The sequence below is a fragment of the Trachemys scripta genome, chromosome 4 (assembly GCF_013100865.1).
Source record: "Trachemys scripta elegans isolate TJP31775 chromosome 4, CAS_Tse_1.0, whole genome shotgun sequence".
NCBI classification, from domain to species: domain Eukaryota; kingdom Metazoa; phylum Chordata; order Testudines; family Emydidae; genus Trachemys; species Trachemys scripta.
In genome coordinates this window covers 113,864,483-113,935,667 of record NC_048301.1, presented here as the reverse complement: position 1 = coordinate 113,935,667, position 71,185 = coordinate 113,864,483, and the positions used below count along the sequence as shown (strand labels likewise).

At 45.7% G+C, this 71,185-nt stretch overlaps 3 protein-coding genes across 3 annotated transcripts in view; 2 read left to right on the top strand and 1 right to left on the bottom strand.

Moving 5' to 3' along the window:
• The window catches only part of LOC117877391 (NACHT, LRR and PYD domains-containing protein 3-like), a 49,396-nt gene extending 43,201 nt beyond the window's left edge, over positions 1-6,195 (bottom strand). Inside the window, exons 1-3 of the mRNA XM_034770481.1 lie at positions 5,910-6,195; positions 2,949-2,981; positions 704-2,468 (exon numbers count right to left, since the gene is read on the bottom strand). Of these exons, the coding sequence (XP_034626372.1) occupies positions 704-2,468; positions 2,949-2,981; positions 5,910-6,192 (2,081 nt within the window). The 5' untranslated portion in view covers positions 6,193-6,195. The remainder of the gene's footprint in view (positions 1-703; positions 2,469-2,948; positions 2,982-5,909) is intronic.
• A 16,792-nt stretch (positions 6,196-22,987) lies between these two features.
• On the top strand, positions 22,988-37,373 carry LOC117877406 (NACHT, LRR and PYD domains-containing protein 3-like). The gene is made up of 6 exons (XM_034770516.1): positions 22,988-23,066; positions 23,378-23,551; positions 29,523-29,687; positions 30,487-30,657; positions 33,709-33,879; positions 36,430-37,373. Exons 2-6 carry the CDS (start codon positions 23,451-23,453, stop codon positions 36,515-36,517), a joined length of 696 nt encoding a protein of 231 aa, XP_034626407.1. The 5' UTR covers positions 22,988-23,066; positions 23,378-23,450; the 3' UTR covers positions 36,518-37,373.
• Positions 37,374-42,285: 4,912 nt separating this feature from the next.
• Positions 42,286-70,281, top strand: LOC117876516 (NACHT, LRR and PYD domains-containing protein 3-like). The gene is made up of 10 exons (XM_034768779.1): positions 42,286-42,406; positions 55,770-56,078; positions 59,145-60,861; positions 61,398-61,487; positions 63,642-63,812; positions 64,829-64,999; positions 65,764-65,934; positions 66,436-66,606; positions 68,683-68,853; positions 70,152-70,281. Exons 2-10 carry the CDS (start codon positions 55,796-55,798, stop codon positions 70,279-70,281), a joined length of 3,075 nt encoding a protein of 1,024 aa, XP_034624670.1. The 5' UTR covers positions 42,286-42,406; positions 55,770-55,795.
• Positions 70,282-71,185: the final 904 nt, after the last annotated feature.

Below are 71,185 nucleotides of genomic sequence, written 5' to 3'. Positions count from 1 at the left end.
CTGGCACCCTTTCCCAGTGTCCCATCTCTGTGGCAGGGAACAAGATTATGCAGATGTGAATCCCCTTACTGAGAGAGAGGTTGACAAGGGAGGGAGTGGGACCTTCCTGGAGTGTTTGGCCTGGGTCAGGAGAGGCCTACAGGGGTGAAGGAGGAGAAGATTGTTGATCGTCCACATGAGGTGAAGAAAAGGATAGGTGTGTGGGGATGTTTTTGTCCTCCCCCTCCCCTGCACTTATTAGTAACTTGTGTAACTTAGATTTTAAAAATCCCTTTTGTGCCTTGCCCTGGATGTCATTATTCGGGCACCCGGTTTCAGCAGTTGTGTCTTTTCAGTGAACACCTTAATGTGATTGAGAGGGTGACTCTCTGCAGCCCCAGAGCAGTGCCATCTTCCCAGCCTCCTTGGAAACAGTAGGCAGCAGTGCTCACAAGTGTCAGCCCAGCTGAGGGAACAGAAAGTCACACACACAAGATCCTTTCAGTTTTACTGTTAAAATCACCAGCTGCTTTGGTACTTAATGCCTCATTGACATGTCACCCGACTGCCCAGTTTCTCCCACTGATCTGAAGTTCATCTGTAAGACCTTTGTCATTCATACTGCTGCCATCTTTCCTTTTTAAATTATCTTCTCCCTCCACAATGTATGTTTCTCTACTTAAGAAATTATGTAGGTGTTTTTACTATCTCAGACACTACTTACAAACGTGGCTGCTTGGGTGGCCGTAGGAAATCTTCATTTGGGTCTTCAAATCCAAACGTGCACAGATTTAGATAGAGCGTCTCCAGCTTCCGACAGTTTTTTAGACAGAATGAAAGAGCCACTTGATCCATTTTGGTAAAATTATATTCAGCTAAATATAGCTCAGTGAAGCGATTGAGTGCACTTTGCACAAAACTCTCTTCTTGAATTTCATACAAACAGTGAAACTCCTCAAGCTGGTAAATCATCTCAGCGTTACGTTTAAAGGATGACAACTCCTCATCAGGCTCCAAAAAGAGCTCCTCAGACTCCAGGGACAAGGACGATATTTTTGGCTTTGTTTTAACCCACTGCAGTAAATCTGGTTTAATTTTGGGTGAAATTTTGCAGCTAAGTTTTTTCTCCATCTCCTCCATTCTCTCTTCATTTAAGAGACCAAACAGGAATCGCACTGTTAACATTAAGTAATTTCTAGATTTTCCATAATTTTCTAACAATTTTTTCACATTGTTCATAGCAGTTTCCGAATCTTCCACGGTTGTTGTTTCTTCTTTCTCCAACACATAAAACAAAGCTGCAAAAAACTCTTGAAAACTCAAGTGAATGAAGCTGTAGACACACTCACAGTCAATATCTTTTTGAAACATGTTCTCATTCAGAAAGAGAGAGTCAGATATATCTAAGCCGTGCTTCTTGACATCTTCTTCCCCAAAGAGTATTTTCTGCTTCCAAATTCCATCTGCAGCCAAGGAGCAAAGTCCCTTCAAGTTAGCTGGTGTGTGCTTCTTTGAATTGCTGCTGTGACCCTTTAATAAACTGAAAAGATAGAGCATATATACACCAGTGATTGTTTTGGATGTTTGTGCAAGATCTTCACCTGCTTCCATCTGTTGTTTCAGAACTGTGCAAATGATCCAACACGCAATGGGGACAAAGCATAAGGTGAAGAGCATTTCATTTTCTTTGACAAAGTTAAAGGCTTTTCTTGCTTTTTCTTCATTCCCAAAAAACTTGTGGAAATATTCCTCCCTCTCAGCTGCAGAAAACCCCAAGATCTCTGCATAACGTGCACATTCCAAACACTGTCTGAGTTTCTCCAGAGCAGTTGGTCTTGTAGTGATTATTACATAGGATTCAAGAAGAACAGTTTTCCGAACTAAACTGCTCAATGTAATTTCCATTGGCTGCTTGTCACAGGGATCAGAGCACAGATTGTCTTCTGGCTGATCCAAGGAAAATCTCAGTTCATCAAAACCATCAATTATAAACAGGAGTTTCTCTGGATTTATCAAAATCTCTTCAACTGGTGCATTTTTATTAGGACAATTCTTTAAAATTAAATCAGCAATTCTTCCTTCCTCACTGCCAAAGTTCACTTCCCTACAATTTATGTAGAAAGCATAATCAAACTTTTCCTTATAGAGCTCTCCAGCTGCCCAGTCAAACATAATCTTTCTTGCTGTCATGGTTTTTCCAATCCCTGCAGCTCCTAACAGCACAACAATTTGTGGTGTTTGTCCATCTTCAGAACATTTAAATAAATTACGCAGGGTGATAGAACTAGCTCGCTTAGTCATTATTTCTTCATGTCTCCATCCCAAGGTCATTATTTCATGTTCTCTTTCCTTTTTGTGACAATGTTTCTTTACAATAATCAGCTTTGTGTATCTGCTGTTTAGAGTCACGTTCTCACCAAGCCGAGAGTTCAAGTCTTTTATTACTCTGTACTTGTTTTGTATGTGTTCTCTATATTTCACCCTGTAATCTAAGGGAGTGACGTGAAGCATTAGAAATATGGAATCAGAAATTCAGAAAAAAGACTTATCACTAATGTTACAGTTAAGCTATTTAAACAATAATAATGCTACTTTATGCTTATAATGCAACTTCCAGCATAAACTATTACCAAATCAATTAACTATGGGCCTAATTATAAGTTGTCCCATTGAAATTAGTCATGTGAGTAAAAGCTATAGGACCTTCCATGCACATGCAATAGAATTCTATTTATCTGAATGGCCTGCAGGACATCTGAAATGTTCGGATAACTGGGCGGTTGGCTAACTGGGTGTTCAGATAACCGGAAATGTGGGGTACCTGATTGCCTCCCCCGACTACACAGTCTGATATGATAAGACTACACAGTCTGAGGTGTTATTTCTTATTTCTAGTGGTAAACTAAACATCTGGCTGCTCTGATCTAATGCCTGTAATCAACACAATTTTCTGTTAGAATGTCACATACCTGGTCGTCCAGGTGTTTGTTTAGGACATAAAGCTGAAAGAGAAATTTGCAGATGAACGTTAGTGTAACAGAATCACAGTGTGTCATGCAGTTAAGGAAGATGGGGCAATTCATCCCGTCAGTGGTCTCTGCAGGAATAAGAATTAATTAGCTATGATAATACACAAGTAATAATATGTATGACCGTAGCATCCAGGAACCCTAGCCTTGGTTCAGGACCTCGCTATACAAACAGAACGAAAAGATGGCACCAGCCCTAACAAGCTGACAATCGTGACATTATTTTATAGAAAATATACTCATGTCCTAGCGCAAAAGAAATCTAGCTGTGTGAGAAATATCCATTTTACTTTTTTTCTGCTAATTTACTAACCAAGATACAAATAATCTATATCTTTTTTAGTAAAATTGATTAATTATGAGACAACATGCAAGCCTCGTTTAAACTATTCTCTGTAAAGCTGTTGATGACATTTTTGACTGCTTTTACCATACTCTGTGCCCATTTTGTAAGTTAAACTGTAACACTTGCCAAATTTAAGATATCCATATATAGGAGTACAAGTGTATCTGCTTTTATTGTGCTTTCAATAATGGAGAGTAATGTTATGAAAATGGTTAAACATGGATTTAATACATGAAAATAGCCTTGAAATATTAGGGGAAGCTACAGTGTAGTAATTATGGGGCAGTAAATGGAAACCAAAGGTTTTCTTTAAGTTTCTACATACCTTAAATAGTTTAGTAGAAAATATTTACCATTATTACTTGGCTTATTTTGCAAACTACAAAAATACAAAAATTACATTGAATGCATGTGTGCATACACTGAAAATATATTATGGCTGACAGAGAAAAAAACATTTCAAAAGAAGCCCTGCAAATCCTGGGAGGCCACCCTCCTCACAAGATGTCCCTTCAGAAGGAGACAGCTGGTTTTCTTTCTGACAGTGTCAGTCTTGTCAGAAGGTGCTAAGAGTGAGGGTCACTCTTAGCTCTTGGCAGGGGGTTAGACTAGATGACCCTGGCAGTCCCTTTTAGCCCTATGATTCTAGGAGGTATCTAGCCTTTGCAATACTTTTTGTCTGCAGGCAATGAGCCAGAGATAAAGATTGGACCCACAGGCTGTGTGCAAGGGGGACAGCTTTTGCAGCATTGTCCAATCATTATATAAAAGAGGATGTGCCATTTGACATAGCCTGTGGGATAAAGATGGAGGCACCTTGAATTGGATCTTGCCACCACCCATAGCCAGACTCGTAAACAGATGTTATATGAGCGAGACGGTGGGAACTGAAGAAACACATCTGCCTTTGGTACAATTGGTGTTTGATACACCACGACCAAGCCATGAGAGCTGCACAGCCATGGTAAAGGACGATGAATGTCATCCCAAGGACAGTGCAGAAACAAAGCATGAGGCCAGCCCTTGGGCACAGCTGTGGTTTGAAACTCTGGAACTGACCAGGAGACCCCAAACAATTCAAACAGAGCCAAGTCACAGGTAAATTGTATGTAAGACAGTTTAAGGGGTTGAAATAAGGATGGGATACTGGCCATAACTGCTCAGCTGGCTAGAGTGTTTGGCTCCCATCCAAAAGATTGGTCAATCAAGACCTGCCTGAGGCAAAGGTTTTTAAACCACGAGCTGAAGAGGCTTCTACATAAAAAAATAAAAGGTTTTAAGGCATCATGTAAAAACTAAAATGGTATCTTACATGTTTTTCTTATTTCAAATCTCTCAGCAGCTTAGAATTGATTCTTTCAAGGCCTGGAAAAATCTGGACATCAAAATCCCTGAACGCTCAAATGGACTGAATCTGGTCTGCTTTTCCTCACACCTGGAAACTGAGTAAAGGAGGTACTAATTCTATAGGACCTAACTTTGAGGTTGAGATTTGGTACTGAGCTAACCACACCTGTGCCAGTCTATACTCTTAAAACTGTACATGTGAGATCGTACAAGCAGCCATGCACTTCATTAACCATGGTCTGAAGGGTTGTCTACATCTGGAGTTATTCTGGAATAACAACTCTATATGTGGACACTCTTACTCCCAGTTTGCTTAATATATGTTGAAAGTGGATTAAGCTAAACTGAAAAAAAAGGCACTCTTATTCTGGAGTAAGAGGTGTCCACACATGGAGTTATTCGGGAACAGCTACTTCAATTTAAATTCAGACCTTCCTTAATCTGATATAATTTATGTGTAGACAAGTCTCGAGGACTGTGAAGGTGGTGTCATAGATGCCCCAGGCCAGCACCACCCTGATTGCATGAACTGGACTTCGCTCTCTTGTGGGACATTGAAAAGCAGCTGGAGGCCTTGGAAACTGCAGCTCCCTAGGTTTGTTGGCTACTCAACAATTTGTATTCCACTAAATTTGTTTCTTTAATTAAATATAGCCTTGAAGATAAAGTTCCTGCCTGGAATCCTAGAAAGGTCCCATTCAGCTGTTTAGTGAGAATATGCTGGATCAGATTCTCTTCTGTGATCAGTTTCCAATTAGAGATCATTGATTCTCTGTCCCAGCCCCGGCACAGGTTAGAGCTGCCTGGGGGCTGTTCTAACTCACACCAGCTGCCACTGGTCCCCAAGGAATGGTCCCCCAGGTTGGGATGCACTCCAGTCACTCCTCCTCCCCACCTCTCTCTGTCCAGGACACTCCCTCTGCACTGCTCTGTTGGCTCTACACCCTGAGAATTTCCTCAGAGGGAGAGTTACAGGCTGACTCTGCTCCCCTGGTGCCCACTGAGTGGAAAAAAGGCAGTGGAGCAGTCAGAGAATCTGGCCCACTGTGGGCATCTCTGCTCTGAGTTCCCCTGGCTTCCTGCTGGGATTTAGAATTTGTCATTCCTGCCATCAGCCTGTTTCTCCTTCTGCTCCTGCTGCTGCTGCTGCCCCAGGGCAGATTCCTTGGGGAGACTCCCAGGTTTTATAGGAACTTTAGGTTTCTTACCATTCTCTCTTCCTTCTCTGAGGTTAGCAGCAGCTTCTCTGAGATTGATCTGATTGAAAACTTCTATGGTCACATCTACTGCAGCATCTCCACCATAGAATGCCATCAGGAGGTTCTTCGTATCTATTGCATCAGCATTCTCCAGCCAACCTCGGGGGATGTTACCTTTCCCCTCAAAGTCAGAGTGTGATAATTTGTCTTTAAATCCTTTGAACTCTTCCTGAGAGAGGTTGTTGAGGGCATGTATGAGCAGGTCATTGATCCTGCTGCTTCTGTTTTCCATCACTGGGTATCAGGAAAGGAAACTAATACACAAAATAAAATCCTGTTATTCATACTTAATAGGGTATAACAGCAATTTTTCCCATGTAGAGGACAGAAGTGTAGTCTAGTAATGAGAGTAAATCATGGGGTCTCATAACTCCTCAGTTTTTTTCCTCACAAATGAAGCACTGGACAGCTCACTTTGTTTCACAGTGCCTCTATTTTCCCATCTGTAAATGGGGATAATCATACTCATCTAACTCACAGGCCATAACTGTGTCATAAGAGGTTTGGATATCATCCTGCACCCACACTCAGGCAGACTTGTGTGACTACATCCCAGTTGTTCTGTGTGTTCTGGGACATATTCTGCCGTCTTTACTCAGGTTGATTTCAGTGGGACTACATGTGGGTAAGGTATACTCAGGGTGAATAATGGGGGCAGAATATAGCTCTAAAAATTAAACCAAGTTTTGAGGGTGAATTGTTGTTCACCAAATCTCTAGAAACTTCCTAATGAATTTATGAACAAAGGAAAGTCTGACCGATCCCTGAAAAGCCACTGATTGAAAATATGACAAATGCTTACCTAAATAAGAATTATCCTCATGCACCTATTTACATCAAATCTACTAGCTAGAGACTTAGGGCCACAGGTTTAAAAACAGCCTCAATTTTTCTACCTGCGATCAGTAGCAGGTGCAGTTTTGTGGGTGCAAATCATTGTAGGCACAACAGGTGACAGGCCCTGAGCCTGCCAAGGGACAGATGGGCCACCATTACACACATACAGGTTCCTTTGCACTACTGTGCCCTCAGCTGACTGACTCTCTGACAGTGCCCCCAAATCAGAGAGACTTCTAAATGCCAACACTGAAACCCATGATTATTTGCACTCCAAAAATCTGAGCCCCTAATTGATTAGGGGCAAAATTGGAGGCCAGTTTTTTAAATAGAATTTTCAGCAGAGCTGCAAAAGAATCATTAATTTGGCCATCAGCAAACAGCAGCCATAAAAAATCAACAGAAAAAAAAAAGGAAAATGGTTTAACAATCGAAAATTAAGAAATCTAAGCAAAACCACAAAGTCTAAGCAAACCTAAGAAATCTAAGCAAAACCTCAGTGCTCTTCCTGAGTTACTCCCGCCCCCTTCCACAGACACTGTTGTGCTGAAATGCTTAGTAACAGAAAGTCAGATTATACTGGGGGGGAGACATTTGTTCTAGGGAGGATCAAGCTTTGAAAGAAAAGAAGCTTAAAAAAAGCCATTAGGGCAAATGTGACCATTCTCTCAGCAGAACAGTCATGTATTTAAGGATGGAAATATTTCAGACCCTGACTGTCCCCTGACTACAGTTGAATCTATGCATATAATAATCAGGATGTGAAGGGTTTCTAGAGACCTTTTACCAACGTCGAAATTGTAATATCCTGTGTTTTGGGCTCTGAGGCCAAGATTTTTATTAGTGACCAGTGACTTGGGGTGCCTAAATTGAGACATCTTGAAGGGGCCTGATTTTCAGAGGGTGAGTGTCCATCATTTACTTGAAAAATCCCCAGTTTTCAGTGTTTCAGGCTGGGCACCCAGAATTATGAGCAACTCTTGAAAACTTTATCTTAAATTGTGTAATTTCCAGTTTCTCCATAGAAAGCACAAAAATTGGTATGGAAAGAAAAAGTGTCAATACGTTAAAATGGGAAAAGAACTTCAGCAAAATCTCTGGAGGAGTGATCCCAGATTTGTACAAGAGCCACCACTTCCTCTGTATGCATTCCTCTGAAAGTAACTCAGTATAAGCTGCTGTTCCAATGATGCCTCACTAGCTCTTAAAATAAAGCAGCTCAGTGGGGTGGGCTGGGGTGGGCTGGGGGAAGGGGGAGTTCCATTCAGATAAGTGTCTGAGGGTGGCAAATGTTTAGATATCTACCCTTGATTTAATCTTTGAAATCATTGGATCCAGATTGCAGCTGGACTTCTTTGTGATATTACTGTGCCACCCTGTGACGGGGAGTATGTACCACAGATGAACTCTAATCCATTGAAGTCAAAGGCAAGATTCCCATTGACTTGAATGGGGCCAGAATTTTACCCTAGACCACTCTAAGCTTGTGCCTAATCTCCCGATAGTAACAAAATTCTCCTTAGCTGCATGTTAGTAAGAGAACAAGTCTCCATACACAATTATTTGATTAAACAATGCTGCAGGCTCATTTGGTTTTATGAAGAACTTTACTAATAAAAGGGAAATGGGGGCCCTAGTTATTTCTCAACAATTTGGCTCCAATTTTCAGCATTTGAACAAAACTATCCCCCATGTCCCATAAGCCAGATGAATTTAACCACTTTGCTTTACTATATGATATGGACATGAAAGTCTTCTCCTGATGTAATTTGGGCTTCCTTGTTGTTTCTGGTACCTACTTCTTATTCTGTTTCATAATTTTTACTGTATGTTTTTCCTTTCTGATTATGGTGTCCTATCTCTCCCATATCATCTTTCTTTTATTCTTTTGTGTTATTTCTGAAAACATTTTGCAAGAAAAAAAAGTCACAAAGATGCTTTTATTATTACACATTTTCTTGACCTACTAAAAATATTAATAGAAAACGTTCAAACCCCATGTTGTTATTCAATGAGCACTTGCAAAATGGTGGCTGAGAGAGGGTGTGTCACTCCCTTGTTCTGAGTTGCACTGGCATAGCAATAGTGTCATGAAGTGACAATAAGGCCCGATATGTTTCTGACAAAGATTAGGTGCAGGAAAGCATCCCAGCTAGAGTATGTTCTAAACGCAACAACTTTAATAATATTTGTTATTCTTTATATTAAATTAAACCAGCAAAGCCTTTCTTCTGTGTTTAAGGTCAGCAATATAGAAGGTCTGACCTTACCTTTGTTAATGAAAGAAGTTGAGGTCAGATGTGTAAAATATTTACTCTAAAGATTTTACTAATGTTACTTTTCACGCATTTGTAGAGCAGATCACAAACCCTATAAAGTCTGTTATTTTGTTTCAAATTCTACCAACCAGGTAAAGGAACTCTTATTGCCTGGGAACTAGAAACATTGAAACTGAACACTGCCAAAAACTAGGAACCAGAAGCAACCCAGCACAGGCAACACTGCACAGAATAACACACCGCACTATATTTAAATGCAAAAATACACTGCGTTAATACAATATGAAGGATGAAAGTGAAAATGCAGGAGTCCAGGAAGTTCATAAGCTAAGGGTCTCAGAGTAACTTTAACATGCACATGTTGTCGGCAATCTGTGAAGTAGCTGTGATCTTGAAACGCCACATGAAAGTTTGGCTTTCACAGATTTAATGTAATATTAATGTAGATAAAGAACAGGGAGTTCAACGGGACAGGAGGGTACCAAAAAAAAGGAGGCCTTTTAATCAAGATACAAGAATGTCACAAAGAGGGTCTATTTCTCCTGTCCACCCCAGGACTGTTTTTCCTCATCATATAAGAGAGCTTGAACTCTGTGGAAGGGCATCAGTGGGACTGGAGGCAAAAACAGAAAGATGCTGCAGAGCAAGCATTGCTTTCTCCTTCCCCTGTGGAGCTGGGATCCTCAAATCCCCTCTCCCCTCCACTACAGCTGTGCAAATACCTGATTTTTCAGTGTAGTGGCAGTTCTGTAAAATCAAAACAAAATTGTTTTGGATGCAACAAAACCCTTCTTTTTTTTATTTCATTTTTAACCTTTTAAATAAAAATCAAAGGAGATTCCAAAACCAAGACATTTCTAAATGCAAAGTTGAAATATTTTGTTTCCAAAATGCCTAAACAAACCACTTCAAGTTTTCCAAAATAAATAAACTAAAATAAATAAATATTTTTTGTTTCCCCTCTCCCTCCCCCGACCAAAAAAATTTGTCAAAAATCGAATTGCAAAATGATTTGGCCAACACTGATCTGCATTTTTTGGTGAAAAAAGGTTTCAGCTGAAAGACTTCACCCAGCTCTAGCCTCCACTTGCAGACACCGAAGGGGTTGTTGCTTCTTCCCCCCAGAGTCTCTTTCTTCCACTTTTCCACACACAAATACAAGAGACCTGACAAGAGATTCAGAAACTAGAGCAAATGACACACACTCTTCCTTCAGGTTTTCGTACAAGAGAAATCACTGTAAAATATTATCTGGAACATACACCCCTCTGTCTCTACAAGGGACCAGAGAGCTCTCTACATGTGTGTCCATTTTCTGTCTGCACAGAAAACTCTGGATTTCTTCAGAGAACCTGACTGACAGCAATATGACAGATCAATAAAAATATTATGCATTGTGGACTCACCTTGAGGCGCTGAAGAGAGCTTATTTAGCTTGAATTTTTTTTTAGGACTTTTTCATGCTGAAGTGGAGGAATGCTGTTCTCTGCAATCTGGTGAAATCTGAGAGTGCTCTCATAGTATATATATGGGCTCTGCATTTCCAGTGTCTTTAAAATCAGTCACTATTAGACTCAGCCCTGCCCCTTTCCTCGTCAAAAAAAAAAAAAAAGTTCAGCAACAGGAATTAAAGTTGCAAATATCTATCAGTACTTTAAAGGTAAAATTTATTAGTAGAGATACTGAATGTCTTTCCAATTTTTTTCCCCTTTTAAACCTACAAAGGAAAGTTTCATTTAAAAAACATATTGTGGAGTATGAAAATGCGGAGTGAAGTCACCCTAAAGGGTCACTGAACTTTATCAATCTAGAGCAAATGTCTGAAGCTTGACAGACACCCCCTGCACCATTCCATACTGAGTACGTGAATATATACACACCATCCATCGTATGTGCCACCTACTCACTCCCTGCTAATTCGCCTTCCCTTGACAACACAGCAATATCAACATGCTACGTCTTACACCAAAGATAACCACATTGATCAAATATTGTTTAATTAATTTCATTTTTGCCCAGACTTGGGTTCAGACAGAAATGTTAAACTATCTGATTCTTCTTTTAATTTTTTATACTAATCTTTGAACTTTATGAGCCAAAACCTACCAGCCTCCATAGACAGACTGAGGAGTATCCTTACATATGGGCAGCAGGGGTGGGGTTCAGAAGTTGCATTATAGATTGAGTGAGAGGAATACTGTGTTTCACTGGGTATCCATGTGCGTGTGGTGGAAGTGAGTCCCTTAGGGAGGGACAGGGTCTGACTGCATGAGACGTTGATGGGATGTATGGATTTTACGGTACAATGAAGCCTCCCTTCACTGATCAGTTCTCTGTTTTGTAGGGGTTTGTATGTGTGAATTTGACATGGGCCCCGAACCCAGGTCCACAAGGTTCAGAAGAGCAGCAATGTTCCAACCCTCCATCTAACAGCCTCCTGGCAATAGCTTACCTGAGACCTATGAAACCCAGCCTCAGTGTCCCCGCCCAGCCATCTCTTGTCTCCTGTCTTGTGACTGCAGACTTTGGCTCTGACTACTACAGCTGGCTGCCCATGACCCACCCATGACAGGTTTAGCTGGCTGCTAGTTTTTTTAATGGGTAATTTTATATATATTGTGTATACACACACAACAAATCATTTATTAGTTAAGATAGCTCTATTCAATTGTAATATTTTCCTCAAGCATTGAGGAGCTAAGAACAACAGGCCAACAAACACACATCTATATGCTTGCTACCTGCACCAATATTAAACTTATCAACTCTTACCTACTTCTACCCCCTTTCCGCAACACATTGCTAACACCCAAGACTTCATAAACTGCTGTACAACCTTTTTATAGTCATTCAAAAAGGCTGCTTAGGTTGGAAAACAGTAAGAAAATGTGAGAAAGTGGGGTGAAAACTTACTTCATCACACTTTCTTACTGTGTTAAACAGCAAAAAAGTTTGAAAAAGTAGCCCCGGGTCTTCCTCCCCCTCCCCTGCCACTTTATTTTGTTTTCCTACTGGAAAAACTCGTGAAACAGAAAGTGGGGAAAATCCAAAACATTTCAGAAAAAGGTAACTCGAAACTTTTAGTTTAGATTTGTAGGGAAAAGGGGAGGAGGTATTGCATTATACAGCAAGAACATATACAATTGTTCTGAGGTCCAAAAGGAGGTAAGGGGCAGACCAGTTGAAAGTTTCTGGGTGAAGGTAAAAGGGAAAAAAATAGAGGTGATAACATGATAGGAGTTTACTATAAACCACCAAATCAGGAAGAGGAGGTGGTGGATGAGGCATTTCTATAACAACCAATTGAAACATCCAAAACACAAGATCTGGCAGTAATGGGGGACCTTAACTACCCAAACATCTGTTAGAAAAATAATATGGCAAAACATGAGTACGGGGGGCAACTTTTTGTTTCAGAAAGTTGAGGAAGTAACCAGGGAGACAGCCATTTTTAGACTTGAGTCTGACCACAAGGGAGCAACTGGTTGTGAATCTGAAGGTTGAAGGCAATTTGGGTGAAAGTGATCATGAAATGACAGATTTCATGATTTTAAGGAAAGGAAGGAGTGAGAGCACAGCATAAGGAAGAGTTTAAAAAAAAAAGCACACTAACAAACTCAGAGAACTGGTAGGAATTGGTCCCATGGAAAGAAAATCTAAGGGATAAAGACATTCAGGAGAGCGGGCAGTTTCTCAAGGAGACAATATTAAAACACACAACTGCAAACTATCCTGATGCAAAGGAAGTATAGGAAGAACAGTAAGAGGCCAATATGGCTCCATCAGGAACTCCATAATGACCTGAAAATCAAAAAGGAATCCTGCAAAAAATGGAAACCTGGATCAATTCCTAAGGAGGAGTACAAAAGAATAACACAAGCATGTAGGGACAAAAGCAGAAAGAGTAAGGCATAAAATAAGTCCTGTTAGCAAGGGACAAAAAAGGCAACAAAAAGAGGTTCTTTAATTACATTAGGAGCAAGAGAAAATGAAGGAAAGTGTAGGCAGGGCTGTCCTTAGGGAAATGCAGGGCCCAGGACATAGGCGCGAGTTTCTAATCTGTCAGGGGGCGCTCCCCACGGCTCTGCCCAGACCCCGCCCCCACTCCACCTCTTCCCCCAAGGCCCCATCCCCACCCCGCTTCTTCCCACCACCATGCCACCCCTGCCCATCCCACCACCGCCTCTTTCCCCCAACCCTGCCTCTTCCCTGCCCAGTTCCAATCCCTCCCCTGAGTGCGCTGCATCCTTGCTCCTCCCCACACACATCCCTCCCAGAGCCTCCTGACACTGCAAACCCTGATCCGTGGCAGGGGGAGGCATGAGAGCGAGGGGAAGCACTGATTGGCAGGGCCTGCTGCTGGTGGGAAACATTGGGGGGGGAGGTTCTGGTAAGGGGGCTCCTCCTCACCGCCCTCCCCCCCGCCTGTCTGACGCTCGTCTCCGCATTCACCTCCTCACCCCGCTCACTCGACCACCTCTGCCTCACGTCCTTGCCCGCCTCCTCATGATTAGCATGGGGGCCCCCAAAGCGCAAGGCCTGGTGCGGTGGCCCCGATTCACCATACCCTAGGGACGGCTCTGAGTGTAAGTCCTCTACTTAGTGGGGAAGCAGAGTTAATAACTGAGGACATCAAGAAGGCTGAGGTGTTTAATAACTATTTTGCTTGAGTCTTCACTAAAGAGGTTAATGGTAACCAGATACTCAATTAAATTAATATTGACAAGGGGCAAGAAACAAGCCAAAATAGGGAAAGAACAGGTTAAAGAATATTTAGATAAGTTAGATGTATTCAAATCAGTAGGGCCCGATGAAATCCATCATAGGGTATTTAAGGAAGTAGCTCAAGAACTGTTAGAAAATATCTTTGAAAATTCCTAGAGGATGGGTGAGGTCCCAGAGGACTGAAGAAAGAAACATAGTACCTATCTTTGAAAAGGGAAACAAAGAGATCCCAGGGAATTGGAACAAATTATTAAGAAATTAATTTGTAAGCACCTAGAGGATAATAGGTTTATAAGACACAGCCAGCATCATGCCAAACCATGCTAAATCATGCCAAATCAACCTAATTTCCTTCAGGTTACTCTCCTCGTGGATAGGTGAAAGCAGTAGCCAGGATACATCTTGCTTTTAGTAAGCTTTTTGACACAGTCCCACATACATTCTCATAAACAAATTAGGGAAATGCAGTCTAGATGAAATTACTATAGGGTGTGCGCACAACGGGTTGAAAGGCCACACTTAAAGATATCAGTGATTAGTTGTCAAACTGGGAGGGTGTATTTTGTGAGGTCCTGCAGGAGTCTGTCCTGGGTCTGGTATTATTCAGTATTTTCATTAATGACTTGGATAATGGATTGGAGAGTATACTTATACAATTTGTGGATGACACCAAGCTGGGAGATCCCATCTAGCCCCACATTTCTATGATTTTATAATACCCTATTTTCTAATGATTTACCAACTCTAAGCAAATGATAGAAAAGAACAGGAACTTCTATGATTCTTGCTTCTCCAGAGTGCTGCAGGCAGGACACATGGACAACTTGGTCATAAACTGGCCGCTCGACCTTTGGGTTTCACTTCACTCCTCCAGTTTCAGCTGACGTTTGCACTGGTTTCTTCCCACCGGTTCTCTCTCACGCCAGTGCAGGGATTCTCAGGCTGCTTTAGCCTTCCAAACTGATTACAGCAATCATATAATGGAACTGGGCCAATTCCAAAATTGACCACGCCTGAAACTGCTGATAGAGAAGACAAAAAGGATGGAAAAGAACAGAGAGAAAACGGAAGGGGGAGAAACGATACACTAAGGAAGGGTTAGCAGAAATTTTAAATCTCATGTCCTAGAAGTTAAAAAGGACCGGGCAGTTGAGGTTTGAAGTCTCTGTTCCCTGGTCTAGTCTCTGAGGTCAGCAGCTGAGGTCAATGGGAGCTCAGCATTTTTGAAACTCAGATCTCTTATTGGAGGGAACCTCACTTCAGGCTCCTGTTTTTGAACATCCAACTCCTTGTTATCTTGGCCCTAGTTAACAAGATTTGATGACTCCATGTTTGCTTACCAATACCTCCATGCTTTGAGTCACAGCTATCTTGTGTTATCTTGTTGCAGGTCCCAGTCAAGAGCCCGTCTCGGCCACAGCTGAGGGAACCCAGCTGCTGGGTCCCCACATGTTTTTAACCTCCAGAGCCTGACCTGGGACCCACAAGGCCCCAGTGTTTGGGGTCCCTAGGCACAGTCTTGGGATGCAGACCCTCTGCCTAGTACACTATCCTTATGCGTTGCAAGGCCCTGTCTAGCTGCCTGGTCACAGGCTCAGTGCTGACCCATAGCTTAAATACACCCTCTGTGAGCCTTCTGGAGTACATTTTAACTCAGGAGGCACGAGGGAAGTGTAAAGCCTATAACACATACAGACACAGAGCAGCTTCTAACACCATTGCTCTTTTACATAACAGATAAAGCACAAGAGAGTACAGACTATATAGAACACACCAAACATCCTCAATGCAGCTCACCCTTCCCTTGGGAGTTCTTGGGGGACCATCTCTGTTCAGGAAGATAGGCAGTGTCCCCTGCCTCACCCGGCTCCGACATGCTAGGTTACTTCTCCCTTCCCTTGAGCTGGAGAAAAATGACCCAAGAAAAGAAACCAAAAAGAACAGCTTCTGACATTTTTATAATGTCCCAGTCCTCTCTGTCAGGTGACTCTCTGTTCAGCCTCAAAAGGTGACTGTTGTCCCTTGTCAGATGACTCTGTTGCCAAGGAAACCTCTCCCCTGATAAACCAGTTCACCTGGTTGGGAGCCAGTGCTTTATTTAGAGCTATTTCATTTCAACCGGAAATCACTTAACATCAACGACCCTCTTTTGTTATTCTTTTGCCACCAGCCAAGAAGTTCAGAGTATAAGTGTAAGGCAAGAGACATGTGGAGCAAAAGGAAACCAACTGGTCAGTGTGGAAGGGGTGGTCACAGCACACCATCTGCCTGACCATTGAGATTTTGTAGGCATGATGGCCAAGGAGAGTTTCAAGGAGGGATTTGAAGGACAGCAAGGTGGCTCTATGGAGGCCTTTGAGGAGGAGCAGAGGGGGTTTGAGGCTCTAGGGGGGCAGGATCTGAAGAAGACTCGAGCAGCAGAAGTTGCCTGTTTTTGCCCCAGAGATGGCTTTGAAGGCCCAAGAGCCCATCCAGTGCGATCACGCAAAGCCTTTTTTTTTAAATGGATACTTGAGGCAACACTCATGATACAGGAGCAGGCAGAAGGAAGCAGAATCTATCTATCCCTCCTGCCCTAGACAGCGCGGCCCCACTAGCCCTTGTGCTGAGGAAGAGGATTAGAAGAAATAAGTAAAAAGGAGGGGGGTGAACAAGATGTTCATAGCCCTGCCCAACAGGTTTGGTTCAGATCGCCCAAGTCGTGTATATGTAATTGTAGTGTACAGGAGTAGGGTAGTATCTCTTTAAATAGTTTGTGAGCCCTCTAATGCTCCTCACTGTATTCTATATTTTAGAAGCCGCCAGAATTCAACCACAGCAGTAGGGTGCACATAGCTAGGCCTTGCATGGTATGTATATTCAATCAGTGTCGGTATTTGCCCCCCCTCTGTTCTCATGTGGTTCCTTCGTATTATGTACGTTGTGTGAAAAGAAAAAGACAACTGGTGATCAGGTTGGGGATCTAATGCAGGACTGCAATGACAGAGTGTGACTGCAGAGGTCTCAAGGAAGGGAAACAAAAAAGAAAGCTGCAGCCACTGGCGCTGGGAGTAAACTACTTATTTAGGGGGAAACAAAGGCTAAAAGTGACTGGTCATTGGTGGGAAAGAGACTTTTTTGATGGATCAGTAGAGGACTAGAGAGACTGGAACACTGTATAATAGCCAATGATATAAACTGAGGAGAAAAAGGTGGCATTTTTACTGAGTGTAACGGAGGCTCAAACGTGTAACCCGCTGCACAGCAGGACAGCTACTATTAAACCCACAGACACAATATTTGCTGATTGCGAAAATTCTATAAAATCCCCCATCCCCAAAGCCACTGGGGATTGCAGAACATTTCTGCACTTACAGACAGAATTGAAGAGGAAATGAAACAATTTCTGAATAGTGCCTGAATTAAGGATATTAATAGAGCAGTGCCAGTGCGGAGAGAATTTAAACTCCTTGTATTAGTACCAGTGAGCCTCATGTTTGTTTCTATGACAGATTACCTAAAATGACAGAACAGGAAGGTGTTGCTGATACAGCTGCACCAGATAGAGCAGAAACTGTCCCAGATACTGCGATGCCCGTGTTATCCAGAGAGAAGTTGTAAACTACCTCTCAGACTGAATCTGTAGCATGATGTATATTTACTGATAGTAGTTTTGACAGAAATGTATTTGTAACTTTAATATCCTGTACATCAAAGGGGGAGGAGTATGTAGTACATAATAGTGTAATATCCATTTAAAAAATATGGGAAACTTCTAGCGACACTCACTGTGTTCTATGCATTAGAACCCAACCAGACAGCCTTGTGTGGTGTGTATATTCAATGAACATAGTTATCTGGACCACACTGTGCCCGTGCCATCCTTCATATTATATCTGTTGTGTGAAAAGCAAAAAAAAACCACACATTTTTTCCCAAGCCCAGTGTTAATGTTTTACTAATTAGTTCTGTATCTCTAATATTTGTTTTAGGTAGGGTTACCATACATCCTCTTTTTCCCGGACATGTCCGGCTTTTCTGCAGTCAAACCCCCGTCCGGGGGGGAATTGCCAAAAAGCCGAACATGTCAGGGAAAATGGCGTCTCTGCTCCTCACCGACTCTTCGGCTCTGTTTAAGAGCCGGGCTGCCCGAGCGCTACCGGCTTCGGGCAGCTCCTGCGCCGCCGGAGCCCGGGAGGGGAAGTGCCCGGCTGGGGACGCAGGCATAGGGGCTGCCCAAAGCCCGAGCGCTACCGGCTTCACGGTTTGCCGGGCAGCCTCCAGACCCTGCACCCCCGGCTGGGCGCTTCCCCTCCCGGGCTCCAGCTGCGCTGGGGAAGCGCCGGCTGGGGGCGCAGGGTCTGGGGGCTGCCCGGCAAACCCTGAAGCCGGTAGTGCTGGGGCAGCCCTTTCCCCGTGGCTGGGAGTGGGAGGGAGGAGGGGCGGAGTTAGGGCGGGGAAGGGGCGGAGTTGGGGCGGGGCTAAGGGTGGGGAAATGGGCGGGGCCAGGGCCCGTGGAGGGTCCTCTTTTTTTATTTATTAGATATGGTAACCCTATTTTAGGACACAGAACCGTACATTCATACATGCTGACTTGTTACTGGTAGCAGTTCTCTTTCTTTTTCCCACGTGAATTGCTCTATAAGAGACTGCTCCTGTAAGATTATTCTTTTACTAACATGCAGCTAAGGGGAATTTTGTTGCAATCAGGATGTTAGGCCCAAGCTTAGAGTTTTCAAGGGTGAAATCCTGGCCCCACTCAAGTCAATGGGAATTTGCCTTGACTTCAATGAGGGCAGGAGTTTATCCCTAGTGCACACTTCCCTCTTACAAGGTGACACAGCAATATCACCAAGTGGTCCGATGGCACTCAGGATCCATTGATTTCATAGATCAAACTGAGGATGGATGTCCCTTCAGATGTTGTGAATGGAATCTTCCCTCTACACTGTCTCTAGTAAACCTCGGAACTGCTTTAAATTTTTTAAGAGGTAGTGATATGTCATTGGAACAGCACCTTATAGTGAGTTACTTAATAGAAACACACAGAGGAGGTGGTGGTGGCCCTCTTCCAAATCTAGGACCACTGCTCTTAAGAGATTTCTCCGCAGTTTTCTCCCATTTTAACTAATGGCCGCATTTTTTCCTCCATATCAATGTCTGTAATTTCTATATAGAAGCTGGCAATCGAACATTTAGGCTAAGATTTTCAGAACTGACTGGTAATTTTGGGTGCCCAACAGGAGATACTTGAAAAGAGCTTAATTTTTAAGTTGTTTAAATTTAGGCACCCAGAAACTAAGGTACCCGGAATAACTGGTTACATTATAAAATTTAGGCTCATAGCCTAAAAACGAGGATATTACAATTCCCACTGTTCTAAAAGGTCTCTGGAAACCCTTCACATCCTGAGTATTAAATGCATAGATTTGGCTGTAGACCGGAAAGATTGGGGTATCTGAAACATTTTCATTTTTAAATAATTGTTCCTTTGAGAGAATGGTCATACTTGCCCTAATATGTTTTAAATCTCTTTTCCTTCAAAGCGTTGTCCTCACGATAAATTTCTCCTCATTACAGAATCTGACTGTGGTTAAGCATTGCAGCTCAGCAGTGTCTGGTGGGAAATTCAGGAAGAGCACTCAGTTATTTTGCCTAGATTTCGTCACCATTTGTCTTTATTTTTGGTTGTGAAGCCATTTTCTTTTTTTCTTTGCTTTTTGATTATAGCTCCTATCTGCTGGTGGCCAAATTAATTATTATTCTTTACAGCTCTGGTGAAAATTCTATTTAAGTGCAATTTTTTTAATTGGCCTCCAATTTTGCCCCCCTAATCAAATGGGAGGCTCCATTTTGGGAGTTTGAATCATGGGCTGCAGTCAGAGCCGGCGCAACCCATTAGGCGACCTTGGCGGTCGCCTAGGGCACTAAAATTTGTGGGGCGGCGACCGGATCTTCGGTTGCCTCTGTTGGGGGCGGCATTTTGGGGGCGGGACCTTCCGCCGCCTAGGGCGGCAAAAAAGCTGGCGGCGCTCCTGGCTGCAGTGATGGCATTTACAAGTCTTTCTGATTTGTAGGCACCATCCATTAGCCTGCCGGCTAAGGCCACAATCCTGCAAAGGATTAACCAAAACTGGTTTGTTCAAATTCAAAAACAATTCAACAAAACAAATTCAAAAACAAAATGTTTTTGTTAAGCAAAATTTGACTTAATTTGTATGGGCTGGATTCTGTCACCTCTACTAACCGTGAGTATATCTTGCTCACAGGTAAGTAACCCCACTGAAATCAATATGAGTAAAGATGGCAGAATATCACCCTGAGTGTGTCGAGCCATTTGACGGAAGTTTTGCCTGAGATTTTACTACTGGTGCATTCTGATGTCCAGATCTCTTATGACATACTCAGTGTCACTGCCTAAATGGTTGCTTATCACTCAGGAAATAGAAAGCCACTCTGTTCTTGAGGTTTAATTACTTCTTGTTTGTGATAACATCACATGCAGAAGCAGATGAGTGAAACCAAAGTGCACTGTCTGCCAGGGTTTGTTTCCATCCAATGTGCACAGTTTACTTTCTGTCCCGTGTACTTACATTGCTGCATATTAAGATTTGCCTCTGAGTTTGAGCAGCTGTTGTCTGGGAATGAATGACTGAGAAACAGGCCTTACGATAATGGAGCTTTATATGGGGCAGGTACAAGCCACCATCCTGACGAGGGAACATTTTACTCCCACTGTGCACTTATTTTGCTCTGGTGTAATGAGTACAGTAGTTGTAGGGCCCTGTGGATATAAAACAGATCGACAGTGACCCCCTCAGCATGATCAGATGGCTCTCCTAAAGGTAATTAGCACAGCAGGAGCTAGAAATGCCTTGTGAATGGTGAGCCGGGTGACATCAAACAGCTGCCAAGTGCAGCTAATTCTCATCCCAGGTAGTTTTTAGAGGTTTCTAAAATGCACTGGTTATTGTTTTCTCTCCCCCAGAATCCTGTACCTTTGGAGTCTGGTACTTTCTTAAACAGCCTGGCTTTACAGTGGAGGGATAAATATAATTGCATCCAAAAAACTATGTTAAAAGACAACTAGTATTGAAAATCAAATACTTGAAAGTTAGGAAATGCCACAATTTAGGCTGTGCAACCCACCCCTCTAGTGTGTATACATTATGATACAGTCTTTAATTACATGATCACATACTATTCTTTTTTTCGAGAGAACCACAACCTTATTCAATGTACAGGATGGACCTGCTCTGGGAACAAATCAGGGTTGTGTACGGAAGAAGGCTGTTGTCTATAGGATCCCTGACTCACTAATTACAGACATTGGAAGGTATGTAGTGAAGAAGGCAGGGGATTGCAGGAAGTGGAAGGAGGATCTCTTGTGGCTAAAGCAATCGAATGCTGCCTTATGGAATTGGATTCTCCCCCTGTCTCAGTCATAGAATTCTGATGTAATGTAAAGCAAGTCACATACTCTAAACTTTCCATAGGCAGCCACGGTGTGTTCCTTGTTCTCTGTATACTTAGCTTCAGACAGTTGGAGTCTGATTTGCAGAAGCGCTGATCACTCACAACTGCATCTGAAGTGAGAGCTCTGCTCTGAACATATAAAGTGCTTCAAAATGCAAAATAGCCCAAGAAACCAGGCCCTAGGCTTCCCAAATTGGGTACCCAAAATTAGTTGGCACTTTTGAAAATTTTGGCTTTAATATATGTTCCTTATATGTATAATGGGGTAATAATCCTATTTTACCTCACCTCACAGGAGTGCTGTAAAGATTAATGAATTAATGTTAATGAAGAATAAAGATACTATGCTGAGGGCATGATATAAAACCCAAGAGGAGATTACTAATTCTGTCTTCAGAGCAGGGTTTAGATGGTGTGAGGTAAATAAACGATGGGGCCACCCAGTGAATGATGAAGATAAAAAGAATTAAATAGCTACCTATTCATTGTGCTCCACTCAGCCTTTGCACTGAATGAGGCAGGGGTCCTGTGACAAAAATAATATGTGATCATGTAATTAATTCTAATGCATAAGCACAAGAGGGCTTGATCGAGGTTGCATGGGCAACCTTAAGTCTGGCATTTTCTAACTTCTGACTGCTTGACTTTGTAACCTGAACATGCCTTTTAATGTAGTTTCCTACATTGTTTTTGGTTTTTTTTTTAACTGAACAATCAAAAGTTTTACCATGTGGAACCATATTGACCCCACACATGGGTCATCAGCAGGGCTGGGATATTTAGATTCCCAGTACAGCACCTCTGGAGCTAATGAAGTAACCGGTAGCAACAGAAGGTTGTTATTGTCTATGTGGCCTTCTCACTAGCGAGGGATGGGAACGCACACTTTGCCAGTGGGTTTCACAGCTATTTGCCAGACAGCAAAGGAACATTCCATTCCAGCTGTGGAGAGCTGGTGCTTTAGTGGTTACAGACCCTGTGTCCCCAGACTCTCCTTGTTCCCCTCTGTTCCTATCTCTCCACTCTCCCACCCCCAGCTCCTGTCCTCCTCCTCTATAGCTCCTGCCTTTCCCTCCTTACTCAGCCCCTATTCTCCTCCCTGGACTCCCACTCCTTCCCCAAGATTAGAAAGACCCAGCACACCATGGCTGGAGTGAATGCAAAACTGGATTAATTTCCTGTTTACACAGACTCTTGACTCTTTTTATGCCACCTAGTGGTCACTCTGAATGTTGAAAACTTTCTGGAGAGGGGTGATAAAACTTTTTTCCAAACGTATCGTTAAGCACCACGCCAGTGTGTACACCTGGGATGAAATACCAACACCAAACAGCCCCGAGAAGGACAGGGCAAGCTGCCGGCACCTTCAACCTCGTGTCAGGGTGGATCTATTGAACTGTCAAGCCCTAAGGTCATCGTTCAGGAATGCAGGGAGAACATCTGTCTGTTGCTGGACAGCTCTGCACCTGCAGGGAGTTAGCAAGAGAGCTCCATCCTCTTCCCTTCTCCACCCCCCGCCCCCAAACTCTGCACACCCCTGGCTGGCTAGCACCCTCCCTCTCTTGAGCCCCAGCCAAGACCGGGGATATCTTTGAGCTGTGGGAGGGTTTGAGAGAATGAGCAGACGGGGGTGGGCTGAAGCCAGTGGGAAGCTGAGAACAGAAACAGAAACGAAGCAGGAGCCTTGAGCTGGGAGGGAGCTGCTGGAGCCAGGACACTCCTGCACATGCCCAGCCTGGAGCTGGCAGGGACTTCAGTCTGAGCTCCCCCCCGCACTCCAGCGGAGCGCACCTCGCAAGGCCGGCTCTAGGTTTTTTGCTGCCCCAAGCAAAAAAAATTTTGGCTGCCCCCCATCCCAACCCTGGGCTCCTCGCTGCACCCCCCCGCCGCCCCAACCCTGAACTCTCCACCACCACCCGCACCACCCTGCTGCCCTAGCCCTGGGCTCTCCCTTCCCCGATCCGCACCCCTCTGCCGCCCCAGCCCTGGGCTCTCACTCCCCCACCCACACACCCCTGCCGCCCCAGCTCTGGGCTCTCGCCCCCCCACACACACACACCCTGCTGCCCCCAGCTCATTCATGCTGTGATTGCTTTGCCTGGCGTTTTCTCTCTCCTGCAGGTTGTGGAATTGTGATCTCAAGGGTGCCAGCTGTGGGGATCTCACTGCTGTTCTCAGAACCAGCCGGAGCCTGATGGAGCTGGAGCTGCGTGATAATGTTTCTCTGGGAGATTCTGGACTGCAGCTTCTGTGTGAGGGACTGAAACATCCAGATTGCAAACTGCAGAGACTGGGGTAAGTAACATTTGGCTTCCTCCATATATTTACAGGTGTCCTCTACGTAACGTGCTCGCCAGCATGTGTGGCTGGTGACTGCTTCCTGTAATGACATGGAGTAACATTCAGTTCTTCTTCGAGTGCTTGCTCATATCGATTCCAATTAGGTGTGCGCATGCCGCGTGCACGATCGTCGAATAAATTTTCTACCCTAGCAACACCCGGTGGGTCGGCTGTGGAGCCCCTGGAGTGGCACCTTCATGGCGCCGGATATATACCCCAGTCGACCCAGCGTCCCCTCAGTTCCTTCTTACCGCCCCTGACGGTCGTTGGAACTGTGGAGCACAGCATAGCTGTTCTCCACTCTCCCTAGCTTATCAGTTAATTCTTATAGATAGTTGTAGTTTTAGTTGTATGTTCTTTAGATTAGTTATTCCTGTTCATAGTTCATTGTTAAATATTTGTAAATAGTTAGCGGGGGTTAAGGGGGTTGCTTCTCCCCCTTTTTCCCCTGGCGCATAGCCGGGCTTATGCCCAAGGCTCCTGGCTTTAAGCCGTGCGCGTCCTGTGCTAAGCCTATGCCAACGGGAGATCCTCACGACTCGTGTCTGAAGTGTTTAGGAGAGTCCCACCAAACAGATAAGTGCAAGAATCTGTAAGGCTTTCAGACCCAGGACCAAAAAGGAGCGGGACTTTCGACTCAAGCAGCTCCTCATAGAGGCGGCACTTAGCCCAGATCCTCCCTCGGCACGGCAAGTTCCGGCACCGAGCGCTTCGGTGCGCAGCACCCCTGCGGCACCTACCAGTACTACACCGCGAGCAGACGCGGATAAGGCCTCGCGGCACCGTCCTCCTTCGGCACCGTGTCCGCTGCAAGCGCCTCGGCACCGGTCCCTGTCTCCGGGACATAAGAGACCCTGCAAGACACAGGAGGCCGCTGTCCTACAGACACCAGCTCCCCCGGTACCGGTGGTAGAGTCACGTCCGCCTCTAGAGCGCCAGAAGTCGCAGATATCGGCTACACCGTTGACTCCGGCACCGGGGCCGTTGAGTCCGGTGCAGACTGGCTCACCACAACAATCCGTGGTGGAACCCTGTCTCCCGTCTACCCCGGAGACCTTTGCGACGGCGAAGGACCTCATCGCTCTCACAGAGCCGGCACCATCTCAACCCGCGGCACCGCCCGCCCTTCAGTCAGTGCAATCCAGGGGCAAGCCTGCCCTGGTACACCCGCCATCTCCGAGCGTGGTCTCACGGCACCGCTCCAGGCACCGCTCCAGATCTTGGAGCAGGTCCCGACGCCGCTCGCAGTCCCGGCGCAGACTTTCACCCCAGCACTGGTCGTACTCGCGGCCTAGGTCCTCTTCACGGCACCAATCTACGTCTCGGCACCGTCGGGATCATTGGTTCCGATCGGAGTCGTGACGTAGCTCTCGGCACCGGTATGAGCGCCGCTCCAGTTCAAGGGGCCGCTCCCGGCACCACGTCTACAGGCAGTCGTCGTCGTCTCGGTCCAGATCTGGATCTCGGCACCAACGGCACCGATCTCGATCACGGTACCGCTCACCGGCACCGCGCGGGGACCGCTCGCCTGAGGACTGGCACTGATCGGCACCGTATCGTACGGAGCCCATTCAGACGCGTTCGGCACTGCCTTGGCCCTCGAGATCAGCATCTCACTCCTCCGACGGCGCTTCATGATCAGCATACCCTCCTCAGGGTCAAGCTGCCGCTGACTTGGGTCACTGGCAGGAGGGGCCAGAGGACCCTGCGCAGGACCCTACGCATTGGCCTTTCTGGACTCTGTGGGCGTATCACCAAGCACAAGGGGCTCCACCATCAGCCTCTCGCTCGGCACGCTCGCTCGGCATGGCCAGCAGGCAGTAGCGCCCAAATCGAAGGACGCTAAACGCTTTGATTTGTTCGAGTGTAAAGTGTATTCCGCCGAGGGTTTGCAGCTCAGAGCCGTGAACCAACAGGAGCTCTTGAGCCGCTACAGTTACAACTCATGGAACTCCATGGGTAAATTCAAAGAGTTGGTTCCCCAGGACTCAAGAGAGGAGTTCGGGGCCTTAGTGGAGGAAGGTAAGATGGTGGCTAGGACCTCCTTGCAAGCCTCTTTGGACATAGCGGACTCTGCCGCCAGGACTCTAGCATCGGGCATAGCCATGCGACGCGTCTCCTGGCTCCAGGTTTCGGGCTTGCCACCAGAACTGCAGCAGACCCTGCAGGATTTACCGTTCGAGGGCCAGGGACTGTTCTCGGATAAGACGGACTCTCGATTGCAGAGCCTCAAGGACTTGAGAACCATCATGCGCTCCCTGGGGATGCATGTCCCAGGGCCCCAGTGCAGACCCTTTAGGCCTCAGCCGCAAAGGTTCTACCCTCCCCCACCTCGTCCGAGACAGGACTTTCCCAGAAGGCGGGGTCGAGGTGGTAGATGAAGGTCGACCACCCCTCAACCCGGTCAGAACCAGGGCCCGCCTAGGCCACCTTCAGGTCCTAGACAAACTTTTGAAGGTGCGCTCGAGGACGGCGCCCCAGCCATTACCCAGGATCCATCGCCCTCCTTTCGGGATCGCCTCTCCCGTTTCCACCGTGCTTGGTTCCTTATAACCTCGGACTGTTGGGTCCTTCACATGGTGGAGAGAGGATACGCTCTCCAGTTCTCTTCGTTCCCCCGCTCTCACCCCTCCTCCCCGTCCATCTTCAGGGACCCTTCTCACGAGCATCTCCTTATACAGGAGGTTTTAGGCCTCCTCACTATGGGGGCCATAGAGGAGGTGCCCCCGGAGTTAAGGGGCAGGGGGTTCTACTCCCGCTACTTCCTGATCCCCAAGTCAAAAGGGGGTCTGCGACCCATTTTAGACTTACGCGGACTCAACAAATTCATAGTAAAGTTGAAGTTCCGCATGGTCTCCTTGGGGTCCATCGTCCCCTCCCTGGATCCTGGAGACTGGTTCGCCACCCTCGACATGAAGGACGCATATTTTCATATAGCAATCTACCCCCCCCCCCGCCCCACAGGCGCTTCCTTCGATTTGTAGTAAACGAGATGCACTACCAATTTGCCGTCCTTCCCTTCGGCTTGTCCGCGGCTCCGAGAGTGTTCACAAAATGTATGGCTGTCGTGACCGCATACCTTCGTCGACAGAGGATACAGGTGTTCCCGTATCTAGACGACTGGCTGGTGCGCGGCCACACCAGGGAGCAAGTTCAAGCTCACATCCAGATAATACTGCAAACATTCCACGAGTTAGGCATTCTACTCATCAAGGAGAATTCCACTCTGGAGCCAACCCAGAGAATAGAGTTTATCGGGGCAGTCTTAGACTCCAGACTCGTCCGAGCTCTTCTGCCAGACACTCGGTTTCACACCATCATAAACATCATCCACGGACTCCAGGTCTTCCCAATTACCACAATAAGGACGTGCCTCGGCCTGTTGGGACACATGGCCTCTTGTACTTACGTAACCAGCCATGCCAGACTTTGGCTTTGCCCACTTCAGGCCTGGGTATCGTCAGTGTACCATCCTTATCGGGACAGACTGAGCATGGTGCAGGCCACTTTTGGCCCTGGAGGCTCTAAACAGTCCTGCTTTGTTATTGCAAGTTGATTAATTTGAAAACCTGGCAACATATTGTGACAAAAACAATCGACTTTAGAACTGCATAAAAACTACCCAAACCATCAGGTTTGCTACAAGGGGGGAATTTTTCAGCTTATATATTAGTCTTGGAAAAGGTCACCATTGTTTCTGTGGAGAAAACATAGCCTTGCCCAATAAGGCTCCCTACTGGGGAAAGGCTGTGAAGGATACAAGAGTGGTCAAAGACAACAAAGTCTAAGAAACTGGGAATAAGGGGAGACTTCAACAACCCTTGTCTAAAATGGTCAAGTATTCACACTGCAAGGTTTAGAGATGCAATTTCTTGACACTTTAAATGATTGCTTCTTGGAACGGTTAGTAACAGGGGACACATGCAGAGAGGGTGCTCATGACTTCATCCAAAGTAAGACTCTGGAGTCGGTGTGAGAAGTAACGACACTTGAGCCATTAAGTAACCGTGACCGCAGTATAATTAAATTCAACATCCATGGGGGGGAGGGAAGGTAGCATGGTGATGCTAATCTTTAGAAAGGCAGATTTAATAAAATGAGGAAGGCACTACAGTCAAAAGTCAAGACATTAAAATTAGATTTTGCCTGGAGGCTGCAATAACAGAGTCTGTAAAGGCCCACACCCCTCAAATCAGAGAGGGAAGCAAAATGACAAGAACAAATACCCAAAGCTATAAAAACAAACAGCAAGAAATTCTTTAAGTAAGTCAGAAGCAGGAAGCCTGCATGGAAATCAGTGGGTCCACTGGACCCCCAGGGGATACAGGGAGCAATTATGTAGGATAAGGACACTGAAGAGAGGCTAAATGATTTCTTTGCCTCAGCCTTCAGCAATTGTTGGGGAGACACCAACGCCAGCCATGGTCAGTAATAGAGATGAAGAACTAGGAGAGTGAGATGTCCACGGAGGTGGTATTGGAACAAAGTGATAAATTAGAGCAACGAGTCTACAGATGCTGCACTGCTCAGGGTTCTGAAAGATGACGTGGCTGAGCTGCTTACAGGAATGTGCAATCTGTCAGCGACTGCCCCAGAGGATCGGAAGGTAACAAATGTTGAACCTATATTTGCAGCCAGCACAGAGCAGAGGAACAAACACAGGGCTAGCAGCCGTGAATCCCTCCCGTCTATTCCCACTTCTGCCAATGACAGACTTTAACAACATTTTGTGCTTAGGTCGAACTTTACAACATAATTTATTAAATCCCCAGGCCACACTTTTGAGACAGGTCTATGTTGTTATCCCCATTTTACTGGTAAGGGAGATTTTACCTGAGTGTCCCAAGATGTGCCAATAATACATTCTGTGATCCACACCCAGGCTTCCTTCATATGTAGCCACTTAACTACCATGACTGAACTCGTTATAACCACAAACTTCCCATAGCAATTCAATAGGCCAAGAAACATCCTCTCCCCACCACCACCCCCTTCAGAGGTATTGACTGATTGCGGAGCCAGCACAACAGCACATAGTTTATCGGGATCACTTGGTCCCTGAGATCACGTGTCCCAGCTGTGGAACACATTACAAGGAGCACTAGGTGGGATTCACTGCAAATCCTTCATTTTACAAGCACTGTAAACCCCATCTCTGGCCTTCGTAAGTGGGTCTGATACAGGGAGGGGAGGAAGATCATTTCTCAAGCACCCAGAAAATCCCTCTGGAAGCACGGAACCCAATGGTGCTAAAGAGACAGGCTGTGGAAGTAGGTTGTGCGTCATATCTGTGGTGTTGGGTGATCACTAGTGCTTAGGTTCTTATTCTGTGTCCAGCTCCAAATAGGCTGTGCAGAACAACAAGAGCCTCCCACAGCCCCATCCAGACTCTCTAGCTAGGAAGCTGAGCCCTTCCCAGTCCCCCGATATCATGAGCAATATAAATAGTTGAGAGTTTGACTGAGCAAAATAGGGTAACTTGTTTTCCCGTTTGAGAAGGTTTCAGCTCCCATGTCAGGGCTGATAGCTTTATGCACTGGGGAATGTTTTGGGGAAGGCAGGGGAGCTTATAGAGAACCTTAGATTTCATTTGCTTGAGCAGAAAGGAACCAGGATACCAGCACTGGGAGAGGGTTTGAACTGTTCCTTGGTGTCTTTTAAGATTCTCCAGCCCATTGCGAACACCCCCACATGCTGGTCCCCTCCCTTCAGCTCATCTGAACATTCCCTTGTGGTGCACGGAGTGACTGACAGAGCCAGGGACACACGGACTCACACAGGGGCCTTTGGTGCTGACATCCCGCAGTCCTGCTAGAGCCCCATGACTGGTCTCTTCTGAAGGTACCACCCCCTTCCAGGCAGACGCTGACATCAAAGAGGGAACCGCAGCAAACAGGGAGTGATTGTATGTTTCTGTCTTGGGCAGGTTGGGGCATTGCAGTCTCACAGCTGCTTGTTGTGGGGATCTCTTCTCTGCTTCCAGCACCAGCCAGTGCCTGACAGAGCTGGAACTGGAGAATAAAAAACTGGGAGATTCCCAAGTGCATCTGCTGTGGGAGGGACCTCCAGACTGCAAAAAGCAGAAGATACAGTAAGTAACTTCACACAATGCACAGTCAACCTGGGAAACTCCTTCCCAGAGGATGTTGTGAAGGCCAAGACTATAACAGGGTTCAAAAAAGAACTAGATACATTCATGGAGGATAGGTCCATCAATGGCTATTAGCCAGGATGGGCAGGCATGGTGTCCCTAGCCTCTGTTTTCCAGAAGCTGGGAATGAGCGACAGGGGATGGATCACTTGATGATTGCCTGTTCTGCGCATTTCCTTTGGGGCACCTGGCACTGACCACTGTCAGAAGACGGGGTACTATGCTAGATGGACCTTTGGTCAGTAGGGCCATTCTTATGTAACAGCTGGTTTTCTAAATCACCTGGGCCCAGCCCACCTGAGAAATCACCTCTCTTCCTGTGACAGGCTGCCACAGCTGGGATGTTTGAACTGGGTCCCCTTTGTTATAAAAGAGAAGGGCCAGCTTGGTACAAAATAGCCTGCAGATATTCCAGACATGATGCAAAGGACACCTGTTTAACCTGGGTTTTGGAGAGAGCTGCTTCCCAGAAGGATGTAGGAGTAGGAAGGAATTTTTGTATAGAGCTTTGACTATTTATTTTAAGGCTGCTGTGGATTGACTATAGTATTAATTAGGTGTTAGGGGCCTAGAGCTCTGCACAGGTGTCTATATTTAAATTGAAATAAAATGATCTCTCACTCTTGTCTCTAAATTAGGAATCTCTTTGGAGATACATGTTGATAAGTGACAGGAAATACAGAGAATGGGGCCCAAACAAGTAGTTATTTTGCTCTCTGTATATATCTGTCTCCTATAGGTTGCCGAGTTGCGGTCACACAACTGCCTGTTGTGGGAATCTCTCTTCTGTTCTCAGCACCAGCCAGACCCTGACAGAGTTAGACCTGAAGAACAACACCATCAGAGATTCAGGCGTGCAGCTGCTGTGTGAGGGACTGAAACATCCCAACTGCAAACTACAGAAACTAGGGTAAGGAACAGCTGATTTCCTCTCGTCTGTGCTAGTAAACATTGCACTATCCTGATTTCAGCTCATTCGCCTAGGATCACAGAATGCTATGAATGCACCAACTCTTGAAAAACACCTACTCTTCCCAAGGAGTGGGAAAGAGGCCCACTGCTGTATAGATCTGTCATATGTTACTAACTGAGTTGAATCACACAATGATACTTCCTACACTATAAATGAAGTGCATTTTAAAGTAGGTACTTGGGTTATTTTATTCACTAAGTGTGAAGGAGAACACAGTTATAGGAAACTTTCACAGTTTGATTAGAATAACCCTTTACCATCACCACAAGAATTAATCCTGGGACAAAGCCTGATAACTAGAAAAAGAGGAAAAAGGAAGTGGGAAAGAATAAAAAGACTATGAAATGAATCAGGAACAATCATTAGCTGGGGACTATCTATGGTGGGGGGGCAGGTACTTTATTCTTCACCCCTCTCTTCCTCAGCCTGCCCATCTCTCTAGGCACTGGCAGGTCCAGTTACCTCTGCAGGTCCAATTGCCTGGTCAGGCAACAATTCCAGGCAGCTATAAATGATTGTGAAGCTCTTTAGTTGATGAAAATCCCAGAGTAGGAGCCTAAGTGCCATTTCAGTCCAGCCCAGACACCTGGCTGAGTAGTTACAACATTCTCTTGGAGCTGTGGATTTAAAGTTTCTGGGCTGGCTTCTTCATCACCAGAGAATGGGAAGGAAACGAACCAGAGAGGAGAAAATGAGGAGGGATGGATGCGAGTGAATGGAAGCACATTTTGTGGCATTTGGGGCTAATAATACCGTTCTAGAAGCTCCAATCCCTTACACTGTCCTAGATCCCTCACCCGCATTCTAGTTCTGTGTGACGGCAACAGGTTCCTTGGACAGACACATCAATGGCAGCTTTCACAATTAAGGTTGCACAACCTATGTCTGGCATTTCCTACATTCTCAGTGTTTGACTTTGCAGCCTTAATGTTCTTTTAACATGAATTTGTTTTTGGTTTGGTTTGCTTTTTGATGTACATCAAGGGCCTAGTGCTTCGTGTAGGTGTCTTTATTATCATTTAAATCACAATAAATCAACAAAATGATTTCTCTTAGCTGTCTCCAAATTAAGCATCTTTGTAGAGCTACACAAGGATATCAAGGAAGGGAAGCACAGAGAATGGGGCACACTAGACAGTCATTTTACTCTCTGTACATCTGTCTCCTGCAGGTTGCACTCCTGCAGTCTCACAGCTGCTTGTTGTGGGGATCTCTCCTGTGTTCTCAGCACCAGCCAGGTCCTAACAGAGCTGGACATAGGGGGGAACAAACTGGGAGAGTCAGGAGTGCAGCTGCTGTGTGAGGGGCTGAAACATCCCAACTGCAGAAACTAACGTAAGTAACAGCTGGCTCCCTTTAGCCTGTTAACATGGTAGTGGTGTGAGTTACACTCTATGTACCAGAATCGCAATATCCTGCAGTGCACAGAACCCAGCCAGGGACCAGCCCCACTCTGCTCCAATGTGTTCACTGGTCACATTTTACTAGTTAAATAATTGAGCCCACTACATTATTCAGTCCCCAGCCCCTGCTGAGCAGGGCAGAGCAGCTGAGCAACTGCCCTAAAGGGGCATCCAAGGATCCCCCTGGCAGGGGGTCAACCTTGGAAGGTGCAAAGCAAGTATTACCAGCTCAGTGCCACCCATCTCCCCTGCTCAGCTTAGGGGTTGTGTAGGCTGCGTGGATAGATATAAGGGAGCAGAGCAGAGAGAGTGCCCGGTGCTCCCCCAGGTTCCAAGCTGGCAAAGCAGCTGGGGTAACTTAGAGCAGCCCTGAGGTTTCTCTGAACTATACGAGAGGCCCCCGGAGCCCCCATCTAGCCCTGGATCAGCTGGATCAGGGGAGCAGAAGGTGGCTTAGTGCCAATTTCTTCACCTCCAAGTCTCCTCGTGGGTGCCACATATGAACTTGGGGCAGCTGAGGACAGAGTCCAGTGGCTTCTAGCAAACCCTAATCACAGCATAGTTTGATACTAGAAAGACAATTACTTTACTCACTAAGACAGTAGCCACCCACGTACACACTGCCCTGAACTGGAGCCGTCACTCCTGCTCTCCCAAAAGTCTGGAAAGAAAAGAAAACGAAGCACTGCTCTGTTCTCCCGAACTGGCCGTAAACAATAAATAACATCAGGATGAATGTGTTTCCCACAAAGGGGCTGGGACTCCCCCTGCTCATCACCCAAAATCTGCAGTGTCACCCAGCTACTGATAACACAGCCCAGCCAGCAAGTGTGTCACTGAGAGCCGGCTGTGGGCTGCCCCCGATGCCCTTCTGGCCCATCCTTCTCATGGCAGATAATTAAGTGCTGGTCTGTGGCCCCACTGGCCAGAGCTCAGCCCTGTCATCTCTGATCTCCTCGGGGTCCCTCTGCATTTTCTTCCTGTCATCCAACCTTAGCAATTATCTCTCCCCTCCTGCTTGCGGGCTTCTCCCCCCACCGCATTGGGGGTGCTGCTCCCAGCCCCTGCCAGCCACAGCCTTCTTCCCTGATCCGCTCTCACCTTCCCACCTGACTCCTTGCCCTGGCTCTCAGGCTGCTGCTACTTGGCCTTTCCTCCCTGCTGCTCACCCTCACACACACTGGCCATCTCCCTCTCTGCCTGATTCCCCCGGTCCCAAGGATGTCACTTCTCTTTCCTTGTCATTCTGGGTCCCTGCCTCTCACAGAATAACCTCGGGGCCCAGTTCTTTCCCTTCACCCCATTCTCGATGGTGGGGTACCCAGTACTGGACCAGCAGCTCACTACAGCATATTGTTATGACTCCCCAACTCATTAGAAATGGCCCCTCAATATCAATGACATTTCTACACACTAACTGACGCAATAGGTACACGTGGAGAGGAAATCCCTCCAGGGCCTATCGTGCCAATGGGAGCATTGTGATGTATCTCTGCATGTCCAACGTAGAGAATCTCCTTTGATACCAGGGAATGGGGCAAAAAATAAGCATTGTTTCCTCTTGGTGTAGCTCTGGCTTTTGCAGATTGGAGAAATGCGATTTCACAGCGGCGTGTTGCGGGGAGCTCTCCTCCGCTCTCAGCACCAGCCCGACCCTGGCCGAGCTGGACCTGCGGGAGAACAAACTGGAAGATTCCGGAGTGAAGCTGCTGTGTGAGGGGCTGACACAGCCAGCCTGCAACCTGCAGAAACTGGTGTACGTTAGAGCTGGCCCCCTGTAATCTATGGTTGTCAGACGGGGTCACAATGATCCCTTTTTACTAGAATCAGTATTATTGGCCATGCCCCCAACCCAGGAACTGGCTCACATGCTTCTTCCACTGCGGTGCTGGTAGGGATCATTTTAGTAGTTAAAAAAGTTGGATAATATAGTGGTTTTCCTGAAGAGGAAAAGGAAAACTGCTTAAACAAGTCAGAGAGAAGGATAGGAGAGACAACAAGACTAGAGCAGATTGAAGCCAGATGGGAGGAATGGAAGCAGGTTCTGTGGAGCTTCGGGGTAGCAAATACCTTTAAAAAAAGATAAGTGCCCACAGTCCTAGAGATCCCTGTTTATTTCTGGGATATATAAGTGGGCCTGTGCAGAGACACCTCAAGGCAGCTTTCAGAACAATTTAGATTTGGAAACTTTATATTTTTAAATCAAGCATTTGGGAATAAGTGGCAGGATGTAAATGTAACTGGGCCAATGTAATGTGGAGACCCCCACATCTGTTAGCTGACCCTTGTAGCCATCTCAAACTTTCATGTAAACCAGCCACTAGAGGGGGACAGAGCCACAGTGGGTAAGGGTGGGTTACACCAGCAGGTCACTGTAGAACAGCACCATTCTTTTAACTAGAGCATGGGAGCCTGCCCGCCCACGTTTATTGTAAACAGACAAACCCCATTCCCCTGAACTGGCTGTAAAAGAAACACAAGAATAAGTGAAACTTTAATATCTTCCTGCAGCCAGGATGGTTGTTGAGCTCCCATCTGCATTGCAGTAGTTTCCGGCCAAGTCTGCAGCCCCACAACAGCTGCTGCAAACTCACCCCCTTTAAGGTCTGTGTTACTGAAGCCTGTGGGGGGGAGGCGTGAGGATCCCCTGCAGCAATGAGAGCTGAGATCACTCTGCTTCCATGGAGAGGTTCTGTGAGATGGATTTTGCAGCCCCTGCTCCCTGTGAGCACTGAGTAGCCCCACAGCGATCAATGAGACTGTCCATGTCAGTAAGTGCTCCCCACCCTGAGCAAGGGCTGCACAATCCAGCCCTCTACGTGCAGAAAGGACATTGCTGTCCCTGCCCAGAGCTCACAGGGTGAATGGGGTGTGAGGGGAGCAGGCCAGGCTACAGACTGCACCAGCGCTTCTCCTCCCTTCCCCCAAGGGAAAGGCACCTGCTGGCAGTGAGCTCAGCAGGCAGGGGAGTGACAGTGACAGATCCTGTGGGCTCTGGCAGGCAGATGAGAAAGAACCCAGTGGTGGGTAGCACACTGTGCCTTAGAGAAACTGTGGTGACAGGCATTATGTCTGCAGAGAATATAACATAAGAGCTGCCACACTAGGTCAGACCATGGTCCATCTTGTCCAGTGGCCAGTCTCTGACAATGGCCCATATAGAGTTTCAGGGGGAGTATAGGACAGGGCAATTTTGGAGTGATCCACCTAATCTTCCACTCTCAGCTTCTGGTAGTCAGAGGTTTAGGATTGTCCTGTGCATGGGGTCACATTCCTGAGGATCTTGGTTTAAGAGCCACTGATGGGCCTATCCTCCATGAACTTATCCAATTCTTTTTTGAACTCAGTTATACTTCTGGCCATCACAGCATCCCATAGCAATGAGTTCCACAAGTCAGTTGTGCATTGTGTGAAAAAGTATTTTCTCTGGTTTGTATTAAACCTGCTGCCTATTAATTTCATTGGATGACCCCTGTTTTTTTGCATTGTTTGAAGGGGTAAACAACAGTTTTTCTCCACACCATCCATGATTTTATGGACCTCTAATATCCCCTTTAGTCATCTCCTTTCCAAGCTGAATAGCTCTAATCATTTTAGTCCTCATATGGAAGCTGTTCCATACCCATGATCATCCTTGTTGCCTTTCTCTGAACCTTTTCCAATTCCATTATATCCTTTTTTGAGATGGGTGCGACCAGAACTGGATACAGTAGCCAAGATGTGGGTATACCATGGATTCATATGTGTCATTAATGATATTTTCTGTCTTATTATCTATTCCCTTTCCTAATGGTTCTGTCTTATTATCTATTCCCTTTCCTAATACTGGTTAGCCTTTGTGATGGCTGCTATGCATTGAGCAGCAGTTTTCAGAGAATTAGCTACAGTAACTCCAAGATGTTTCTTGAGTAGTAACAGCTAATTTAGAACCCATCGTTGTAGGTGTATAGCTTGTATTTTTTTTCCAATGTGCATTACTTTGCAGTTATCAACACTGAATTTCATGTTGCCCAGTCACCCAATTTAGTGGGATCCCTCTGTAACTCCTCACAGTCTGTTTTGGACTTAATGATCTTGAATAATTTTGTATTGTCTGGAAAATTTGCCACTGCACTGTTTGTCCCCTTTTCCAGATCATTAATAAATATGGTGAACAGCACAGGCCCCAATACCGATTCTTGGGGGACCCTGCTGTTCACCTCTCCATTGTGAAAACTGACCATTTATTCCTACCCTTTGTTTCCTCTCTTTCAACCAGTTTCTGAGAGAATTAACACTGCCTTTTCTTTCCTTGTTTTCCCCACAGCTTGTCCAAGTGGCATGTAACCAAAGAAACACAGGCAGAGCTGGATGCTGTGAAAAAGATAAAACCTGATCTGGTCATAGAGAGATAGCAGAGCTTGTGAGCGGGAGATACTGCACCATTGTGGGTCTGGTTTGGCTGGCCTGCCCCCAGCTGGGGCAACAGCTTGGGGACAGATGGACACTTGCCTCTTTTTGAGAGAATCCCTGCCATCCCCTGGGACTCCCAACAGCGTATTTCAGCTAGGTAGGGATTGTCAGGGCCAACCCTCCTGCATGAGAATAAGAGACAGGAGTAGGAGCTGGATTTGCTCTGCTTTTGGTCTGACCTTGGTGGGGGAAGTTGGATTGTGGGGGGGAGTGAGCAAGATGGAGGAAGGGGGTCAGGACCCAGGAGAGGGAGAGATGTGGAAAATTGATGGAGAGATCTGGTAACTGCCCCTGTTCAGTCTGTCAGGGCAGGGGGGGAGACTCAAGAACCAGTCAGAAATTTCCATTCTGTTCCAATAGCTCAGTCACTATTTGTATATTTACAAGGGGGTTTGTAGTTTTTCACAATCCCTCAGCTATTAAATCGGGATTTCCTGTGTCTGTCTCCAACATTTTATTTATCCCGGGTGTACATTTGTGTCAGTTTTGCTGGAGTCCAGTAAAGATCATGAATCAAGAAATAATGCTTCCCTTCAGTGTTTGTATTTCTTGTGATAGTTGTGCTAATGCACAAGAACTCTTACCTTCTTCAGGGCTACAGGAGTCCTCAGGGACATTTTTTCATGGTCCCAGGTTCTTATCCAATACAGTCAACACTGTCAGAAGATTTTTCATGGAAAATGTCCATTTAGGCAGCTAGAAGAGGGCTTGTTTTTTTCCTCTCGGGGCATTCCCAGCTTTTTCCAAAAGGTAAAAGGTCTCTGAATGCCCAATGAGTGGAGAACAAAGGCTTAGGATGGGGAGAAGGCTATGTTTATGGCTGATCTCCTGGCATTTTCAAAAACCCTAACAGGAGTCCCATGTACCCAGACAGATGCTGCTACGCTAGTTATGCCTGACACACAACTAATTTATCAGGTACTTGTGAACAAACTTGACTCAGACGTTTATTTACTCACACTGATTGATAGATCTCCCAAACACACAGAGTATAAGTTTGAGTGAGACAAACAGCTCATAAGTTTGAGTGAGACAAACAGCTCATGTTTCTGGGATTGGCCTGGGCAGGAGCAGGACTGGGCCTTCCCTGGTGCAGTGCAAAAAATGTTAGAAAAAATTTACATTTTTAAAGAAGGTAATTTGTGTGAGGGGTAGGGAGACTGTAGCTTAAGGACTCCTAGATTGAATGATTCCAAATTTGAACCATTAACTCTCCCCTTAGACCTCTACTAACCTGGCAATTTTCAGGCAATCTGACAATGCATATGGATTTTAAAGCACTTTGGAAAATTAGCTGTAAACTGCAACAGAACCTGAACTATAATGCATTTCTTGCCACTCTGTAATTGAAAAGGAGCATCTTGGAGAGGCCTAGACAAGTTCACACGCTGTGACTCTAGATGAAGCGCCATTATGCTCTGAGTGGTGTTTATTCAGCTTTCTCATACAATACAATCTTACAAAGAGAATGGACATTCTTGAAAATAATGCAGAGGGTAAAGACATTTTAGGATGAGTCCTAGGACTACAGGAGAAGTTACTGGACATTAAATGTGAGCCTCCCCCCACAAGCATGTGGAGGTGGATTTTCATTGGCCATCTGTGATGAGGTGGACTAGGCCCAAAGGCCCCCTGCTGGAGGCCTCTGGATTCTGCCACACCCATCCCAGGGATGGAGCAATAGAGAGGTCCTCGAAGCAGGCTAGAGTGTCTGCAGGGGAAGCAGCCAATCAGGGCCCAGGAGGGCCATATAAAAGGAGCTGCAAAGGAGCGCAGTAATCAGTTGCTGCTTGGAGCAGGAGAAGAAAGGACTGCAGGTCTGGCTGCCTGGAAGAGCAGTAGGGCCACGGACGGTTTGCTAGTGGGGGCTGGGGGAGCATTGAGAGAGCTCCTGGCTGGTTGCTAGGACTGAGTAGGGACTGAGCCTGGGGAGGGCTGCAGGAAGATAGTGTCTCCAGGAAGGAAGCCCTGGGGATACAGCCCCATACCAGGGCTGGACTACTTAAAGACCAAAGCCCAGGGAGGGCTAGAGAGAGACAGGCTCTGATAGGCCTTATAACCCGGAAGGAGTTTTTGCTAGTCAACAGGCAGACAGTGTGACTTGGCTGGAGCACTGTGTCACTGACAAACCCACCTGAGAACCACCGAAAGGGATCACCAGAACTAAAGAACGCAGACACGCCCAGCCAGAAGGGGGCACTCATGAGAGGTGGGTGCCAACCCTGTTACACCATGTCTCCCCCAGTTGCGTGGAATAACCAATATAGGCAGGTGTGAAAGTGAGCCGGTACAGGCTGGTACTGGTAAGAAGTCGGCCATACCGGCCCATACGCAGCCTACATTAAAGGTGGTGCTTTAACGTTCCTGGTCCTTTTGCCTCCCCTGTTGGCGGCTCTGACGGTAGGGTCCGTACTGGCAGGGCCACCCACGGGGAAGAGGCCGCAATGTTAAAGCACTGCCACAGCAAAGGATGCTTTAACATCCCTGCTTCCCCCCTCATGACCTCCCCACTCCGGCTGCTGACGGGGGCAGGCAAAAGGAGCAGCTGCCCCTGGGCCGGTGATTTAAAAGGACCCAGGGCTCTGGGCCCTTTAAACCGCCACTGGAGCCCCAGGCAGCGTGGGCCAGGGAGAGTGACTGGGGGATGCTGATCCCCCCCCCCCAGCCCCGCCCCTTCCACCCAAAGCCCTGCCCCTTCCAGGGGTGGCTGGAGCCAGCCCCCTTATTGGTAAGTCTACAGATTTACGTTCACCCCTGAATATAGGCCCTGTGGCCTGAAGCCCATGAGATCTGGGAGCTCGCTGTTGACACTAGTTGGTGAACAGAGGGAAGAGCAGGGCTGGGAGAACACGAAATGAACAGACGCTCCATAACTGAGGGAGTTTTCTGCCACCATCTATTGGTGAGCAAGGGGAAATGACTGAACAGTCTCATTTGCATGTGACAGTTTAGGACATTTTGGTGAGAATGCAGTTAAGTTTTGAGTTTGGGGAAATTAAATCACCCTTCTGCCTGTCAGGACATAAGAGAACAGCACCAAATATGCCTGAGGTGAGGTGGGTCAATGACCAAAGTCTGTCTCCACCACTGGGTTCTGGGAGTGGGGCACAAGTCACAGAGAGGAGAAAGTTGTTTGTTTTCTGGTTGGAGTGTGTTCGTCTTAACACGCTCCCCTCCCATCCCCATTACAACTTAGTTTTTCTGTTTGCTGTTTTACATTAGAAAGGCAGGTCATGTCTACACTGGCATACTGTACAGCTGGGATTACCCTAAACCTTTTCCTTAAAATTCCCCATTGGCGCCCTAACCATGGCAGGAATGCTAGGTTAGTAACGGTGCTGGCAGCCTGAGGATGTGCAGCACCTTTACGTTAGGCCCAATGATTGCACTGTAAAAATGATGCATGAAATAGGCCCTCTACACTGATTCCTTGGGCAAATTTTCTGTGTGGAGATGTACCAAGCAGGGCCCATTTCTCAGCTCAGGCCCTAGCTGGCCCCAAAACCTTTGTTTTCTGAAGAACACTTGGACAGATTGAGGAACTGCTCTAGACAGTCACCCAGGAAAGTCTTTTATGGATAACACCAAGAAATATTGAAAAACAAACATCCTCTTGTGTGTGTCTCTCTCTCTTTCTCATCCCATGAAGGGAAAAGCCCAGTAGAAAAGATTAGTCATCATGAGATTTTAAACTCAAGTTTCAGGCTTGTTTTTTCTTGTTTTTTGGAGATCCCAGGTCAGCACAAACAATTAACAGCATAGGGCAATTCAAACAGCTGAAAAAAAAATCACATATAGTATGTTATGTTTTAAAGACTTACGCACTTGCAAGCACCTCTTCAGGCCACCCTGACTTTGGATGACATCATGCTGATACAGGTGACTAGGAAGCAGAGAAGGGGCTTATTCAAGAAGGCTAAGGACAGATCAGCAAGATGCGTGATGTTATTCACAAGGATTGCTGCAAGACTGGAAGGCTGTTGAAGCCTATGCCAGCACAAATGATAGGGCTGCTCTACCAAAATTCAGAGGGGTAGCCGTGTTAGTCTGAATCTGTAAAAAGCAACAGAGGGTCCTGTGGCACCTTTGAGACTAACAGAAGTATTGGGAGCATAAGCTTTCGTGGGTAAGAACCTCACTTAGTCTCAAAGGTGCCACAGGACCCTCTGTTGCTTTCTACCAAAATTGAGCACTTTCTTTGCTTTAAACGCTGCTTTCTATCCTCTTCAGACATGCACAAAGTGCACAGAAAAATCGAGGGGAGTTCCACAGTGACTGTCGAGAACTTTAATAATTAATAATTGCTAGGTCTTTGCCTCTGCAATTCCTATGCCTGTGAAATGTTATGATGTTACATTTACCTCCTCGATTGCAATGATGAATTGACTATTAAATACACCTCTTCCTGGTGCCATAAGATTAGTATGGCTTTGCAATCTCTATGAGCAATAATTGTTATGAGGTGACATATGCCACCTAGAATGCCGTGATAAAATGATGTTAAAGATACCTTATACAACGCTATGATAGCCTTATCCTCATGCAGGGCATGCAAACTATTTATTTTTATGGCTTATTTTTCTATATCATGTTTCAATAAACTTATTCACCAGTTCAAAGTTTGATTATTTGAATCAGCTGTGTGAGAGCGGGGGTAGGGGAAGAGCTAGCATGTGGTCGCCATTTTGAGCACATGGATGGTGGAGTGGATGGCGCGTTGGTCAGCCGGTAGAGATGCGGGCAGGGAAAGGGAGGAGAAAGAGGGGGTTTATGGTGAATTACAGCCTGGCAGGGGCCAGCGACCATTCCATTTTATGGCCATCAATCTGCTTTAGAAGTGATGTCCCCCAGCGCAGTCGCCATTTAAAGCTTGGAAAAGCTCCTCCTAGCTTACATCTGCCAAAAATGTCTGCAGCTGCCAGGCACCCAAAAGCTGGATTTTATAGATTGTAAAACAATAGATCAGAATAAAGAGGCTCATAATCAAGTGTTCTCCATGTCTACTAAGGGTAGGACAAGAAGTAATTGGCTCAGCTTGCAGCAAGGGAGAGAGATATTGGATTATAGGAAAAACTTTGACTGTAAGGATATATAACCACTGGATCAGGTTACCTATGGAGGCTGTGGCATCCCCATCACTGGAGGTTTTTAAGAACAGATTAGACCAGTGGTTCTCAACCTGCAGGCAGCTTGAGTCCAATCAGCACACAGCTGTGGCCCATGTGACATCCTCAAGTCCATCCAGGTAGTATATGTATTGTGTGGATGTGGCCCACATAACACAGAGAGAGCTACATATGCAGCCCACAATGGTAAATAGGGTGAGAACCATTGGGTTAGACAAACACCTGTCTGGGATGCTCTAGGTTCATTTGATCCTGCCTCCGTGCAGGGGGCCAGCCTAGATGTCCTCTCAACATCCCTTCCCACCCCTATATTCCTATAATTCAGTGTACATTGGGACTGAGTGCCAGTACTGTAATTTTACCTGGCCTTTGCACAGGTCATGCAAGGTGGGGGAATGCTTATTCACACTTCCCCCCCACCTGTTCCCATGCATGCACTAAAAGCCAGGCAAAAATTGGTCCTAAGAGGCTCCGACTGTGTTAAGGTGGGTGAAGGGTTAACTTTGTAAAGCGGTTGCTCTGAATTTCACTTTCACAGGTGGTGTTTTCCTCACTCTCTAAAGCAGATTGAAGGCTGGGGAGAGAGGGCAGAAGGGCTGCTTGTTCCCTGTCCTGGGTTCTTTTTGTCTCTGTATTTGTGGGACTAAACAGCAAACCGGGGCAAAGAAAGGAAGCTGGCTCCCAAGTTCTCTGTGGACTTTCACAGTAAGTGCATCACACTCTGTTTTACCTTGACTTAAATTAATCTTGCTTAATCAACAGCTTTATGAAGTTAGAGGAGGGGATTTATCTCATGCTGCCTGTCTATCAATTGTAAACCTAAAACTGTGTTAAGGAGGAATCTTTCCCCTTGCTCCTCTAGTATCTTGCAGCTTTATGCTTCCTTGGCAGCTTTACATCTGACAGAGGTTAGGATTCCATAGCCACTACTAAGCCTGCACCTGAACGACCTGCATTTGCCGTTTTGAACACAGTTGGTCTTTAGAAAGTTATAAAGAGTTTTCTTGCAAACTCATGAACTAGACAGGGCCGACCAGAGGGGGGGTGCAATTGGGGCAATTTGCCCTCACGAGAGTTTTTTGGGGCCCCTGGAACGGGGTCCTTCACTCGCTCCAGGGGCCGCGGAAAACTCTCGTGGGGCCGGGGCTCTCGGCGGCGGGGGGTCCTTCCGCCCCAGGACCCGCTGCCGAAGTGCTGGGTCTTCGGCGGCAATTCGGCAGCCGGGGGTCCTTCCACTCCGGGACCCACCGCCGAAGTACTGGGTCTTCGGCAGCAATTCGGCAGCGGGGGGGTCCTTCCACTCTGGGACCCGCCGCCGAAGTGCCCCGGGACCCGCCGCTGAAATGCCGGGTCTTTAGACGCATCTGGCATTAACTTCTAAAGAAGAAGTATCTTAATCCCCTAGACTGCTTTGAAACGTTTTAGCCACAGGTGGTTGTTTATGATCTCTCGCTGTCTTGAAAGCCATCACACACCTGTGTATTCTGAAGGAGGGAAGAGAAGACCTGGACGAGGGAAAGGGGAAACATGGAAATAGGAGAAAGGAGTGGGGAACAGATGGAATGAGAAAGAGGAGAAAGAAGAGAGAAAACATGGGAAGGAAAAGGGCACATGGAATGGGAAGAGAAGAGATGTGGAATGGGAACAGGGGAGGGTGGGAGAGAGAGGAAGAATTATAGGGCCTGTCTTCACTACCATGCTAAATCGTTGCCGCTGCAGCATGTCTGGTGAAGACGCATTACATCAACGTAACTACTCCACCTCAGCCAGATGACATAGCATGGTGTAGACACTACTTTAAGTCGATGTAAGTTACGTCGCTCAAGGGGGTGGTTTTTTCAGACCCTTGAGCGACGTAACTGGTAGTATAGACAAGCCCATAGGAAACTAAGGAGAGAAAGAAGACCTGCAGGGTGAAGGAACATTGAAAGTTGTGGGCGGGACCCAGAGAAGATGGGAGGGACAGTTTTTGGGAGCTGAAGGAGAAATCCACCAAGAGTCTTTCTCAGATAATATTGTGGGGTTACAAGTGAGCTCCTGGAACAAACTAGTCAATCGAAGAGCATCAGGCACGCAGGCCTGGATGGGTCACACCCATGAGTTCAGAGGAGAGTGAAGAATGAAATGGCTCAGCTCCTGACAATAATATGCAAGCTCATCTATATGCTATATCAGAGGACCTAGATCAGTAGCAAACCTACTTTTAAGAAATGTGCTGGGTGCTCCTGGGAATTATATACCAGTGAGCCTTACTTGTGCACCTGGTCAACTGAATGAAACAAAAATGAAAGAAACAATTATAAAAGCCTTAAACCAAATACAATGTGATAGGAACAGTCCCACCATCACTTCTGTAAAGGAAACCCAGGCCCCTCTCATCTTCCAGAATTATTTGAGCATGATGATAAAATAGTGGGCAAATTGGAAGTGGATGGTTGACATAGTTTATCTAGATGTTCAGAAAGCTTTTGACAAAGCCTTTCTCAAGGGTATTAAAGAAATTTACCCTGAGGTGAGAAGTAAATTACCGTCATGGATTAGAAACTGGTTTTGGGACAGACAAAGAATAAGAGTAAATGGTCAGCTTTCAACATGGCAAAAGGCTAAAAGCGAAGTACCATCCAGTTGTGCATTGCATTGCTGCTTATTGGATTCACTAATGACATGGAGAAGGGCAAGAACAGTGAAGTGGCCAAAATTATTTGGGTTTCTCAGGACTAGAGAAGACTGCGAGAAACTTCAGATGGACTTCATGCAAAGCTAGGCAAGTGGGCCACACTGACCGATGAAATTAAATGTTGACTAGTGCAAGGTGATACATAATTTGAACTATTCATACACATTACTAGGTTCCACATCCAGTGTAACCACTGAGGAAAAAGTTATCACTGTGAGCAGCTTAGTGAAAACCTCTGCCGAATGTGTAATATAGATCAACATGCCCACCCCTCCCCAAAAAAGTACTTATGATGTGTAAAGAATGGAATAGAAAATACTGCAAATATTATCAGAGGTGACAAGATAGAATGGAACAGAAAGTAATGAATGGGTTAGAGAAGGTAGGTCTTATTTAGCCTCTCATAAAATGAGAGCAAGAGGATAGTCAATAAAATTGAAAGGCAACAAGTTTAAAACTAATAAATACTCTTTGCCACAAGGTATACAGTGTGTAAATGAGTTCCAAGAGTTAATTATACATTCACAAGCTCATCTTTGAGAAGATGGATTCATATATTTTAAGGCCAGTTGGGAGCATTACGTCATCTAGTCTGATCTCCTGGATAACACAGATTCTTAAAATTCACCCAGTTACTCCTGTATTGAGCCCAATCACTTGTGTTTGACTAATGAATATCTTCCAGAAAGGCCTCCAGTCTTGATCTGAAGACAACAAGAGAGGGAGGAGCCACAACTACCCTTGGTAGTGTATTCCAATGGTTAGGGGCTCTCACTGGTAAACATATGTGCCTTTATTCTACTTTCAATTTGTCTGACTTTCACTTCCAGCCATTGGTTCTTGTTATGCTTTTCCCAGCTAAATCAAAGAGTCCCTTAGTACCCAGTATCTTCTTCCCACGAAGATATTTATACACTGTAATCACATCACCTCTCAGTCTTCTTTTTGATAAACTAAACAGATGGAGCTCTAAGTCTCTCCCTGAAGGGTATTTTCTCCAGCCCTTGAATCATTTCTGTGACTCCTTTTTGCACCCTCTGTAATTTTTCAACCTCCTTTTACAGAGTGGCCATCAGAAGTGCACACAATACTCTAGTATTGGTCTCACCAATGCCATACACAGAGGTAAAAATCACTTCTCTACTCACTGATCCCTCATTTACACAGCCAAGGTTTGCATTAGCCCTTTTTGGCATGGCAACGTACTAGAACCTCATGTTGAGTTGCTTATCTGCTATGACCCCTAAATCTTTTTCAGAGTCAATGCTTTCCAGGATACAGTCCCCCATTCTGTAGGCAGGGCTTGCATTCTTTGTTCCTAGATGTATGACCTTTCATTTGGCTGGATTTTGTTTGAAGGGCCCAGTTTACCAAGCAATTCATATGGCCCTGTGGTGGGTATAGCTACACTGCAACCAGAGGTGTGATTGCAGCATGTGTAGACACAGCTGAGCTAGCTTTGATAGAGCTAGCTAGCTAAAAACAGCAGTGTAGTCACCAAGGCATGGGCAGAGGATGGGCTAGCCGCCCAATGACAATTCTGTCTAGGACCCTGGGTATGTACTTGGGCAGCTAGCCATGGCTACACTGCTATTTTTAGCGAGCTAGTTTGTTCCAAGCTATCTCAGGTATGCCTACCCATGCTGCAATAGCAACTCAGATTGCAGTGCAGACAGATCCTGCGTGACTGCCTCGTCCTCAGTATTATTTACTACTCCACCAACCTTTGTGTCATTCACAAATTTTACCAGCAGTGATTTTTGTTTACTTCCAGATCATTGATAAAAATATTGATTAGCATTGGGTCTAGAACCAAACCCTTCTGAACTCCACTAGACCCACCCCCATTTAATACTGATTCCAACTGACTTCTGTCAATCAGTCCTTAATCCATTGAATGTGTGCTTTGATATTGTATCCTACTAATCTTGTAATCGGAATGTTGTGCAGTGCTAAACAAAATACCTGACAAAAGTCTATTACATCTCAACAGTTACTATTGTCAACCACATTTGTAATCACTCTAAAAAATGAAATCAGGTTTGTTTGATGAAACCTATTTTCCATAAAACCATGTTGATTGGCATTAACTGTATTCCCACCCTTGATTTTTTTATTGATTGAATCCCATATCAGCTTTTCCATTAGTTTGCCCAGGATTGATGTCCAGCTAACCGACCTATAGTTACATATGCATTCCACATGTCCATTTTGAATACTGGCATGACATTAGTACTCTTCCAGTCTTTGGGAATTTCTCCAGGATTCTAAGATTTATTAAAATCTAACATCAGCAGGTCAGAGATATCCTTAGTCAACTCTTCTAGGATGCTTGGGTGCAAGTTATCTGGGGCCTGTTGTCCCTAGTAGATGATGTTTAACATCCTTAGTTGTTACTAATGGACTGGAAACAACTACTTCATCCTCATGTGGGATGAGATCTGAGTTACTACAGAGAATTCTTTCCTGGATGCTGGCTGGTGAGTCTTGCCCACATGCTCAGGGTTTAACTGATCACCATATTTGGGGTCGGGAAGGAATTTTCCTCCAGGGCAGATTGGCAGAGGTCCTGGAGGTTTTTCGCCTTTCTTTGCAGTGTGGGGCACGGGTCACTTGCTGAAGGATTCTCTGCACCTTGAGGTCTTTAAACCATGATTTGAGAATTTCAATAACTCAGACATAGGTTAGGGATTTGTTATAGGAGTGGGTGGGTGAGAGTCTGTGGCCTGTGTTGTGCAGGAGGTCAGACTAGATGATCATAATGGTCCCTTCTGACCTTAAAGTCTATGAGTCTATGTGATATGAATACATTATCCTGCTTCTTTCCAAATACAGATCGGAAACAATTATTGAACACTTCTGCCTTTTCTACATCTGTATTAACAATTTCACCACCTCCATCTAATAGCAGGCCTATAGCATTTTTAGGTTTTATTTTGTTCCTGATCAACTTTAAAAAACTCCTTCTTACCATCTTGCCAGCATGGATTTTTCCTAATATCTTTAGCTTCCCTTTTGAATTTTCTGCACCTCATAACTTCTAATTTATATTGGTTGTTATCTATTTCTCTTCTTTCCCTTTGTTCTATACTGTGCTTTTATTTCTAAATGCTGACTTTGCTTCTCCACTGAACGGGGATGGGCTCCTAGCCAATGTTGTCCTCTTTCTTGATTATGGAAGTGTGGCTTTTTGGTCATCTAATAATCACTTCTTAAAGAATTGACTCTCTCTTTTTTCCCAGAATAAAGGTAATCGGGCTATGATCTCTGGTCCCTAGGCAACCATCAACTTCCAGTTCATTGATCAAGTCATCTTTATCCATCCTAACAAAGTCCAAAATAGAGTTGCCTCTAGTTGGGTGCAAAACCTTTTGTGTTAGAAAATTATCTATAAGTTCCAGAAACTCTAATGATGCTTTGCTGCTGGCTGCATGAAATCTCCAGCATGTGTCCGAGTGGGTGAACAGCCTCTTCTGAAGCCAAAGCTAATACTGGTCTATGGATCATCTAGCCAGAGGTGCTTTCACAGAGGATATGGTGTTACTCCTGTGCCTAGAACTCTTCTCTTGAACAACATGCCAGAGTTCCACCCAGGGCCTGAGAGTTTCACAGCTCTCCTGTTACCAAGCATGCAACACTGCCGTGAATCTGTGAAAGAGACAAAACTGCTTCTCATTCACCAGGCACATTTTAAAATTTGGGATGAAATCCATCCCTTGTATAATGGCCACTCAATGCAGTGGTTTACAGTAGCAATTCATAATACTTCCCTTGACTGTTAATACCTGGATGTAGGTTTTATAATAGAAATTGTAAGTATCACTTTCTGAATGTGACAGCAAAATACACTGGGAAACCCTGCAGGTACCAGGCTCTTGGATCACAGACGTCATTTGTTGTTCTTTATGATCAGTCATTAAGCTGTTAGGACTGGCCTTGTGAGCTGTGCTATCATTCAAGTGAAGTGCAGAACTGCTCTTATCTAAAGCCTTAGCTGCTGCTGAGCACCTAGCTCCCTTATAGCAGGTAACTGGTCTACAGGGACTATTCACCTGGCTTATCTGCCATCTCTTCAAACAGTGCAAACTCAGTCGATACATTCAGAACGAAAGTAGACATAAGACATTTACGAGGTGTCATATTTATGTAAGACAAATCAAAGCTTGGGCTGCCCTATTCTGGCATTACCAAAAGCTAGCCTGGCCTTCGGTGCAGGCCAGGCCAGGCGGGAAGGCTACCCTAGTTTGTACCCCTGTTGGAAGGCACTTAGAGACCACTGCAGAGGTTCAGAATCACTCCGGCCACTCCTCCTCCCATACTCAACATGCCCCCTCCCTTCTCTGGCCTGTCTCCATCCCACACCTGCTCCCTACCCAGGAATGGCCCCTGTGGCTTCTACAGAGGCAGTTGTGAGTTGACTGCACGGGCTCTGCGCTGGCATAGAGGCCCGTGTCTGGTCTAGAGCCCTTATGGCTGCCCTATGGCGCCGTGTGCCATTTCTCCACATTCCCCTACACTTTCTCAGTCCCCTCCTGCCCCACATATTCCCTTGTACCCTGCCAGTGCCCTTCTGTTCCCATAACATTCCTCTGCAGTCCCTCGGACTCCTCCTGCATCCCACACTCCCCTTCCATGTCCCAGTGTCCTGGCCTGTTCTGTAGCCACAAAAAGCCATATTGGTGGTGGGAGGCCTGGCTTCAGTCCCAGTGGAAACGTCATCAAGCTTTACCAAGGGCAGCCTCACTTTTACATCCCAACTTAGAAGGGAATTAGACACCTCTTGACTGAGGGCAGAGGCAGCCTGTGATTTCAGTCCCCTTGGAAATAATGGGTGGCCATTGCAAGTGAAAATGTTCAGGTTTGATGTGGGAAATCAGAAGATCATGAGAAACTTAAAAAAAAACCCACCCAAATTGCATGAGATTTGCGATACACTCATAAGAACTGGAACCTGAGAGAGAGAGAGAGAGAGAGAGAGAGACAGATGCACAGAGGGTTTTCCCTGTTCCCCTCAGGCTCTCCCTGTTCTGAAGGAATGGGGCTGCTTGTTTCCCCAGACGCCCCTTCTCACTATCTCTTGCTGTGAAATCCTAGACCGTAACTAGGAACAGGGCATTGTCGGGCCTGTAACCTCCTTTAAAGGGCCAGCCAACCCTTCATGGGTATATTCCTTTTTAGGGAACATAAGAATGGCCATACTGGGTCAGACCAAAGGTCCATCAAGCCCAGTATCCTGTCCTCTGACAGTAATGGCAGGTGCCCCTAAGGGAATGAACAGACAAGTGATCCATGCCCTGTCACCCAATCCCAGCTTCTGGCAAACAGAGGCTAGGGACACCATTCCTGCCCATCCTGGCTAATAGCTATTGATGGACCTATCTTCCATGAATCTATCTAGCTCCCTTTTGAACACTGTTATAGTATTGGCCTTCACAACACCCTCTGGCAAGGAGTTCCAGAGGTTGACAGTATGTTGTGAAGATGGTCAAGAACTTGATTCCATTTCAGCCCGCCTTGGGCCTTGATATCAGTAACATCTCAGGGAGGAAACAGTCCAGGTTTAGGTTTTCTTTTGGTGTGGAGACCTTTTGATCTGCAGCAGGATGGGAGAGGACACAGGGTCTGTTGTCTAAAATTTGACTCCCACTGCCAGATGGAGTGGGGACTCAGTCTCACTTTCTATAGACACCCCTTCCTCCTGACTTCTGTATATGTGGTAGACATTTTGCTGAGACACCTTATATGAAATCGATTTTGTAGGGCTACGTTCAGAACCCATGTAAGTGATGGTGTAAGTTACAAAAATGTAGTGTATAGGGTAGTGCCCTTTTAAATAGTTTGTGAGCCCTCTAGTACTGCTCACTGTGTTCTGTGTCTCAGATACCAGTCAGAACAACAGTGTGTATATGTAGCTAGGCCTTGCACTTTGGAGGTGTAGCAGAGCAGTGACTCACCGGCACGGCGCCTCCTGCTGGTCGTCCTGGAATTAGCTCTTTCAGCCCTGGAGTGCCCTCTATGGGCCGGTGTCTCACCCTCTGTTACCTGCCTCTCTGTCCCTGTCCCTTTATCTCCAGCACGTGAGGGCCCCACGTCCCTCCCAGACCACGGTGCCCCTTACCTTGGGTGCTGCCCCTCACACAGGGAACCCCACTCCCCTGATCCCACCTCGCCTCAGTGACCCACTGCCAGTCCTCATCTAGCCCCTTTACTCAGGGGCAAACTGCAGTATGCAATGGCCACTCATCACTGGCTAGGGGGTTGGACCTGCTGCCTTTCCCTACAGCCCCAGTACCTCCTTAGACCTTCCTGTCAGGCCTCAGCCTGGTAGATCACCAGGTTTGAGCTCCCCATCTTGGACTGCCCCTTCCCCAGCACTGCTCTGTTGAAGATACTCTGTACTCCCAGACAGCCAGGTCCTTCCCCCTCCAAGGCTGGAGTGAGACAGATTGCCTGCCTCCTAATTCACAGCCCTTTTTATACCACCCCTCCCAGGCCCAGATTGGCTGCTACCTGCCCTCCCCTGATTGGCTCCTCGGGGCAGCCCTTTCCCAGAGCTGGTTTTAATCCCTTTCTGACTGAAGCGGGGTGAAAGGCTGCTTGAGAGGCTGCTGAGTGTAGTCAAAGAGCAAAATAAGCTTAAATGAGTTTTTCAAAGACTCAAATTGCACATGGCAGCTACACCACTGATAAGATGATTTGCATAAATCAAAAGAAAGTTGATGCAAGTCCAGAAGTGCTCTTAGTGCGCAATAGGAGTGTCTATATGGAGAGTTAGTGCCAAATAGCCAGTCCGCAATAGCTATTCCGGGCTGTTTCCCTGTGCAGATAAGCCCTTACTCTAGTTATAGACATCCAGCTCTAGTTTCCATTTTTAACCTACCGAAAGGAGTCCTGACAACGGCTCCAGCATGATTACAGAGCTGAGCGATATTCTTGGGGGGCTCTCGGAGTCAGGGCTGGCTCTAGGTTTTTTTGCTACCCCAAGCAAAAAAAATTTTGGCTGCCCCTTCCCCCCGCACCCTCCTGCCGCCCCAGCCCTGGGTCACTGGTAACTCGCTCCCAGGGCGGGTCATTCAGCAGGAATTTTGGATGTGCACAGAACACAGACAGGATTGGTTCCCATATGGTTACAGAACTGCAGTAAAGTGGAACAATTTTCAGCTTGTGTGATTGGAGGATATCTGGATGCATATTATAAGACTGTCCTACATAAATGAGAAAAAGTTGAGGTGCCTTTATTATTCTTTTGTTCCATTCTTTGTTTCTATGGGGAATTTGCCAATGCAATATCACTGTCTTCCTTTTAAACAAATAAAACTAAAACTTAATAATAATAATAAAAAAGCAATATCTGTTGAAAATAGCAATTCCAGTCCTAATAACCACTGGGAAGCATTTCTTGCTCAATTTATTCTACTTTTTCCTACAGCAAGTTACAGTGGATCAGTATATTTGATTTGGGAGAAATGAAGTAACAGCTGCCCAAATTGAGCTTGAGCACTCCTGAATTTTGAGCGTGTTCAAATCTGGAAGGCAGGTGCTGCATTCCCTTTCTGAATATTAGCTAAATCTGGAAAAGAAAAGTCAATTTCTGCTTCCACGGCTCAGAAGTGTAAATCCTCCTACATGCCTGGTACTGTATCTAAAGCTGCCCAGTCTAGTAGAAGAATGCATCCGAAGAAGTGAGGTTTTTACTCACGAAAGCTTATGCCCAAATAAATCTGTTAGTCTTTAAGGTGCCACCAGACTCCTTGTTGTTTTTGTAGATACAGACTAACACGGCTACCCCCTGATACTTGACAGTCTAGTAGAGCCTCCCCTCCCTTACTTTTCATTTTAAATTCTAGTGGGATCCACGTACCTGCCTTGCTAGGTTTCAGATAGAGAGGTGCAATGTGCATTTAGTCCACCCAATTCTTTCTTTGGGGGAGAGCCCAGGGCTGGGGCAGCAGGAGGTGCGGGGGGCAGGGGCAGAAGAGTCCAGGGCTGGGGTGGCAGGGGGTGCGGGTGGGGGGAGATCCCAGGGCTGGGGCAGCAGGGGGGTGCAGGTGGGGGCCAGAACTGGGGCAGCAGGGGATGTGGGCGGGGGAGACTCCAGGGCTGGGGCAATACAGAGGTGCGGGGGAAGCCAGGGCTGAGGTGGGGGGAGGCAAAAATCCTAGAGCTGGCCCTGTCCCTACCGTTTACAGCAAGCTGCAGCATGAGGTTTCAGTTCTACACTCCTTCCCCCTCCCTTTCCTGTTAATTGCGGCCAAGGGAATGCTGAGAAATGTAGTTCTTTCCCTGCTCCAGGGCTGGCTCTATAGGCAGGGAGCTAACCAAGGAACTACAACTACCAGGGCTCCCTGTTGGTTCTCAGCTCTCATGCTGGATTCTTGCGCCCCTGCAAATTTGCTGCCCCAAGCACCTGCTTGCTTTGCTGGTGCCTAGATCCGGCCCTGCTCGGAATTCAAAAGTACCAGCCAATGAGGTGAGTATGGATTGCTTGTCAAACTTGCCATTGAAAGCAACAGGTGAGAATACTGAAGTGGAACCAAAGACAGTCACTATGTCCTGACCCCTTGCCAGTGACAAATGACATGGTACAACACAATACTCAACATGATCCCCTGCTGGCCCAGGGACATGACATTGTGATGAGTGGATGGACTAATGCATGCAAACAACTGCCTCCAGCTGTTCTTGTTTGAAAAAAAAAAAAAAAATCAGCTGCGTGTAGGTCAGCATTGCCTAATGAGTGGTACCAGAGTGCTTATTCCAGCAAAGCTCAGGCCACAGGTACTTTAAGGACTATCTGGAGGCCATCTGAGAACTGTAGAAATGAAAGCCCTGGCAAGGAGTTGTGTGTGGAGATTCTCTGTCTAGCACCTTCTTTGAGGGCTGAGATCCTGTAGTCCAACTGTCTAGCCCCTAGGACCAGTGCTGACCCCTCAGATTTTTCTGTAGCTTAAGCACACCCTCCCCCAGAACTCCAGCGGTGTGGGCACTCTGAGTTTACAGTTAATCTCTTCAGGGGCATGTGATAATGAAGCAAACATGCACACACAGACTTTGCACAGGAGTCTAAAACACCCTGGCTCTCTAATGAGATAGCATGGGAGATACACAGATCTAGACAAAGTAATATACACACCTGTATGCATGTTCCTGCCTCTGTTTCCTAACCACTCTGCAGAGTTCTTTGAGCTTGGGCAGAGCCCTCTGAGAAGGCATGTGTTCCTGCACATGCCTTCTCCTCTGAACCATGGAGTCTCTCGGACACTGACCTCTGCAGTCAATACCCTTCTGCTCTCCTGTCCAAACTTCCTCTGCTTCAGCTCTCTTCTCAAAATGGATGGTGACTCAGAAGCTCTCTTTTATAACCTCCCATCTCCTTTGTCAAGTGACTGCAGTTCTACCTCATCAGGTGATCAGAATCACTCATCATATGACCTGTTGCTTAATTACCAGCCCACCTGGACAGATTGGTTCTCCTGGTTGGTAGCCAACCTTTTGTTTCAGGCTGTTTCTATTTGAATAGAAGACCATCAAGGTTTAATGACTCTCTATGATTAGTCCTGGGCCACCAGCCCTAGGCATTTCAATCCAACATGGAGTTAAAGGAAACAGAGAAGGCAACAAGCCCCACTTTCAAAATGGAGTTTGCAGGCTGACACAGATACTCACAGACAGAATTTGTAAGCCATACACAGATAGCTTCCCCAAATCATCCCAGTGGGGGTTGTTTTATTGCAGCAGATGCCCATTCTGAATGGCCTGATGTATTCTGTATGAATTCAGATAGTTCAGCACTGGTGATGGCACCATACATTTCATTAAGAGACCACTTAAACCAGCTTTTAAGCATAAGTATAGCAGCATCTTTTGCACCAGTGAAACCATTGAAAATACTATGTCTACAATACAGCCATAGACAGTGATTTATGATAATACCAATGAGCTTCATGGCCCTGTTTCTACAAGTGACCCTAACATGGTTGGCAAAGCAGGAAGGTATTGCCGATACAACTACACCAGAATGTACAGACACTGTTCAACATAGTGTTGTGAAGCCTGGAAGATGTTATCAAGAAATATCTAGAAAGAAGTCACAATCAGCCGTAAGTGGTGTAGTGTAGACATAGTCAAAGTAGCCCTTGTACTGTGTCTAAGAATTTTAATGTCCTCATTTTTATATCAGGGGTTTTTGACTCACTTCCTCATTTTTATAAAATCTTCCTTTCTACAGTGTGACAGATCTGATTTTTGGTACAGTCCATTCTATAGGGATGTTACATTTAAATATATTGTTGTCTCTATTTGTGAGTGACTCAAACGTAGCTACTTCTTGTACCAAGTCTGTTACTTAGAATGATGTCAAGAATAGTCCCTTTTCTCGTTTACTCTAGAAATAGCTGTACTTGGGAACAATTGTTTGTCAAGAAATTTTTGTCTGTTGCCCAAAATTTCATATTTTAATCTCATTTTAATTGTATTTTATTAATAACTTTAAAACTATGGTTATAGAAACTTTTCATTTACCAAAAAACCTGTTTTCAGTAAAGATTTAAAAAAAAATCATAAAAACATTTATAAAAAAAGGTTTGAAAAAACCCCTAACAGATCCACTTTGAGCCCTTCTAACTCAGAACAAGTTCAACAATTTTTGAAAACTCTCTGCACAAGACCTTCAAAAGATGAGCCTGGGAACTTAAATTCATCGCTCTGTTGTCACTAAACACTAACCTTGATTGCCCACTTCATTTTAAGTGTCTCCTGCAACATGTGTCCCATCTTGTATTTAGCTCAGACCTTCTGGTAACTTTCTCCAGACAAAGAGCTCTGTGGAGCCTGAAGGCTTGTCCCTGCCACCAACAGAAAGTGGTCCAATAAAAGACATTGCCTCCTCTACCTCATCGCTCTCATTTTTGGGGGGAAACACTTTCACATTTTCCAACCAGCTTCAGTTAATCTGACACTCAGTTGAGCAGCTCTGATTCCATCCAGTAGGGGGTTAAACTTTCCTGCTTTATGACTGTAGTCACACCCTAATTGATGGAGGATAGGAAGAAGTCCTATGGAGAGGTCATTCAATAATTGTCCATTACAAGAGTTTTACATGTTTCTCTGAAGCCTCAGGGGCTGACGGTGCTGGGGGTAGGATCCCAGACTATATGGATCATTGATCTGATCTGCTATGACAATACTTACACTGTAAAGAGTAAACTAGGAAAATAACTGTTACAAGAAATCTCTAGTAACACACAATGCAGACGATAACATCTGCTGAGCTAATTCCTTTGGTTCCATGGGAAGGTGTTTGTTTTGTGCAGTGACTGCAACTTTATGATGTCTCTTGGTTTTAATAGTCTGATGGAGTTTAGCTTTAATCTTCTAATGTTCTTGATTCAGTTTCAGACCATTCCTAATAGCACACGATGAGTGAAGACAAGACCCTGACTGACATCCTTGTGCAACAACTGGAGGATCTCGAAAAGAAAGATTTAAAAAAATTTAAACACAAATTATCTGATTTTCGCTATGAGGGGACGAAACGTAAAATCCCCCGGAGCAAGCTGGAGAATGCCGACGAAATGGATGTGGCCAGTCTCCTGATAGAGTTCTATGGCGAAGACAGTGCAGCGAACGTAGCGATCGAAATCTTCACCAAAATCGGTCTGAAAAACTCTGCCGTGAAACTCCAAGAGGAAAAAGAGACAGGTACAAAAAAAATCTAACGCGGCTGCTACCCCTGTGAGTCCTTCTTCGTTAATATTCCCCACTGCAGCTCCAGCAGAAGGAGCAGCAGTAGTAGCAGCAGCAGCAAGCTAATGCCACCTAACGGATTCCAAAACCCTGAGGAAACCGGTGGGAGTCACCAATCAAGGCAGAGACACATATGGGGTGAACTTGCAAAACTCCAGCCTCCTTTTTTTGCACCTGCAAAAAGTGCGGCCCCATAACTGCAGGTCTAAATCAGAGCATTTGCACTTCTAACAACCTGCTCTGTACCTACTGGGAGTACCCAGATTTGCACCTATACGTCAGTTTGCATCAGTAGAAGGGATGCTGCTCTTTGAAAATTTGGTCCATAATATTTTTCTAGAATGACAGTGAAACTATTGTGCCTCTCTTTTATTAGTAGCTCTTATTGCATGTTGTCTAGATGAGCACTGCATTTATTATGCCATGAATCAGCTGTAGTTAGTGTATAATACATTTCTACATAAGTAGTTATGTAAAATATAGACAGACACCATACAGGTAACCGAGAAAAAGAAAGACCTGTGAGAAGCAGAATGCTATTGTAAGAGCCTGATTCTGCTCCTATTGCGCTTCCAGGTTGCATGGTCATGCCCCAAATTTTATTTTTATGTGGGAGAAAGCACCGCCCATCACACAGGAGCTAAACCAGTGGTTCTCAAACTTTTGTACTGGTGACCCCCTTTCACATAGCAAGCCTCTGAGTGTGACCCCCCTAAAAAATTAAAAATACTTTTTATATATTTAACACCATTATAAATGCTGGAGGCAAAGCGGGGTTTGGGGTGGAGGCTGATAGCTCGTGACCCCCCATGTAATAACCTTGTGACCCCCTGAGATTTGGGGCTTCTCTAGGGCCCACGCCCTTGGCATGAATTATAACAGCCCCAGGGACTGCTCAGCTTTCCAGCAGCCTGACACCACTGCCTGTGGGTGGCTCTGTGGCTCAGAGTTGCTGGACCTCACTAGATAGACCAAAGCTGCAGTGATAGTGCTACAGTTACCGATGTTTTCCCCCTTCCATTCTTATCCCCCCTTTTCTAGACCCTCTGCCTCGCCCACACACACACTTCGTAACCTTCTCAAACAAGGTGTCCAAGATGATCTCAGCCCATTGAGAATATAAGGACAATTTGCATAAAATTGGTTTTGCCATTTTTGTGAGTTACACTAGTTTGAAAACGAAGCACTTTCCCCCTCCTCTCCACCTGAAGTATTATTCTGTTGCTTTGGACTCATATTTTAATGAGTCTGACGAAGTGGGTATTCACCCACGAAAGCTTATGCTCCAATACATCCATTAGTCTATAAAGTGCCACAGGACTCTTTGTTGCTTTTTACATATTTTAAGGATTTGTCATTGGGTCCTCACCACACTGGTGCCTCCTGCTGGCCGTTTCAGGAAATAGTGCTGGTCAACAGGTGTGCCCTCCGGTGGTGGTGGCACTCCCGTCCTCATCTCCGCCTGCAGACCCACTGCAGTTCCAGTCTCACTGCCTCTGCTTCGTGGCACAGCCCTCTGGCTGTGTCACAATCTGGGTTCCCCCCTTCCAGGGCGACTCCTTCCACAACAGTCTAGCCACTCCTCGCAGCGGCTTGGCAGTCCATAGCCTGGCCTCTTCTTCAGCAGCAAGTGGGGGGGGGGGACCCAGGCCCGCCCACTACTCTGGGTCCCAGCCCAGGGATACTCTAAACAACAGCTTCCCACTGCCCCTCCTTTCTTTCTGCACCAGTCTGTCGCAATTCCCTGGGCCACTTCCCCACAGCCCCAGCACCTTCGGCTCCTGCTTCTGGCTCCTTCACCCTCTTCCCAGGGCCTTGGGCCTGCAAACCCTAGCAGCCCTGTACACGGTGCTAGCCTCTGCATCCCTCTAGGAAGCCAGTCCCCTCCTTTGGGCTTCCTGCAGCAGACTCCTGGTTCTGGCTCGCAGCTTCCTTTTATATGGGGCAGCTGGGCCCTGATTGGCTGGTCCAGCTGCTGCCCTAATTGGCTGCAGCCGCTGCCTTAATTGGCTGTTTTTTGCAGCCCTGTAGGCTGGGTTTTAACCCTATCAGGGCCAGTGCGGGGCAGATGCCCCATCACAGGATTCATCACTTCCTGGCCCTCACTGCAACTGACCAAAGTGTAATGAAGTTTCTTTAGAATGTACTTCCCCTAATCCTGTAAGCATCCTTGATATTTAATGAGAACAAGAGGATTGAGTCTTGGCTCTATAAGTATCATTCCCACAAAAGGAATAGAGATCCATTGATATGTGGCTCATGCCCATCTCATTTCTCTGAGACTCATACTAACCCCATGTTATTTCTCTTTCAGTTTTGGTTCAGCCTCAATCTACTCGATCTCTATCTGTTGCAACTCTGAGTTTGAAAATGACACAAGGTAACGTATGGGACATACATTTTGAAAATGTACCCAGTTGTTAGCAGCGTTGCAGACATTACAGTGCATCTAGCAAGTGTTCAGTGTATCAGAAGACAAAATAATAGTCATTTGGGGACAGAATCTGACCTCAGGTACACCAGTGTAAATCTAGAGTACCTGTAATTAAGTCATTATTCTGATTTATTCCAGTGTTACAGAAACCAGAATTTGACCCAGTGTGTTTTCCAAATTCTCAAATTCATGAGTAACTGAGTTGGGGGGTGATCCAAAGCCCATTGAAATAGAGGGAATCATTCTACTTTTAAACATCAGCTATTAACTTGCATGTATATATTTTCCCTTCTACTCCCTGCATCTCTCCATACTGAAGAACCTCTATCTCTGGAAACGTTTCACTAGTATAGTCAATGTTCAGCTGAATTCAATTTTTAAAATTTAATTTCAAAATATCTATTTTCCATCATCTGAAATCCCTCCCACCCCCACAGCAATATGATCTGTTATTCCCCTTATTAATTAGAATCTGGGATGCATATGCATCTAAATAACACTACTATGAAACCCCTTAATGATAAATCTGTCTTTTTCCCCTGAATTTCTGCATTCGCGGATTCTGATTCTCCATATCACTGAATTAGATTACAGACCAAAGTATAAGGAACATACACGAGAAAAATACCAACTAATAGAAGAGAGGAACAATCAAGTTGGAGAGTGTGTGGAACTAAACACAAGATACACAAAGCTGCTGATTGTAAAGGAACATCGTGACCAGAAGGAGAGAAAGCACGAAATAAGAGCCAAAGGGAAAGAGCATGCAGAAATCATGGCAAAGCGAGCTAGTTCTACTAAACTGGAGACTTTATTTGATGCTAGTGGAAACAGGCAAACACCACTGAGAACCATTGTGCTGCAGGGAGCTGCTGGGATTGGAAAAACAATGTTAGCCAAGAAGCTCATGGTAGACTGGGCATTTGGAAAACTCTATCCTGGCAAGTTTGATTACATCTTCTACATCAATAGCAGGGAAATGAACTGTATTTCTGAGCGTCGAAGCGTTGCAGATCTGATTTTAAACAATTGTCCTGACAGAAACGCACCCATCAAAGATATTTTGGTGAATCCAGAGAAGCTTTTGTTCATAATTGATGGTTTTGATGTACTTAAATTTTCCTTTGATCAGCAAGAAAGTAGTCTGTGCACTGATCCCTGTCAGACAAAGCCAGTGGAAATCATACTGAGCAGTTTATTAAGGAAAACGATTCTTCCAAAATCCTACTTAATAATCACTACGAGACCCACCGCTCTGGATAAACTCCGGCAGTGTCTGAAGTTTCCCCATATTGCAACAATCCTGGGATTCTCTGAAGAGGACAGGAAGGAGTATTTCTGCAAATTCTTTGCAAATGCCATACAAGCAAAACAAGCTCTAGATTTTGTAAAAGAGAATGAAATGCTCTTCACCATGTGCTTTGCTCCCATCGTATGCTGGATCCTGTGCACGGTGATGAAACAACAGATGGAGAGCGGAGAAGATCTAGCCAAAAGCTCAAAAACAACCACCTCGGTATACATGCTCTTTCTGTCCAGTTTATTAGATAACCATTCCAATTCAAAGGAATCCGTACACACTGACCTGAAGAAGCTATGCTCCTTAGCTGCAGATGGGATCTTGAACAATAAAATACTGTTTGAAGAAGAAGATGCGAGGAAGCATGGTTTGGATGGATCTGACATTCAGTCCCTCTTTCTCACTAAGAATGTTTTCCAAAAAGATATCGGCTTTGAAAGTGTCTACAGCTTCATTCACTTAAGTTTCCAAGAGTTCTTTGCAGCTTTGTTCTATCTCTTGGTGGAAGATAAAGAAAAAGGGTGTGATTCAGTGACTCTGAAGAAAGATGTGAATGAAATTTTGAAAAATTATGGAAAATCTAGAGAAAATTCTTTTACCTTGACGGTACGTTTCCTGTTTGGTCTCTTAAACAAAGAGAGAATGAATCACACAGAGAAAATCTTTGGCTGTAAAATTTCACCTGAAATTAAACAGAATTTATTGAAGTGGTTTGGATCTGTAGCAAAAAGAAGCTGTGGTCTGACCTTCAGATCCGTCCAGGAAAAGCAGTTTCAGCTTGAGTTGCTTCACTGTTTGTACGAGATTCAGGAAGAAGAGTTTGTCAAAAGTGCAATGGATCATTTCCAAGAAATTGGTCTGAGCAATATTCCCTTTACAAAAATCGACCACATGGTTCTTTCATTCTGCATAAAGAATTGTCGTAATGAGCAGTCGCTCTCTCTGAACGATTGTACGTTTGGACTGGAAGAGCAGGAGGAAAGACAAGAGTCAGTGCTACGAAAGTTAGTTCCTTGGTGAGTGTGTCGGTTTATTGATATGAATATCCAGCATGTGTAGTTATAATAGCACCTGCTATTGTCAGAGTGCAAATGGATCTGTCAACCATAGGCCTAAATCCAGACGTCCTTACTCAATACATTGTATTGATGATACATTGCCACTGCTTACATTGCCACAATCTTGACGAAATGCCTATTCAAGTCAACAGGAGAGTCTTTCCCATAAACATTAATGGTCTTTCGTTCAGGATCTTTGTCCTGGCCAATAACAGACACCTTCAATTCCCTGGGCTGTCAACAAGCCCGATTCACTTACACTTTTCAAAATACACATTTCTGATGCCAGAAATCTGCCATTTACTAATTTTGCATCAGAATAAAGAGGTAGTAGCATCCGATAATGTTTAAAAGGCTTATTTTTCAAAAAAATAATTGAATTGTCTCCTCCAGAATAAAAACTACTGAGCCAACCTCTTGAAATGAGAGTGAATTTTTTTTTTCAGCACCCACAATGGAACGTTTCTTTTCTCTCTTTCCAGGGAGTTGGAGGAGAAGGAGCCAAAATATTCCCCACCTCACCTTTTGTGTCAAGCACTGAAGGATCCAGGCTGTAAACTAAAGAAAATATCGTAAGGGTTTGCTCTTCTACAAGCCGATCATTGCTGCTGTCCTCTCAGGGGCTTAGCAGCTATGTATCACTGGGGTTTAGTCTCTGAGCAGCAGAGCGACTGCTAATTCACATGGAACCAGCCAGCTTCACGATGTGTTAGTGATAAAGACCCAGGAATTCAGAGGTTACTTGAGCTAGACATATTTATGTATCATTATTATTTATTATTGCCATTTTGTGCACTGTAGCTAGATAAGAACATTATTATGAAATGTATTTCTGTTATTACGTATGTCCTATACGTTTGACCAGTGTAACAGACCTGATTTCTTCTTTCGCTTCCCCTCACCCATATAAAATAAGAGCGGTTTATTTATGTTCTATGGAAAAAGAGCTGGTTGACGGGAATAATGGTTTTTATAGGTATCCAGGTCTATGACACACTGGATGTGCTCCTGAAAATGCCCACTTAGCATGGGGCTCCACAGCTGCATTATTTCCTGAATGGGAAGCTCTGTTTCCAGAGGGAAAAAATTCAGGGGTCAACATGGAAGCAACTCCTACTGAAGTCAGTGCAAGCCTAGGCAAGAATCTCAGAGGAGAATTTTGACCAAGAATGCTACTAACAAACCAAGAAGTCCCAATGGTGATTGGTTTTTAAACCCCTCAAACATTTGATATGAGGAAGAATTTTCAAACATACAGTACCTAAGGGATTTCAGTGAATGTCAGTGGCCCCAAGACAATCACTGCATGCTCGAATGAACTCCCACAGGAAAATGATCAAAGACAAAAACACCCTTTCACCTGTGGGTGAACTCTTTTCACAAAGTGATGACTCCACATCTGACCCCTATCAATCCTCACCCTCAAAGGAAACCTGACCAAGGCTTTCAAAAGATAAGCCTGGGAGTTTGAATTCATAACTTTGCTAGACACTAAAAATGATGGTCTTAATAAAGACACCGGAGTTATGGCTTATTACAATCTGCAACCCACTAACCCCCCCTGTTTGTCCTAAACCAAAGGGGCCACTTCCCCTTGAATGGTCCCTGGATTAGAATATATGATAACTACTTATGCTAAACTATCTGTTTGATCTTATATTTAGCTGTGACACTCTTAGTACATCTCCCAGCCCTGAAGAAGAGCTCTGTGTAGCTTGAAAGTTTGCCTCTCTCACCCTCAGAAGTTGGTCCAATAAAAGAAATTACCTCATCTAACTTGTCTCTCTAATGGCACATAGACTCTTTTGAAAAATCTACCCTAAACAGTCTTCCCTTTCTCCTGTTTACTTACCCAGATCCTGTTTAGTTTTTCACAACTGAATCTTTATCAAACACAAACCAATTACAGTTCAGCTCTTGGGATTGCTAATTGAACATGGAATATTATGAAACATCTTCCCTGTAATGAAAGATCCTGTTATAATGAATGCATGCCAAGGAGGAGAGCAGAAGGCACGCACCAGGGGATGAGTTAACCATAACTCTGACTGTCCTGACTTCTGCTACAATCTCAGTTTCCCTATTACATTGGCATAGTGTTTGTTTGTTTTTAAAATGGCTTTAATTATTTTAAATCAATTATACAAAACTGTACTTGCAAAACACCCCAAATTATCATGGGGAAGCAAGGAAACATGTTACAAACATAAAATCCTGGCCTGCTAAATCATTCCACCTTCCCATGAGCCTTCCATTTGCACACTGTCTTTTCCTTTTGTAGAAGAGAGAAATTCCTTCCACGTCACATGTAATTCTTCAGTTTTCCTATTATTTTTTAAATGTGAATTTAATGGGACTACTCATATACTTCAAATTAAACATGTACCTAGGTGTTTCCAGGAGCAGGGCTTGAGATTGTTCTCTTGTTCAGCACTGGTCAACTTGAACATACCCTCACACCAGTCTGTAAATTGCCTAGGAACACTTCTGCCATGTCAACGTCACATCAGCAGAGTGTTTGGCACATGCCATAGGATGGCTAGCGATCACTTTGGTTCAAGAACAATACAGCTGGCTAAGGACCTGACCCAAAGCCAGGGAAGATGATAGGAGTCTTTAGGCTTTGGATCAAGCTCTAAATCTCTTTTCAGGAATACACTGATATGAATAAAGTGGAGGCGGCCAACTGGGTAAAAACAAGCAGTAACCACATCTGTCTCTTGCAGCTTAGGATGCTGCCGTCTCACCTCCGCTTGTTGTGAGGATCTCGCCTCTGCTCTCAAGACAAACCAGTCTCTGAAAGAGCTGGACCTGAGCGGTAACAAACTGGGGGAAACAGGGATTAAATTGCTCTGTAAGGGACTGAAACATCAAAACTGCAGTGTTCAGAAATTGGGGTAAGTAATCATGGATTTTCATTATAACTGTGTTATATTCATGGCATTATAACTGAAACCGACATCCAGGAGGAACTCTTCACTTCAGTTCACAGTCAGTGATAGCCCTCTACTCAGCTCTGAGACCCAGTTCAGAAGATTTCAGCCCCAGGATTATGGAGCTGCTGCTAATTACACTATGGTGAAGGTTGCACGCAGCCTTCCAGCAGAAGCCCAGTTTTCCATTCCCCAGTAACTTTCATGAACACCCCCTTGTGGTCTGAAAATGGCCATGCTGCACTCTCAGGCCAGAGGAGAAGTTCCCAGGAATGTTTAAACACGAGTCTGTGATCTCTGAGCTGGAAGGAGGCAGCAAATTGACTCTTGCCAGTCCCAAACCTTTTGGCTTCCTTTCGAAAGTGGAAGATTAACATTACCAAGCCCTGATGTAGGGAGATAAAGCCCCTGTGGGACTTTGACTCGGTCACAATCAATTATAATGATTAATAATTACTGGCATGTTATGGGCCAGATTGTGGCTGCTGACTAGGGGTACAAAGTGGAAGTGGGGAAAAGGGCACCAACCAAGAAGCCTTCCATTGATACGCCCTTGCCAAAGGGGCACACAGCCCCAGTCCTGACATGCCCAGAACACAATGGGAGAGAAGGAAAAGAGCCATGGTGTCACTTTTGCTACTGGAGTCCTCTAATGGTCATGGTGTGATGAGGCTGGGGCCGTAGCCCTATTCGTCTTCTGCACCAATTATAGGACCAAGACTAATTCAAGAGGCCGCTCACATGGCACCTTTCAGAGAATGTAGCAGTGGCCAGCCCAGCACTCCCAGAGCTATTCTGGTTTCCTTAACATTGGAACAGCCAGGATACCCCTCAGACCTGCTGGATTTCAACTCACACCTTTGCTGCAGGTGTCGAGTTGCCTTGCTTGGCTTCCTAGGAGCCCAGCTGTGACAGGGACACAAGTGGCTGTGTTCAAATGAAGAGCCATTGTGTGTTCCGTATACCTTTGTCTCCTGCAGGCTGAGGGGTCGCAGTCTCACCGCTACTTCCTTGGGCGATCTCGCCTCTGTGCTCACTAAAAACCAGAGCCTGACAGAGCTGGACCTGAGCTATAGTAAATGGGGAGATTTAGGAGTGAAGCTGCTGTACAAAGCACTGAAGCATCCGAACTGTAAACTACAGAAAATAAAGTGAGTAACCACTGGTCTAGATGAGCATTTTCTTCATACTGTATTTCCTTATCTCTTTTCACCAATGATCTGTGTGTGCTAGGCATGGGCAAACAGCCTCATATTCAGATGTAGGGCTCCTGCTATTCCGGCAGTATTTGGAAATCTAGAGCCAAATATTACACTATTAATCCTTTAAACCCTCTCTAACATCACCCCTCCTCTCAGCCATAGGCGCTTTTATTTTTCCCCAGGGATGCTCCATCCCCTCTCTGCCCTGAGGCCCTGCCCCCACTCCACCCCTTCTGCAAGGCCCCGCCCTTAATCTGCCTCTTTCTGCCTCCCCTCCAACCTCTCCCCCAGACCCCTGCCGCTCACTGCTCTCCACCCCCCGCAAATGCCTTTCCCAGCCTCCAAACAGCTGATCGGCACCGCAACCTATCAGTTGTGGCTGGTGGGTGCTATTTTTTTTCGTGAGTGCTCCAGCCCTGGAGCACCCATGGAGTTGGCGCCTATGCTGTCAGCTATAGGGGTACACCACCCATTGAAATGAAGGGGAGCTACACTTGTGTAAATGGGCGCAGAACTGAGCCCAGAAGGCCTGCTCCAATGCCCATTGAAACCAATGGAAAGAGTCACTTTCACTTTAACAGACTCTGGATCTGACCTAGGGAATCTAATTTTCACCACCTTGCACATCACCTCTGAAACCGGCCCCCTGAGTGCAGTGAGTGGTGCAGAAACAGGTTGTTACTTTTCTCTCTGTCCATCTCTGTCTGCCGCAGGCTGGAGTGTTGCCTTCTCACAGCTGCTTGTTGCGATGACCTTGCCTCTGTTCTCGGTACCAACCAGACCCTGACGGAGCTGGACCTGAGAAATAATGAGCTGAGGGATTCTGGAGTGAAACATCTGTGTGCCGGACTGAAACGAGAGAACTGTAAAATACAGAAACTCGTGTGAGTGCTCCCGGGCTGCCTTAAAAGCCTCTGATTAGTGTTTGCTCGTTTCAGAGGCAGATGTGTAAGTTTCCCCAGGTGGGCGGTGGAGGTGCAGTGCCAATGAGACCGGGGGCATGAGCAACCTGAAGTACCAGAAGAGAGAATATTTTGTGCGGAAGGATTTAGCTACAGCATCTCAAATAAAGAGGCAAAGCCTGCAGAAGTAAGGGCTGGATCCTTCAGCACACATTCCCATGTGAAAGCGTTGCAAGGTCGAGCTCACTGATACCAAAGGGCTTTCCTTTATGCAGACTTCTATATCTGTAGACTGGGGGTAGGAAATGCCTCTCTGGTTGGACTCCTCTAGGACTCTACCCATAGAGATGCTGCTCAGAGCAGAGGACTGAAGCAGCTGCTTAGGAGGCTAGCAGAGGGTGCCAGGAAATGGGAATCCCCAGGGCAAGCTGTAAGACTCACAAGGCCTGATCACTGTCCTCTCTGTCCGTCTGTCCCCTGCAGGCTGTCCAACTGTTATTTCACAGTAGTTTGTTGTGGGGCTCTCTCTGCTGTTCTCAGTAAAAGCCTGTCCCTGAGAGAGCTGGACGTGTGCTATAATAAACTGGGAGATGCAGGAATGAAGCTGCTGTGTGATGGGCTGAGACAGCCAGACTGCAAACTACAGAAACTAAGGTAAGTCACCAGCAGCTTCCTTTGTGATTGGCTGGTCTTGGCTCTGCTCTTTCTGGCTAATCTGGGCACGTTTTCCTCCATCACCACATTGTGGCTGCTTAAATTAAACATCTCCAGCAATTGCAGCTATTCCTTGATCTCTGGCAACAGTGGGATCTTTCTACATTTAGCAATGTGAGTCACCAGATAGTCCCATCCATTCCCCTCACAGTGCCAGGATCAGCTCGTCACAGCTTGCCCCACTAGAGGCCGGTAGACAGTCTCTGTTTTCTTTTTAAGGTGGGGTCTTTTTTTGTGCATTTAGTGGTCATCAAATGTGCCAAACTGGCCGCTGTGGAGAGTGAAGTGCTCTGTTTGCCCACAGAACAGGTACAGCTCCGCGACCTCACTGCCAGCTCCTCCCTGTTGACAGTGCCAGACCTTGATCAGAATTGTAGGCAGGGTCCAGTCAGTTAAATTAACATCTGGGTATGATGCAGAGAATAGGGATGAGTCCACACCTGCTTTTATTGTCTCTCCTTCTGAGCAGGGAAGTGCCACAGGTGCCCCGAAAGCAGAACTGCCTCTGCCCTGGGATGAGAATGATGTTCAGCTGAGGGTGACCAGATAGCAAGTGTAAAAAATCAGAATGGGGGTGGAGGGTAATAGGAGCCTATATAAAATAAAACCCCAAATATTGGGACGGTCCCTATAAAATTGGGACATCTGGTCAACATAGTTCAGCCTCTAAACCCATCCAGGTTCGTTCAAAAACTTGGTACCCGTGAGGAGCCTGCCAGCTAAATCATTAAGTATTACCCACTGGGATGGCAGGTTGTATGGACAACTCCCCAGCAAGAACAGGAGTGACAGCGCAAAAGCCACCAGGTGGCACTGTGTCATTGTAATGAAATCTCAGCTGATGTGCAAAAACGGATGCCACTATGCGCCTATTAGAGTCACACTGGCATTGTGAGATTGTAACAATCCCTGTTCTTGTTCCTTGCATCTCCCTCTCTCCAGCGGCTGCTGGGTGTTTTCTGCTGACTCTGTCTCTGTCTTGTGCTTCCATTTCTTTCTTACGCGGTGATTAAGGTGTGACCCTTTTCAGTGTGAGCCTGCTGGGCCAGGCCTGCTTGCCAAGATATAGATTTGTGCACAACATTCAAGAGCTTCAAATGAACTACATTGCACTAGCAATGTTCATAAAAAATTGCCAACCTTAAATTGGGGAACATCCTGCCGAACCCCAGCAGGGTAGAAAGACGAGCGTTAGATTTTCATACCTATTCTCAAATGGCACCTGCTTTTCCTAATATGGTTAGAATCACGGGGGCAAATGAATCCCGGATTTAACTCCAGTTTACTTCAGTGGAATAAGGCCAGGGCTGAATTTGGCCAACACTTTTCCTCTTCAGATAACACAGAAATAAACGAGTAGAACAGTCAGCAAGTGCTCATAGAGCGAAATCCACACAGCGGGAAGTATGTGCACAACACACTGTAAAATCACTGCCTTGCATGGTGACAGGTTTCAGAGGGGTAGCCATGTTAGTCTGTATCAGCAAAAACAACGAGGAGTCCCCCTCATTGTTTTTGTAAAATCACTGATGTTTCTCACTGAATTACGGCATAAAAAATCTCCTGAGCAACACAACTTTTTAACTATGCGGGTCATTAACCACTAGAACAGACTGCTAAGGGATGTGCTGGATTCTCCAACTCTTGGAGCCTTTAAATCAAGATAACATGTCATCCTAAATGATATGTTCTGGCTCATCCACATGTGATCGGCCTAAATACAGGGATCACAACCTAGATGCGAGTGAAATTCTATGGCCAGCCTTATTCAGGAGGTCAGACTAGAAGGGAAATTTTCAAAGGCACAAATGGTAATTACGGACCTAAACCTCATTGAAAACCAGTGAGAGTTCGGCACCTAGCAACCATTTGTACCTTTGCAAGTCTGCCTCTGGATGATCATAATGGCTCTTTCTGGCCTTAAAATCTATCAGGGATGAATTTGGCTTCAATGGCGGGGGGAGGGGGAACACCATGTATGATATGCCTGTGTTGGCATGTCCCTGCCTCTTGCAGGCTGACCGGGTGTGGTCTGACACCTGCTTGTTGCGAAGATCTTTCTGTTGTCATAACTACAAACCAGTCACTGACAGAGCTGAATATCAATCACGATGCGCTGGGAGATTCGGGAATGAAACGGCTGCGTGATGGACTGAACAGCGCAAGCTGTAAGCTGCAGACACTGCTGTAAGTGACCACCGGCTGCCCTGACATAGAAAGAAAGAAGTCATAAGAAATGATTAACAGTTGTTTCTGGTTTTTGGTTTCACCCTCCTTCCCAACTCTCCCTGCCCCCAATATACCCCTATGCTGGGGTCCACAGGGGGCATGGTCTAGGATCCAGCTGCATTGGCTCTATTATAGACTCCCACATGCTTGGGAAATCTCCAGCAGGGAAGATGGGCCCAGCCATAGGCACCGACTCCGTGGGTGTTTCCATGGGGAAAAATTAGTGGGACTGCACCCACTGGCAGCCAAGCTCCCATCCCTGTCCTACCTCACCTGACCTCCTCCTCTGCCTCCTCCCCTGAGTGTGCCGTGTCCATGTTCCTCCGTCTACCTCCCAGCGCTTGCTGCCACCAAACAGCTGTAGCAAGCTCCGGGAGGGAAGGGGGAGGAGCAAGAACCTGGCATGCTCAGGGGAAGAGGCGGGGCTGGGGCGGAGATTTGGGGAAGGAGTCGGAATAGGGGCAAGGACTTTGGGGAAGGGGTTGGAATGGGGGGGGGGGGGGATGGGGAAGGAATGGAGTCGGGGCGGGGCCGGGGGCAGAGGGGGGTCGAGCACCCACCGGCACCAGTAGAAGTCAGCGCCTATGGGCCCAGCTTCAGTTTCTGTCCCCTTTGCACCATTAGAGTATCAGAGAGGGAATGAATCAGGCCAGGGAATCTGGCCCTTTTTCTCCAGATCAATCCTGGTGCTAACTCCCACTAAAATAGGACCTTCCACTTATTTGTGCTTTGAATTATCTCACGTCCCCAAAGCAGGTTTCTGAGAATGGGGCCAGGCCAGTAGTCTTGTGATCATGCTCCCTGTTTCCATTCAAGGGGTTCAATTTTCTTAATCCCAGTCTGCCATTGTCACAGCAGGCAGGGTCTGAGAATGCCGAGGAGACAGTGCACTCACGGTCAGAGTGTGGCTGGTATCAGTTAATAAAAACTCCTGCAGCTGACTAAGGAATTACACTGATGGGCTCTAAAGAGTATCCCGGCTTGTCTTTTCTGCTTGACAGACACTGGCCAGAAGGGTGGGGAGGTTAAAAGAGAAGATAAATGGGGAGATATACATGGTTCCATCACACGCATGGCAGACCTTGCTCCTGGGGGAGCACAGAGATTTAAATCACTTTCTGTCCAAAAGTGCACTTCTGGTAGCACCACAGACCACATGTATGTGATCACAGTGGTGTGCGTGTCCGTGGGAGCAGAGGCTGAGATCTCGGGTACTGTGACATATTCACAACATACTCATGCTTCTTCCTCACTAGCTTGAATGGAGAAGTTATTAAGAGAGATGGAGATGGCAAGGGTGAAGAAGGCTATAATGGCGATGAAGACTACAATGGTGATGAAGACTACAGTGGCGATGAAGACTACAATCCTGAAGATCATCTCTGACCACGTCAGCAGAATGTCGCTTTAGGGGATTTTCACCCTTTCCCACTTGCTTTAAAATCACTCGGCCTCTCCTTCTAGAAACAGCAAATGATCAAACAAACCACGTACACCTTTTCTTTTAGGGGAAAACAGATTATACATGAATAAACTGATTAAAATCCCACAAAGTAGGTTCCAGGCCTAGCATAACATCACTGGAGACCAGCTTTGCCAAAGAAAGGCGTTTTTCTGTTTAAAAAAAAATGCCTATTTTTCAACAACAACAAATTAGTTCAAGAAATTTCAGCCAGCTTTATTCATGGGATATTGGCAGCCGTTCAGACTTTCACAAATCCTGCTCAGTCCCACAAATCCTTTGAGAACCAGGATCAGAGAGGAATGTGATTTGCAGCAGTGGCATGAAATCAGTGTGCCTAAATACCAGGGTGATGGGCACTTTAGCAATAGATAGGTGGTCGGTTAAAAAATGCTGTTTGATCCGTGAAACATGTTAAGACTGAACATAAAAGGACAAAAATTAATTTATATTGACTGACACAAACAGCGGTGTTCTAATTCCATAAAGCACAATAGGATACGCTGAAAAGCTAGAAAGGAAATAGAGTTCAGTACAACTGCTGTACTGACCTTGCAGCAGTAAAAGAGAGCCATCTGGTGGAGAAAGTGAAAAACAGCAGTGTCAAATCATATGGAGGAATTTGAGTTTCTTGTATGATGACAACCTTGGCATCATTTTAGATAGTTCATTGAAGTCCTCTGCTCAATGTGTAGCTGCAGTCAGACACTGCACACAAAATGTTAGGATGCATAAGAAATGGTATGGAGAGTAATGCAGATAATATTTTAATGTCATTATATAAATCAACAGTGTGGCCTGCTCTGGAATTCTGTGTGCAGAGTCCTC

Bases quoted from the DNA above. Each gene is read 5' to 3' on its own strand.
- LOC117877406 (XM_034770516.1), top strand. From the start codon at position 23,451: ATGGAGCTGGAGCTGCGTGATAATGTTTCTCTGGGAGATTCTGGACTG. The intron at 30,658-33,708 runs GTAAGGAACAGC...TGGCTTTTGCAG, and splicing joins TGCAAACTACAGAAACTAGG to ATTGGAGAAATGCGATTTCA. The intron at 33,880-36,429 runs GTACGTTAGAGC...TTTTCCCCACAG, and splicing joins TGCAACCTGCAGAAACTGGT to CTTGTCCAAGTGGCATGTAA.
- LOC117876516 (XM_034768779.1), top strand. From the start codon at position 55,796: ATGAGTGAAGACAAGACCCTGACTGACATCCTTGTGCAACAACTGGAG. The intron at 65,935-66,435 runs GTGAGTGCTCCC...TGTCCCCTGCAG, and splicing joins TGTAAAATACAGAAACTCGT to GCTGTCCAACTGTTATTTCA. The intron at 66,607-68,682 runs GTAAGTCACCAG...TGCCTCTTGCAG, and splicing joins TGCAAACTACAGAAACTAAG to GCTGACCGGGTGTGGTCTGA.